Raw genomic sequence first — 72,089 nt, 5'->3', positions numbered from 1 at the left:
AATACCATATATGAACATCTGACTAAAATTACAGTCTCAGCAAATAATAATTAAATATATTAATACAAAATAACAAGGGAAAACAACCCCACTCCCAAGGACAAAGGTAAAAAAAAATTAACTAGACCCCCTGGCATATATATATATATATATATATATATATATATAAAAGGGGGGAAAGGAAATCGCTAAGTAAAGGATGAATAAATAAATCCCTCTCCCACCCCCCCCAGAGATAATGTTAACAGTAAGATAATGAAAGGAAAAAATAAAGGGTGTGTAAACCGGGGTGGGGGATAGGGCAATACAACATCATTTAACTCTTATAATTTGTCTCAGAGAGTCCAAAAGTTCCTTGGCCTACTCCGGTGATCCGAGGTTATACGTGGACCCTTCATGGCTAAAGCGTAGTATAGCTGGCTTGCGCAAGGAGTATTGAATGTTTAAATCCCTTAAACGCTTCTTTGCTTCATCAAACACCTTCCTCTTTCGGACCAAACTGGGGAAAAGTCCTGAAATAACATAATCTTGGATACTTTATAAGTCATGGCTTGGGGATCTTTCCCAAGATTTCTGGAGGCTTCCAAGAGCATCTGCCTCATCTTATAGCTCTGCAGCTGGAACAGGACCGGGCGGGGGCGCTGGTTCGAGCCGGGCCCACGTATTGCAACCCTGTAGGCCCATTCTACCCGAACCTGGCCTGATCCAGCCTCCAGATTCAACAACTACGGAAGCCACTGTTCAACGAACCCTGTAAGCTGGTCGCCTACTTCCCGTTCAGGAAGGGCCAGCAAATGAATATTTTTTCGACGACCTCGATTCTTGAGGTCGTCAATGTGATTCCCTAAGGTCCGGATTCGCTGCTCGAGAGTCCGGACCCGATCCACGGCTGATTCTGCAAAGGCCTCGGAGGTCGTAGTCTTTAGCTCCGCCCTCCAACTCGGCATTCAATTTCTTCGATGTCTCGGCCGTACATTTGTAGCACGGCCGAGAGTGAATTCCACCGACTTCAGGACTCTTCTATGAACGTATCGATCTTTGCATCGAGTTTGGAGATTATTTCCGCAAGGCTCGCCACCGTAGGAAGTCCCCCGGTGCGGCTGCGGTCGCCTCTGCTGCAGCTGGGGAGGGTGTGGGAGGGGCTCCTGCCCGCTGAGAACTGCGGGCTCCTTTCCCCCTAGTCATCTTTACAGGAGACTGAACTATATAAATTTAGTACGAAACCACCAATTGCATTAATTAAAAAGTATTTTTATTTGACTTGGTGAGTGTGGTGGGGAGGGTGACCCACTTTGCATAGGTCTTTGGTGGAGCACTATAGACTCGGACGTGCTGAGTCGCCGCCATCTTGGATCTCGAGGTGATTTTTAAGAGATACCTGAAGACAACAGGCAGGACAGGTTTTTAGGACATTTATGAAGACATTCAGGATACATGCCTTTACCAGTCGAGTTATGTTATACATGAGCAAGAAGGTCCTATTGGAGCTGTACAGGAGTCATCGAGTCATAAAGGTCTATGGCATGGAAATAGGCCCTTTGGTCCAACTTGCCCATGTAACCCCGTTTTAACAATAAAACTACTCCCACTTGCCTGTGTTTGGTCCATATACTTCGACGTCCACCATATCCATGTACCTGTCAAAATTTTATTTGCTTCCACCACTACCTCTGGCTTCCCATTCCAGACATTCACCATCCTCTTGTGTGAAAAATACTAGCCGCTTTGTATCTCTTCCCTTGAACCTATACCCTCTTGTTTTTGATTCACCCACTGTGGGGGAATATCTGTTGGCTATTTACTTTGTCTAGACTCTCATAATTTTATGGACCTTTGTAAAGGCGACCTCTCAGTCTCCTTTGCTCCCGAATTAAGTCCCAGCATGTTCATCTTCTCCCCATAACTCAAACCTCCCAGTCCAGTAGCATCTTCGTAAATCATTCCTGCATTTTTTCTAGTTTTCTAATATCCTTTCTCTCGCATGGTGATCAGAACTGCGTGTAGTAGCCAATTGTATCTTCACCATCGTCTTGAACAGCTGCAGAGAGTTATCCCAACTCCTAGACTCAATGCTCTGACCAATGAAAGAAAGTGCAGATCTCTCTATTCTGCAATGCTCCCCAGTACCCTACAATTGACTGTCTAAATTCTACGCTGGTTTGGCCCACCAAAATACAACACTTTGCTTTTATCAAATTAAAATCCATTCCCAGTTGGTTAAGATCTTGCAGGATTCTCAGATAACATTCTTCACCATGCCACAAATCTTGGTGTCATGTGCAAACTTCTTCACCATACTTCCTAAATTCTCGTGCAAATCATTTATACAAGTAACGAATAATCATGAACCCAAAACTGATCCCTGTGGCACACAGCTCGTTACAAGCCTCCAGTCTGAAAGACAATACACTACTAGCACCCTCTATGTTCTACCGTCAGGCCAATATTATATCCAATTGGCTAGCTGCTCCTGGATTTCATGAGATATGTCCATACGCAACAACCTACCACGTGATACATTGTCAAAGGCTTTGCTGTGGATGGCGTATACCACACTGCCCTTATTTACGCTCTTGTTCGCTACTTCAAAAACTCAATCAATTAGGATATTGTTTAGCCCACAGTTGGAGTACTGTGAGCAGTTCTGGTCATTGTGCCATAGGATGTGATTGCATTGGAAGGAGTGTAAAGGACATTCACCAGAATGTCGCTTGGACTACAGTGATTTAGCTGTGCATAAGAGTCTGGATCAGCTTGAGTTACTTTGTTTAGAGCAGACACCAGGATATATCAAATTATGAGAAGCATGGACAGGGTGAACAGAAACCAGTTATTTTCCTTAGTCAAAGGGCCAAGAGCAAGCAGGCATAAATTGTAATATCAAAGGCTGGAAGTTTCGAGGGGACATAACACCCAGAGGATGGTAGGGATCAGCACTATTTTGCCTGGAAGGGTAACTGTTACGGACCATGCCAGACCTCTTCAAAATATCTTGAGAAGGTAGCCTAGAACCTAAGTTTTGTTTGAATTTTAAAGGCAGATGTGAAGTGGGTGCTCCAGGTGTGATCTCATTGGTCAAATTATTTGGCTTTAGCAAAACAGAATGTATTTAAACACTGCAGCTGAGACACGAACAAATGAAAGCAGAATTTCGAAAACATAACTATTGGAAAGCTTAAGTGACCTGATACAGTAACTATTACTAATTACCTGTTCCAATACAGGAACATCACGTAAATACACTCCGGGGGACATAAAGGTTAATTAAAACACAGATACGAACAGGAAGGAGGGAATACCATCCAGAAAGTGGTTTCAGGGTAAATCAGAAGATTGTTTTACTGAAACATGCCACTCTCCTGGAATCACACATCTTGTGACTGCTACAGTTAATTTAAAACTAGAAAATTACTGAACTGAGAGAACTGGCCACTCCCCTTCCATTGTTAAACTAAATCTCTTCAGAACCTCTGCCTTTATGACCTCTCTTCTCAAAAAAGGTGACAGCGTCATAACAGTAACTAACTAAGGTGGGAAAACTCAAAACCTTTAAGACGCACTTGGATGAACACTGAAAATTCAAGACAAAATGTTGGGAAGTGAGATTTGTTGTAGCTTTTTTGTGTAATTTTACAAACTGAGTGGATCTATGGGCCACCTGTGTTCTGTATGATACAATCATTCTATGATTCTGAGATTAAACTTCTGAATTTTTTTTTATCTTCGTTTTGAGGAAATGTGGCCCGGTGTTCACTCCAGTTATTGGTGTGGTCAGTATCAGCTTCAGGCTCTGTATGAGAGTACTTATTCACACATAGAATTTCGCAAATGAGATGTAAAACTGAATTAACGAGGAAAGCAATGCTATAACAGTACAACAATTCTCAAGGAGTTCTACACCATGAGGTGTTGAGTGGCTGAATAGCCTCAGCAAAATGAAGGTCATCATTGAAAAGAATATCAAATAAATTAGATATTCATTGAGCTGATAGCACATGAAATGATGCAAGTATTGTCGTTTGAAGACAAATTGCAATTAATGTTTTAGACCTCATAGGATCCAGTCTTTGGAGTATTCAATCACAGACAAAAATCTCAATGACATCATGTCATTAAAATAAACCTGTTCTCATAACCAGGTGTACTCAAAGTTTCCCTTCGGAGGTACCACGCAATATAAAGTCCACTTGCTCAATAAATTTCTGATTCCAACAGTTTGCCAGCAGCGGGAGAGGAAGGTTGTTTCACAAAGTACAAAATGTATCCTGTTAGACAAGTAATTGAAAAAATATACTATACCATTCTTGCCATTGTTGGCATTCCTGGTAAGTCCTGGAACAACTTCAATTGTATGAATCACTGGATTAAACCATGCTGATTTCCACTGTACGATTGATAATTATTTTATTTCCATTTAGCAAGGCAAATCTCAATGACAGATGATATTTCCTTCGCTCACGGAGTTTAAAGTGAACATTTGCTGTTTAGGAGGCTCCTCAGTAATGTGCCGTGTTGTGTGTTTCTCTGTACTGAGCAGAATGGGTTTATATTGATGCCACATTGATCGAGCTTTGCTGAGCTTCAGTCCTGACTGCTCGAGAAAGTGTTTAGCAAGACCTCGCGCTCTCTGTGTTAGTTTAATGCCTGTTATTGGTCAGATGGTTTTGTGACAACCCACTTCCTAGTGACACCTGGTGTTTCCCATTCCTTGATGGAAAGGGATTGTGTTGGTGGATCTTGCTCAGGCAGCTCGCTCCAAGTAGGAGCTCAGATACAACAGGGTTCAGCAAGTTATGGAGTAATAAGCGAGGATCAGCACGGATGGTTTCAATGATTTTGTGTGTTTGCAGCAGTCAGTAGATGTGAGGAGGTGTGATATTTGTAAGAACAGTTCACTCAGAGGGGTACTGAGTGCAGAGTTCCAGCTGTGATGTGTTTTTTGGAAATTATATGATTGTCAAAAAATCATGTAAACTGCACCATTTGTCAAAAAATGCACAATACTATGGTGCAGACTTTAAAAGTACAAACGCTGAGATCTGGAGCGCTGTGTCAGTAGCTGTCCCAAAGAGAATCAAATAACTTTCACAAACAGAATGTTTCTCACTTTGCCCTTTGATGCTGTTGTCCTTTTATGTTGTCCAACTGATAATTCTGTTGTGTCCACTGATGGAGCTGACAATTGTCATGACATCTGCCTTTAATAGATATTTGTTCTGTCCGTTTTCTTTTGAAGAAGTGTTCGGAAATTTGGTGCCAAAGTGACTGCTCCATGGAAAACAGTAAATGAATGTTTTTTTTTTCAAGTAGGCAAAAGAAGAATGAGTGGGTGGAATCGGACTCTCACAAACCCAGGGCTGACAATTATTGAAGTTTGAGCTTTGGATTGAAACTGCTGGGCACAACTTTCACTCCGCTATTGCTGCAAAAATCTTGCAGTCACTCTCTCTGCTGCTAGATTCATTCCGTTAGCATTGCTTCTGAGATTGGAGGAGATAGGAAATGAGGGAAATCTATTTTGATGAATTTGCCTTCACCAACTATGTTTGTGGGAATGCTGCTGTTGTGGTACAATCGAAGAGTCATAATTAAATAACATAACAATTTGTTAAGAATTTCGACAGTTAAAGTTGTATCAATAATTCTATTTTTGGTTTCTACTTTAACTATGGTGGAAGAATAAATTGAGCTTTTGCTTAAAGCCGAGTGTTTTACCAATCAAGTCACATCTGGAATACAATGCCTTATACGTGCCTTTAAAAGAGATAAAAATTAGAGTCTCGGTTATTTCCTGATATGGTTTGAGAAATTGTGGTCTGGTCCAGAACACAGAAACATCGTGGAGTACAAATGGGAAATTCTTCCCCTATGTTTCATAAAAGTTTCCAAAATGGAGATAAACTGATGTGATTAATTTCAGAAAGGGAAAATGGCAGAGCAGCAATGTTAATTCAGTGAAATGTCCCATAGACATGTTAACTATTGTCCAAATAGTTGGGACTGATTACTCTTCAAGCAAGATTAGGGCAAGCTGTGGGACCTAATATCTCTAATTTATTGGCTTGACATTAGTAAGGATGGATGTAGAGCTGGACGTGTTCACACTATTTCAAGTCTGATCCTAATTAGGTTTTGATAAACAGTTTCTCAATCGATAATTCACAATCTTTCCACCCCTAAAATTTCTGTGAGTTCTGCTCTTTGTTTTGTGATATATATCCTTCATTGGAGGAAGATGTTTCAATGAGAAATGTGCGCCAAACAGTTTTAAGGCAATGTATCAAAATGAAAATACTAATAATAAGTCAAATAAAATTGTTTCAACAAATACCTAACTTCAGTTCCTGTAATCTTATGACTATGATTAATAATTGAGTTGGAGAGCATTACATAGGATTAACAGTCCAGAATTCTGAAAGTTTTAAATATTAATCTATCAACCAAGCCTCTTCTATTGCCACATTTTTGAATCCTGAATGAGCATTCCATATTAATGGCGCCAGTATGGTCTCTCTCATTCATGGAAGTAACATTTCCATGTTTTGCATCCGAAACTCCTTTGACATTTCATACCCAACTTTAGTACAGTATTCAAATTTCTCTCAGCAAAATTCGAGATGTGTGTGTCTGTTTCTACTCTCACACACCTTTTGAATGTGGCAAACAAAATATAGAAAATCGTGAATGAATTATTTTACCTTCATCATAAATATTCGATTCAGCCTGCAATCTGTATTCTCTATGTCAATAACTCAGCTCACAATGTTCATTTCCAGAATTGTGACCAGTTCTCTTTGTGATAATGACAAACATTCTCTTCTCTCCAAAGAAATCAATATTCTGTCTCTCGTTGCTATTTTTATTGTACTGGAGCCTCTGACTTTCCAACATAATGGCATGTTAACTCTGTCGTGCCCCAATCTCAGGATTGTTTGATTGCATTCACAGAAACATTGATTCGTTTCTCAACCAGATGCACCTACTTTTACAATTACATTTTAATGACTGGAAAAATACTCAGCTCTTAAAATGTACACATTCACAATTATGAACCCTCAAAACGAGTCAATGAGATTTCATTGTTTTCGTATGGACTGGAAATGAAGATGGTTCAGTCTGTTAGAGTCCCATGACCTCAGCCATTGTACATCTCCATCGGAATTCTTCAGGGTCATGTCCTAGGCCCCAAAATCTGCAGATGCCTCACCAGTGCCCTTCCCCGCATTGTCATTTCCAAAGTGGAGATGTTTGCTCATAATTGCACAATGCTCAGCATCATTTACTTTCTTAGATAATGAAGAGGTCTCTGTCCATATACAGTGTTGTGAAGGTGCTGATGTTGGACTGGGATGGACAAACTCAAGTCCCACAATACAAGGTTATTGTTCAACTGGTTTATTTGCAATCCCAAGAATTTCGAGAGTTGCTCCTATTTCAGGTGAAGTGGAGGAAAGCTACTCCGCTTCACGTGATGATGGAGTAGTGCTCTGAAAACTTGTGACAGCCTGTTGTACTATAACCCGATGTTGTTTGACGTTTGAATTTGTTCATATACAGTGAGATAAGATCTGATAATAGACAGTAACAATCGCATCCCACAAGCGGTAGGCAATGATTGTCTCCAAACAGTGAGAATCTACCAATCTCCAATTGGATTACTATCTCTGAATGCATGATGACCAATACAAGAGCTGTGGTAACAGAAGTAAGTTAGATACTCTAATTACAATGGCGATAAGCTCCCTACCTGTCTCTCCAATCCATATCTGCCACCCAGAATGCGTAGCTCTGTGGTGGAATGGAATGCTGTCCATGTATCTGGCAGACAGCAGCTCAATTGTAACAATGGGTGCAACATTCACGAAAAGTACCACCCTGTGTAGGACAAACAGTCGATTCATTGGCATGTCAATCACCACATTCAGTAGTCACTGTCTTCACCAATGACACCATGGCCAACAATGAGTACCACCTACAAAATTCAAAATATTTAGATTTTAAGTCTCAACTCACAAATGTATAATCTCCAGTACCTAGTCAAACAAGTGTAGCATAGAACCGCCATCGCATGCCAGTTAGCTTTCATTCTGAATTCAGAACATATCGTTGTTCCATCACCTTTGCTGGGCAAAAATTCTGCAACTCCCTCCAAGAACACTGTGGGTTGTCCTGCACCAAGGATGTAATGCAGACGTTCAAAAAGGCAGATCTCGAGCACCCACAGAAAGGCAAATAGAGCTGGATAATGAACATTTGGCCAGATTATAGGCCATGATGTGATCACATTTTATAAATAATCACTATTTTCATATCTACACAAGGGTATCTCTAAACCGGTTTAACAGGTGACTTTAGACTCTCAAGTCCATATTTTTATCAATTCAATTTACACCATTTGTCATTGGGACATTAGATCTCTGAATTTATAGTCTCTTGATAAGACCAGTCAATCACGGTTTCCCCTAATTTGCAGAATTGGCCTGAATCCATGTAAGGAGATCCTGATACCAAGCAATGATACAATGGAGTTTCTTGGAAAAAGCTATGGTCCACTTCTGGTGATTTCCATTAAAAATGCTGGTTAAAACTTTTGGTTCTTAGCCCTGTCATGTGCTCTAAATCTGGGAGGGGGATGTCCATTCACAAGGTGACGCCGAGCAGAGGAGCTTTGGCGTGTGAGATTGGACATCAGGGAAAAAGCTTTGCTTAATCTCAGACATAGAATGTGATTTCTAGACTGGGAATTTACAATGACCAATACTACATAAAATCATATTTTATTTGAACGAGGGCTACAGTGTACAGTCTTCGACATATGGGAGGGGTGGGGGGTGTCGAGGGAAGGCCATAGCAAATATTGAAGCTCTTCTCATTGTGCTGGGTATCCAATCTGGGCTATGATGATGGTATTCACTGTTGAATACTTGTAGTTCAGAATGTCAGGATATTCTGAAGGAAGAACTCAATGTCTCGTCATTTGTTTCTTCGTATTGCAGAGGCCATGCATTTCTGGACACTGCAGTGTGTTTCAATGGCCCATGCTTTTAGTTCCTACAGTGCAGGTGTACAATTCTGGAGGCAATCTGAGCTGTGGAGGCTCCAAAACTGAATGCAGAAATTTCGCAGTAAATATCTGCATAAGGTGTCACCCCTTCTATATTTTACAGATCCAAGTGTTTTTGTGTGGATGGTGGTGTAAAGGGAATCTCCTGCCATTCTGAGTCACCTCATAGTGGATGAAATCAGCCACTGCTGATTCCAATAAAACCTCCAGTACATGACCGTGTTTCTGGGATTGATCCGCTGCTCATGGTAAAGAAGCATAGAATTGTAGGAGGCCACTTTACCCACCTTGCCTGTACTGACTACCTAATGAGCTCACCTGCACGTCCCATTATCCATCTGTTTCTCTGTAGCAATCCAATTTCATCACTTTCACAAATATATTCTGCTCCTGTTTGAAAGCTCCAATGGAATCCACCTCCGTCACTCTCCCAGTAAGGACATTCCAATTCCTATCAACTGTTTGGGTAAAGAACTTTCTCCTAATCTTACTACCATCTCTCTTGCTGATAATCCTGAAGATGTAACCCATAGTTATTTACACACCAATGATTGAAATATCATTGTTTACCCTGTCAAAATTGTTCAGAATTATGAACTCCTGTGTAAGGTCATCTCTTAATCTTCTCTCACACAAAGGATAAACGTAATCTCTCTCAATTTTCCTTTTATCTGAAATCCGTCATTCAGAGGTTTATTGTTGTAAATGTTCTTCCCTATCTATTTTGTAAGTGCATTTGATTCATTTTCAGAAGCTTTGATGTTGTGGTTATAATTCTTTATCTTGATGTGGCATGGAACAACAATTATCATTGTGTGAAAACCATTCCTTACAGTCTGTACTCAACCAAATAATATTTGATCAGTAACTTCAAGTCTCTATTGTTTCCTTTATCTCCCTAACAGTTAGTCTAGTGGTGATTATATTCCTGTGTCGGGACAAGTGTGGTCTTTCTAAATGCAGCACTTGCTATCTGGTAGCCATGGCAGCGTCTGACCTACTGTTCATTTTCTTTGAAATCATAATTCGTTGGTTTCGCTACTATTATTATCCACAATGTTTCCTGGACATCGTTCCTGTTTGCCGTGTTACCTATGTCCTGAACTTCATAGCAACTGATTGTTCTGTCTGGTTCACTGTCGCTTTTTCTTTTGATCGATTTGTCGCCATTTGTTTTCATCAGATGAAAACTACGTATTGCACAGAGAAAACTGCAACGAGAGTTCTAGCAACAATGTGCATTTTCTTTTCTTTGAAGAACATTCCCAACTATTTTCGATATGAACCTCTAACAATCATCAACAATGTTCCATGGTATTGTTATTCCAGCTATAGTTATTATCACGACCCTCGGTGGGCAAGTTTTAAATATTTTGAATATTTTTTAACACCATTGTTCCCATTCACTTTTATTCTTTTTATTAACATGTTGACTGTCAGACATATCCTTGAGGCCATTAAAGTACGTAAGGAACTGAGGGGTCAAAGAAAAACAGAGAATGAACCAGAGGGAGACAACAGACGCAATTCTGTCTTTTTACTCTTTGCTATATCCGCCAGTTTTATCCTTCTCTGGTCAGTGAATGTTACATATGCATTTAATGCTGGTTTTTCCTTGAATTGGGATGATTTTTATCTCTTTGAACAATTTGCATATATGCTGCGGAGCTTAAGCTGCTGCACAAATGCATGTATTTATGTGATGACGCAGAAAAACTTCAGAGAGCAATTAAAGTATGTCATGAATTATCCAGTGATAAAAATAATTCAATTGATGAATGAATCCAAGTAACTGAGAGCCGATAATGGAACAAGGAGTCAACGTGAGGAAGGGACCGAAAAGAGGAAAAGGATAGGCAACATGATAATACTCCTTTTTGAGTGGGCAAGGAATGACCCTAAGATGCAACATGAAAAAGACTGAGTCAAAGTAAAGTGCTGTTAGCAATGAGCAACAGTTCGAAGAAAGTTGAACAAAAAAAAAACAACCGAAAGAGAAATTTGATGAGCCTGAGAAAAGAAATTCATTCCAAATAATTTCTTCTCAGACAGTGAAGCAATACCAAAGAAAAATCTGAAGGAAAGTCCAATCATTCACTGCATGCAACGTGGGAACAGCAACGATAAGCTCCTGTGAACTCCTGCTCATGGAATTCTCCGATACACACATCTGGACACAATTTAAAATTGAGAAGTTTCCTATTTTAAATATTAAATAACATACTGTGAAAGAAATCTGTGTACTTTGGTTATAAGCGTTATTTCAGCAATACTGTGTGTTTCCATTCAGTTCCACCCAGCCTGATGCTGATATCACTTCCTTTTGTCATTCATTTATTTCCACGAATCAGCTGCTGTGTTTATCGGGAGAATACAAGCTCCAATCAGAAAGCGTAGTGACAGATGAGATCCCTTGCTCAGGAATGGGCTCGTATATCGTGGACGAGCCAACATCCTTAGTGCTTCCATGGAAATGTTTTGTGGCTCTCAGTGAGCTCGATGGAGTCAATGAGAACTTCTCTGATTTGTGTTTGCATGTGGCTTCTGAATTGAGCCTGAGATCAATGCAAACACATGTCCGCATCGTCACCACGAGTCATTGTTTCCATTTGTGAAATGGCTCCTACATCTATCCTTGCCTCAGCTCTTATTTGGCAAATCAGTCATTCATTCCATTTGTGACCTCGGGACCCTCATATCCAGCACCATTTCGCTCTGAAAGCAGATTATTAACTCCACACATTTGCTTTATCCAGATTTCTTCCTCTATTCTGATTTGCTTTCACAACAAATTCTATTTCCTCATCATCCAGTTAACGTAATAACCGACGCAGGCATATTGTCCTCCAAATTATCAATGTTGAATTCTCTTCTGTCTTGCTTGGATTGGTGTGACTAGTGTTATAAACTCGATCTGAAAGTGTTAGATATTCAGCTGTGATATAAATGTTACCAGCTGGTGAAATGTTAGACGAAATTACCGATTTCATCGAATTAAGTCATATGAAATGGAAGGTAAGCATTCCAGAAACAAAAGTACATTTGACAATTAGGAACAATCCTGTGTTACTGAACTGTCTCAACGTCTGGACTCCATCTCTACTCCTTCCGATTATAGAGCTCCTTCTTTTTAAAATGCTCCTTAATATCTTCCTTCTGCACAAGCAATTGTCATCTGACCGACGATCACCTGCTATGGATCAACATTAACTCTATTTAGTTTGGCATGATAAAAAGGTCTTTTAAATATGTTTATGCAGTGATAGAGTTGTAAAGGGCTTTTGCCGGAAACGTCGATTTTGCTGCTCGTCGGATGCTGCCTGATTTGCTGTGCTCTTCCAGCACCAGTGATCCAGAATGGAAATAGCCCCTTCAGTGTGACTCATCTACGCCAATCAGATATCTATCATTAATCTAGTCCCATATGCCAGCATTTGGCACTTATCCCTCTAAAATTGTCCTGTTTATGCACCTTTCCGGAAGCTTTTTAAATATTGTAATTGCACCAACTCCACCACTTGCTCTGACATTTAATTCCAAACTTGCACCATTCTGTGTGTGAAAAAAGCTGCCCCTTTGTTCTCTTTTAAATATTTTGCCCTTCACTTTATGTCCTCTAGTTTAAGACTCTCCTACCCTGGGTGAAAATGTTCACCCTTCACCCTGTCCATGTCCCTCATGATCTTATAAACCTCCATGCAGTCACAACTCAGCTTCCAACACTCCAGGCAAAATCAGCTCAGCCTATTCAGCCTCTCCCTATAGCTCAAACTGTCGAACTGTGGCAAATTCTTCATCCAAATTTTCTGAACATTTTCAAGTCACACAACATCATTTCTATAGCAGAGAGACCAGAATTAGAGTCATGGAGACATAGATGTATAGCATGAGAACAGACCGCTTGTCCAACCCATCCATGCCGTCCAGATATCCCAACCCAATCTCGTCCCACCTGCCAGCACCCAGCCCATATCCTTCCAAACACTTCCTATTCATATATCCATCCAAATGCCTCTTTAATGTTGCAATTGTACCATCCTCCATCACTTCCTCTGGCAGCTCATTCCGTACACTGTGTGAAAAAGTTGCCCCCAGGTCTCTTTTCTACCTTTCCCTCTCACCAATGGATCAACATTAACTCTATTGAATTTGGCATGATTAAAGGTCCTTTTAGGTATGTTTATGAGGTGGTAGAGTTGTAGAGAATGGAAATAGCCCTTACAGTATGACTCATCCATGTCAATCAGATATATTCTATTAACCCTAGTCCCATATGCCAGCATTTGGCACTTATCACTCTGAAATTGTCCTGTTTATGTACCTTTCTGGATGCTTTATAAATATTGTAATTGCACCTACTCCATCACTTGCTCTGGCATTTCATTCCAAACTTGCATCGCCCTCAGGGTGCAAAAGTTGCCCTTTGTTCCCTTTTAAATATTGTCTCCCTCACCTTAAACTTATGTCCTCTTGTTTTAGAATCCCCTGCGCTGGACGAAGGTCTACAGGATTTACCAAATCCATGTCCCACATGATCTTATAAACCTCCATACAGTCACAACTCAGACATTCCAGCAAAAATTAGCCCAGCCCATTCAGCTTCTCCCTATAGCTCAAACTATCCAAACGTGGAAATTCCTTATCAATATTTTCTGAACACTTTCAAGTCACGCATCTTTTCCATAGCAGGGAGACCAGAATTGAATACATTTGTCATTAACTATCAAGCAGCACCTGCTTATCAATAACCTGCTCAGTGACATTCTGTTTGGGTGCTGCTGGAGCCATTGAGATCATGAACTCATTACAGCCTTGGTTCAAACATGGGCATTACATAAATTCTGTAAAAACTTACCTCATGAACAGGTAGAGTTTATGCTGAACAGGAGGAAAATGGGATGGCTCAATAAGTGAGATTATACACTTGGGTGGTTGCTTAACTAGAAACATAGAGTCATAGTCATAGAGATGGACAGCATGGAAACAGATCCTTCGGTCCAACTCGTCCATGCAGACCAGATATCCCGATCCAATCTCGTCCCACCTGCCAGCACCCGGCCCATGTCCCTCCAAACCCTTCCTATTCATATAAGCATCCAAATGCCTCTTAAATGTTGCAATTGTACCAGCCTCCACCACTTCCTCTGGCAGCTCATTCCATACACGTACCACTACCTGTGCAAAAACGTTGTCACTTAGGTCTCTTTTATATCTTTTCCCCTCTCACTCTAAAACTATGCCCTCTAGTTCTGGACTCCCCGGCCCCAGGGAAAAGACTTTGCCTATTTACCCTATCCGTGCCCCTCATAATTTTGTAAAGCGCTACATGGTCTCCCCTCAGCCTCCGACACTCCAGAGAAAACATCTCCAGCTTGTTCAGCCTCTCACTATAGCTCAAATCCTCCAACCCTGGCACCATCCTTGTAAATCTTTTCTGAACTCTTTCAAGTTTCACAACATCTTTCCAATAGGAAAGAAACCAGAATTGCACGCAATATTCCAACAGTGGCCAAACAAATGTCCTGGACAGCTGCAACATGACCTCTCAACTCCAGTACTTGACTCCAATCCTCCCCCTCCTCCTCAAAACAGAAAAGGTATTGTGCACCGATTTGGTAAGGTTATTAGTTTTATTTTTCAATAGTTTCTTTGGGAAATTAAAATGGTGGGAATGGAGGTCCAGGCAGCTGAATGCTCCCCCTCCAGAATGTGAGCGATAAGGGTCACCATGAGTATGCCTGCTGACTGCATCAACAGGAAGTGCACCCAACTCCAGCTTTTCGGAAACCGCGCTAGATTAGATGACATACAGTGTGGAAACAGGCCCTTCAGCCCAACAAGTCCACACCGACCCATTACCCTTCATCTAATACTACAGGCAATTTAGCATGGCCAATTCACCTCACCTGCACATTTTTGGACTGTGGGAGGAAACCGGAGCACCCGGAGGAAAACCACGGAGGAGAATGTGCAAACTCCACATAGTCAGTCACCTGAGGCAGGAATTGAACCCGGGTCTCTGGCACTGTGAGGCAGGCAGTGCTAACCACTGTCCCACCGTGCCACCTACAGAACCTGACCATGATATTTGCATGATAACGTGGCTTTTACCGATTAATATTTCGAATCATTTTACTATGTGTGAAGTATCTCAGATTAGATTGCTAACAGTGTGGAAACAGGCCCTTCGGCCCAACAAGTCCACACCAATTCACAACCCATCCATACCACGACATTTACCACTTCACCTAACACGACTGCCAATTCACCTGACCTGCACATCTTTGGACTGTGGGACGAAACAACTGTGCCACTGTGCCGCCCCGTTAGGGAACTGAAGCTTGAGCTAGATGAAATTCACATCATTTGGGAGGCTGAGGGGGTTATTGAGAGGAGTTACAGGGGAGGTAGTCACATCTCAGATACAGGAAAAAGGTAGATGGGTTACAGACAGTGGATGTAAAGGGAAAAGGTAGACAGTGAAGTGATCCCCTGTGGCTGGTTCCTTCAATAACAAGTATACAGTTTTAGATACTGTTGAGGAGGAATGAATTTGCACGTGTAAGCCATGGGGCACAGGTCTCTGGCACAGAGTCTGTCCCTGTTGCTCAGAAATGAAGGGGGAAGAGGAGCAGAACACCAATCATTGTAGACTCCATCATTAGGGGGAACAGATAGGATGTTCTGTGGGAACGAGAGAGACTCATGTTTGATGTGATGCCTCCCAGGTGCCAGTATTTGTGATGTACAGTATCATGGTTTTGGGATCCTAAACAGGGGGGTGGGTGTGGAGCAGCTCCAAGTCGTGGCACATGTAGGCACCAACAACATTAGTGAGAAACAGAATGGGGATATAAGGTAGAAATTCAAGAAGTTAGTGTGGAATCTGAGAGCTAGAACAAACAGAGTTGTTTTCTCTGGTTTATTACTCGTGCTGAAAATGTATTGCTGGAAAAGTGCAGCAGGTCAGGCAGCATCCAAGAAGCAGGAGAATTGACGTTTCGGGCATGAGCCTCATTCAGGAATGAGGAACGTGTGTCCAGCAGGCTAGGATAAAAGGTAGGGAGGAGGGACTTGGGGGAAGGGCGTTGGAAATGCAATAGGTGGAAGGAGGTTAAGGTGAGTGTGATAGACCGAAGTGGGGGTGGGGGCGGAGAGGTCAGGAAGAAGATTGCACGTTAGGAAGGTGGTGCTGAGTTCGAGGGTTGGGACTGAGACAAGATGGGGGGAGGGGAAATGAGGAAACGGGAGAATTCTGAGTTCATCCCTTGTGGTTGGAGGGTTCCGAGGTGGACGGTGTGGCGCTCTTCCTCCAACCGTTGTGTTGCTATGGTCTGGCGATGGAGGATTGCAAGGACCTGCATGTCCTTGGTGGAGTGGGAGGGGGAGTTGAAGTGTTGAGCCACAGGGAGGTTTGGTTGGTTGGTCCGGGTGTCCCAGAGGTGTTCTCTGAAACGTTCCGCAAGTAGGCGGCCTGTCTCCCCAATATAGAGGAGGCCACATTGGGTGCAGCGGATGCAGTAACTGATGTGTGTGGAGGTGCAGGTGAATTTGTGGCGGATATGGAAGCATCCCTTGGGGCCTTGGAGGGAAGTAAGGGGGGAGGTGTGGTCGCAGATTTTGCATTTCTTGCGGTTGCAGGGTAAGGTCCCGGGAGTGAAGGTTGGGTTGGTGGGGGGTGTGGATCTGATGAGGGAGTCATGGAGGGTGTGGTCTTCTTGGAACGCTGATAGGGGAGGTGAGGGAAATGTATCCCTGGTGGTCGGGTCCGTTTGGAGGTGGCGGAAATGACGACGGATGATATGATGTACATGGAGGTTGGTGGGGTGGTAGGTGAGGACCAGTGGGGTTCTGTCCTGGTGGGGATTGGAGGGGCGGGGCTCAAGGGCGGAGGATATGCAGTGGAGAGCAAAGTCGATCACGTCTGGGGGGAAATTGCAGTCTTTGAAGAAGGAGGCCATCTGGGTTGTTCGGTATTGGAAGTGGTCCTCCTGGGAGCAGATGCAGTGGAGACGAAGGAATTGGGAATATGGGATGGTCTGAACGTAGTCCAGAGTCCCTGCGGGGCCAGTCGGTTCCGTAGGCAGGTGCTGAGGAAGGAGATATGGCTGTGGTAGCGAGTCTGTTTGAGAACGTGGCTAAAGAGCTTCTGGGCAGAGGAGATGACCTGAGGGTCTGAACGTAGTCCGGAGTCCATGCGAGGTCAGTAACTGAACGTAGTCCGGAGTCCGTGCGGGGTCATTAAACCTTTGTTACTCGTGCCGCATGTTCGCAAGGCGAGAGAGAGAGGAGTTGAACACATGGCGACAGGGATGGTGCAGGAGGGAGGGATTCAAATATCTGAATAATTGGGGCTCATTCTGCGGTAGGTGGGACCTCTACAAACAGAATGGTCTACACCTGAACCAGGACAGTAACAATATCCGAGGGTTTTTTTATTAATGCGCTTTGGCAGGATTTAAACTAATTCATCAGGGGAATTGGAACTAGAATTGGAGCTCCAGTGTCCAGGAGATTGAGAGTAGTGAGGTCATAAATAAGGTTTCAGGAGTGTAGCGACAGGCAGGAAGGTGCTTTGAAATGTGTCTACCTCAACACCAGGATCATCCAGAAAGAGGTGGGTGAACTTGCAACATGGATTGGTACCTGGGACTTTGATTTTGTGGCTATTTTGGAGACATGGATGGAGTAGGGACAGAAATGGTTGTTGCAGATTTCGGGGTTTAGATATTTCAGTAAGAACAGGGAAGGTTATAAACGAGAGGGAGGCGTGGCATTTTTAGTCAAGGGCAGTGTTACAGTGGCAGAAAGGACGTTTGATGAGGACTCATCTACTAAGGTAGTATGGACTGAGGTTAGTTACAGGGAAGAAGAAGTCATCCTGTTGGGTGTTTTCTGTATGCCTCCAAATATTTACAGAGATGTAGAGGAAAGGATTGCAAAGCTGATTCTGGTTAGGAGTGAAAATCACAGGGTATTTGTTAAGGGGGCTTTAACATTCCGAATATCACTTCAAAATGCTGTAGTTTGAGAAACGTCGATGGATCAGTTTTGTCCAATGTGTGCAGGAGGGTTTCCTGACACAGTATGTAAACAGGCCAACAAAGAGGCGATGCCACATTGGATTTGGTACTGGGTAATGAACCAAGCCAGGTGTTAGTTTTGGAGGTAGGTGAGCACTTTGGTAATAGTGACCGCAATTTGGTTATGTTTACTTTAGCAATAGATAGGGGCAGGTATACACCACGGGGAAAGAGTTACAACTGGGGCAAAGGTTTTTATGTTGCGATTAGGCAACAGTTAGAATCCATAGGATGGGAAAGGAAATTAAGGGGATGAGCACAATTGAAAGTCGAGCTTGATCAAGGGAGTTCTACTGCGTGTCCTTGATAAGTATGTACCTGTCAGGCAGGGAGGAGGTTGTCAAGCGAGGCAACTGTGGTTTACTAAAGAAGTTGAATCTGTTTTCAAGGGAAGGAGGAGGCTTATGAAAAGAAGAGACGTGAAAGCTCTGTTCGGGTGATTGAGAGTTACAAGTTAGCCAGGAAGAACCTAAAGTGAGAGCTCAGAAGAACCAGGTGGGGAAATGAGAAGTCTTTGGTCGGTAGGATCACGGTGGCACAGCAGTTAGCACTACTGCCTCATAGCGCCAGAGACCAGGGTTCAAGGCCAACACTGGGAAGTTGAGTGTGGGGTCCAAAGAGACAGGAGAGGCACGAAATTAATAATTTTCATCAGTATTCACCCAGGAAAAAGGCATGTCGTCAAGGAGAATACTGAGATACAGGCTCTTAGACGAGATTGGATTGAGGTTCAGAAGGTGGTGTTAGGGATTCTGGAAATTGTGAAAATAGGTAAGTCCCCTGGGCCAGATGGGATTCTCTGGGAAGCTATGCAGAAGATTTCAGAGCCTTTGGCTTTGAACCTTTTGTCACAATTCTCAGCAGGAATAGATCCAGAAGACTGGATGATAGCAAATGTTGTCCCCTTGTTCAATAAGGGGAGTAGAGTCAACCCTGAGAGTTCTAGACCAATGAGCCTTACTTTGGTTGTGGGTAAGGATTATAAGAGATAACATATATAATCATCTAGAAAGGAAGAATTTGATTGAAGATCACCAACACAGTTTTGTGAAGGGTAGAGTGTGCCTCAGAAATCTTATTGAGTTCATTGAAAAGGTGACGACGTGTGTGGATGAGGGTAAAGCGGTTGAAGTGTGTATGGATTTCAGTGAAGTATTTGATAAAGTTCCCCATGGTAGGCTACTCCAGAAAGTACTTAGGCCTGGGATTGAGGATGAGAAAGCGGTTTAGATCAGAAATTGGCTAGCTGTAAGAAGACAGAGGGTTGTGTTTGATGCTAAATGTTCATCCTGGGATTCAATTGCTAGTGGTGTATCACAAGGATCTGTTTTGAGGTCACTGCTGTTTGTCATTTTTATAAATGACATGGATGAGGGCATAGAAAGATGGGTTCCTAAATTTGTGGATGACACAAAGGTAGTGGAGTCGTGGACATTGCGGAAAGATGTTGCAGGTTACAGTGAGAAAAAGTTAAGCTGCAGAGCTGGGCTGAGAGGTGGCAAATGGAGTTTAATGTGGAAAAGTTTGAGGTGATTCACTTTGGAAGGAGCAAAAGAAATACAGAGCACTGAGCTAATTATAAGATTCTTGGTAGTATGGATGAACAGAGAGATCTCGGTGTCCATGTATACAGATCCCTGAAAGTTGCCACCCAGGTTGGTAGGATTGTTAAGAATGCATACGGTGTAGTTGCTTTCATTGGTAGAGGGATTGAGTTTTGGAGCCATGAGGTCATGTTGCAGCTGTACAAAACATTGGTTTAACGCACTTGGAGATTGCGTACAGTTCTGGTCATCGCATTACAAGAAGAATGTGGAAGCTTTGGTAAGGGTACAGAGATTTACTGGGATGTTGCCTGGTATGGAGGGTAGGTGTTATGAGAAAAGAATGAGAGACTTGAGGCTCGAGAGAAGTAGGTTAAAAGGTGAATTAACAGATGCAAACAAGATGATCAGAGGATTCGATAGGGTGCAGAGTGAGAGCCTTTTTCCTTTGGTGATGGCAAGCACGAGAGTACATAGCTTTAAACAGAGAGGTGATAGATAAAGGACAAATGTCAGGGGTCGGTTATTTACTCAGACAGTAGTCAGGGTGTGGAATGCCCTGCTTGGAAGAGTAGTAGATTCATCAACTTTGAGGGCATTTCAGTGATCATTGGATAAATATACAGATGATAATAGAGTCGTGGCGTCAGATCAATTTCAAAGATCGATAAAACAGCAAGGCCCGAAGGGCCTGTATGTACTCTATTGTTCTATGCTCTCTGTCTCCAAATTCAACAAGAGCTGGGCAATATCCAGGCTTGGGCTGACAAGTGGCAAGTAACAATCATACTACACAAATACCAGGCTATGATCATCCAGAATAAGAGACAGACGAAGAACCATTCCTTGACATTCAATGGTGTTACCAACACAGAGTCGTCCACTCCCAATAGCCTGAGGGTTAGCATTGATCAGAAACTCAACTGGACTCATCACATAAATGCAGTGGTTGCAATAGCAGGGCAAAGGCAAGGCGAGTAACTCACCTCCTGGCTCCCAAAAACCTATCCACCATCCACAAAGCACTAGTCAGGAGTGTAATGGAATATTCTCTACTTACACAGATGGATGCAGCTCCAACAGTCAAGCAGCTTGACACCATCCTTGCCAAAGCAGCCTCCTTGATTGGCACCACATCCACGTACACTCACTCCCTCCGCCACCAGACGCTCAGTAACAGCAGTATGTACTATCCACAAGATGAACTGCAGGAATTAAGCCAAGTTCTGCAGAGAGTGCTTTCCAAACCCATGACTACTTCCATCTGGAAGGACAAGGGCAGCAGATAATGGGAACATGAAGCCACTCACAATCCTAACTTGGAAATATATTGCTGTAATTTTACACGCTGAGTGAAAATCCTAGAATTCCCTCCTTAATAGCATTGTGGGCTAACACACAGCAGGAGAATTGAAGCGGTTCAAGACGGCAGCTCATCACCACCTTCTCAAGGAGCAACTAGAGACAGACAAAAAATGCTGGCCAGCCAGTGTTGCCCACATATCACAAAATGAATTGATAAGGAAGTATTCCAAAAGTGGCCTCTCCAATGTCCTGAACATGACATCCCAACTCCTATCTTCAATGCACTGACCAAAAAAGGCAAGCACACCAAACACCTTCTTGAGTTCCTTGTCTACCTGCAACTCCACTTTCAGGGAGCTATGAATATGTACTCAAAGGTCTCTTTGTTTGGCAATGCTTTCCAGGATCGTATCATTATGTGTCATGTTTGCCCTGATTTACCTTGCAAAAATGTAAAGCCCACATTTATCTTCATTAAGCTCCCATCTTCCACTCCATGGCCCATCTGATCAATGTCCAATTGGACTGAGATAACCTTGTTCACTATCCATGCACTACTTACTTGGTGTCATCTGCAAACTCACTGACCATACTCCTAAATTCACATCCAAATCATTTCAATAAATGACAAAAAGCAATGACCCAGCATTTATCCTTGTGGCACACTGCTAGTCACAGGCCTTCACTCCAAAGAAAAATCCTCAACCTTCTGTCTCCTATCTTCAAAACAACTAAGAATCCAAATGGCTAGCTCCTCTTGTATTTCATATAAACTAACCGAGCTTTCCAGGTGACCATGTCGAACACTTTGCAGAATGCCAATATGTACAATTTAAACTTCTATTCCTTTATAAATCTTCTTTGTGACTTCTTCAAAAGACTCAATCAAGTTACTGAGACATGACTTCCTATGCACAAAACCATATTGACTATCCCTAATCAATCCTTGTCTTTCCAAATATGTATAAATCCTGTGTGGCAGAAACCCCTCTGACAACTTATCTACCACAGATGTCAGGCTCATTGGTCAATAGTCCCCTACATTTTCGTTACCATCTTCCTTAAATAATTGCACAACATTAGCCACCCTCTAGTCTTCGGTACCTGACCCGTGGTTATTGATGATATAAATATCTCAGTAAGAGGCCCAGCAATTCCCTAACTTCCTGCAAAGTTCTGCGATATACCTGATCAGGCCCCGCGGATTTATCCATCCTTATACATTTTAAGATGCCCAGCACCTCCTCTCTGGAATATGGAAACATTTTTTCAAGATATCTCTATACACTTCTCCAAGCTCTCTAGCTTTTATATCCTTCTCCACAGTTTGGAATGATGTTGTGTTAAAGTGTGCAGTGATGCTGGTATCCTAGTGAGTGTAGCTGCCTTCTACGCAGGTGGCCTGTGTTGGATTTCTGCCAATTGCCTATTGAGAGTTTTACATTGACCAAACGGAAAACTTAAAGCGAAAATGAATTTGATCAGTTTGAAAATACATGTCTCTTTCATTCCATATGTCTATCCAATGACTATTTAAATGCCCTGAAAGCTGGTCAGTCTAATACTGTTGCAGGCTGGGTGTTGCATGCCCCTACTACTCTCTGAGTAAAGAAACTACCTTTAACATCTGTCCTACATCTATCAGCCCTCAATTGAAAGCTATGTCCCCCGTGCTAGCCATCAACATCAAAGGAAAAAGGCTGTCACAGTCCAATGATCTAACCCTCTGATTATCTTATATGTCTCAATTAAGTCACCTCTCAACATTCTTCTCTCTAAGTCGTTCAGCCTTTCAAGGAACTAAGATAATTTACAGCCCAAGAACAGGCCCTTCGGCCCTCCAAGCCTGAGAAGATCCAAATGTACTGTCTAAACCTGTCGGTCAATTCCTAAGTATCTATATCCTTCTGCTCCCCACCTACTCATGTATCTGTCACATCTTAACTGAATCTACCGTGCCTGCCTCTACCACCTCTGCTGGCAACACGTTTCAAACACCCATCACCCTCTGTGTGAAGTTATACCCTTAGACTTTCCACCTCTCACTTTTAACGCATGACCTCTTGTTATTGAATTCTTCATCCTGGGAAAAAATTTGTCTCTATGCACCCTGCCTATAGCCTTCATGATTTTGTAAACCTCAAATCAGGTTCCCCCCTCAATCTCATTTTTTCTCTTGAAACTAAACCTAACTTACTGAACCTCTCTTCATCGCTATCACCTTCCACACCACGCAACATCCTTGTAAACGTTCTCTGCACCCTCTCCAAAGCGTCCACATCCTTTGGTAATGTGGCGCCCAGAACTCTACACAGTATTTTAAATGCAGCCGAACCAATGTCTTGTACAAAGACCTTTCCTCAAGACCTTCCTTCCATACCAGGCAGCATCCTCGGAAATGTCTTCTGAACGCTTTCCAACGCTTACACATCCTTCTTAAAATGTGGTGACCAGAATTGTACACAATATTCTAAGTGTGGCCGCACCAGAGTTTTGTATAAATGCAGAGTTACCTCATAGCTTTGAAACTCAATCCCTCTATCGATAACAGCTAGCATACTGTATTCCTTCTTAACAACCCTTTCAAAGTGGGTGGCAACTTTCAAGGATCTGTGTACATGGACAATGAGATCTCTCTGCTTATCTATACTATCAAGAATCTTACCATTCACCAAGAACTCCGCATTCCTGTTGCTCATTCCAAAGGGAATCATCTCACATTTTTCCATATTAAACTCCATTTGCCATCTCTCAACCCAGCTCTGCGGCTTATCTATGTCTCTTTGTAACCTGCAACATCTTTCATCACTATCTACAACACCACCGACGTTAGAGTCATCCACAAATTTGCTAATCCATCCTTCTACACCCTCATCCAGATCATTTATAAAAAAGACAAACAGCAGTGGCCCTAAAACAGATCCTTGCTAATTTGGCTGTGAAATATATAACTGAGTTTTAGTTGCTGTTTTGACAACAATTCAAACTTAACCAATCAGTTTCAATTATGCCCCAGAATGCAAAAACCTAATCGATTTGAATTTATTGTTTTGCCAACATTGGAACAATGAGGCGATCTGATATTTGGCACACAAAAATGCGGATATTTTGAACATTGCAGAAAGAGCAACTGCCCTCGAGAGAGACCCAAGAAATTTGGTAACACTCACTATCAAAGGTACCTTTTCATATGAAACATACTCACAATAAAAAGAAAGACGACGACTATTGGAGATCATCAGCTGAAAGAAGACAGGCATCGAAGATGACAGCCGCTGTGTGATTTTGAAATTAAGTTGATGTAATTTTAATATGTGTCTTATTAGAATAACACATTGTTGTAGAGATGGAGGCAGATAATAAGCAGTTAAGGGGGGGGGGGGTGCTTAGAGTTGTGCGTAGTTGTTGTTGAATCTTCACATTTAGAGTTAAAAAATAAATTGATATTATTTTCTTGAAATAGTGAAATTTGGGAATTCTCTATCACTCAGACGTGAGCTTTTCTGGGTATTGGGTTTAATGAACAAAAGTGTTCACCACCATGTTGTAACAAGCGTCATACAATGGAACCACACCCTTCAGTCCAATGAGTCCATTCCAACCATAACCTCAAACTAAACAATCCCACCTGCCTGCACTTTGACCCATATCCCTCCAAATATTATTCATGTACCTGGTTAAATGTCTTCTAAATGTTCTAACTATACGTGCATCCACCACTTCCTCTGGAAGTTCAATCCACACACGAACCACTCGATCTGTACAAACAGTGGCCTTCATGCCTTTTTAAAATCTTCCTCCTTTCACCATAAAAATACGCCCCCTATCCTTGCAATTCCCCCATTCTAGGGAAAGGACACCCGCCATTCTCCTTATCTATACTCCTCATGATTTTGTATAAACTTTAGGAAGGTCACACAGAAACCTCCTATGCTCTAGGGAAAACGTTTTGGTCTATCTAGCCTCTCCTTATAACTCAGACCTTCCATTTCCAATGAAATCCTTGTAAATTTCTTTTGAGCCCTCTCCAGCTTGATATTATTCTTCCTATAACTGAGCGACCAGAACTGGACACAATAACTGGACGCAGACCGCACAGAAGAGCCCCACCAATGTCCTGCACCATCTCAACATGGCATCCCAACTCCTACATTCCAAGCAATGAAGGCAAGTGTGTGAGCGCCTAGTTAACCAACCTATCTCTATGCTGAAATGCAATAATTTTATGAAATCTAGAATTAACTCTACAAATAAAACTGAATCTCAGGAGCAGCTGCAATATCTGCATTACTGTCAGTCCACCATTTTCAGTATGAAGGTAATACTCCAATTAGATAAACTATTCCGCAAAACATCCAAGTTTATTTACATTTAAGGTGGCACGGTAGAATGGAGGCCATGAATGAGCGGTGAGGGTTCCCCGCTGCCAACTCACTCCCCTCCCTCCAACCAATTCTCCCAAAGGGAGTTGGCTTTGCAGAGGTCACCGTGCAGCCCAATGGCTGGAGTAGCTGCCCACATACACAGCCCATACACCTCGAGCCTCTAATAACTGACCGCCATCCAGTCCAATCCACATCCAATCCACCCTCGACTAACACTCCTTATCCCTCGATCCACACTCCTCCTCCCATGCTTTCCTCGCTAACTCCTTTCCCCCTTCTTACTCTCACACCACTCCTTCACTCACAGTCATTATCTGAAATTGCTTGGTGTTGCTTTGCACGAAAAAGTCCTAAATCGCTTGTGGGAGTAGGGTCCGGCTCGACAAGATCCTCACCATTAGGATGCCCATTCTGGCAGGGACATAGAATTAATGTGTTCGTATCTGAGATGATTTTGTAATGGTTCCCACTTTTCAGATTATTTGTCTCTCTCCCTCTCTCTTTCACACACTCTCTTCCATGCTCTCTCTCTGAACAGTGCCAACATTACATGTCCACAAATAAAGATCAAGTCCTCACATCTTAATCCCTTAAAACTCTGGTTTAAGTTCAGCCAAAGTATTCAAACACCACAGGAACTTATCCAAAAGAATAACACAGCATCTCTCCAATTTTGATACAAGGAAGTATCCTTCAGATCACACCATAGCAGAAAAGACGTTCAATGGAAAACGTTGACACCTTGAGCCTCTCAACATGGAGTTTTCAACAAACAAGCATTGGACATGTGACTTTCTCGGAAAGCTTTAAATGTTCAACTTAAGATTTTTCAAGTGGTAGAAGCTCCTATCAGAGCAATCATTTTTGTAATGAGCTTCAATCGATAGACAGAGCAGTCGGGAAGATATTCTTTCAGAGACATCTCCATCACATGCATGATATATTCCAGTGAAGTCCAGAGAATACATTATAGCAGTATACATGTTCAAGGTGACTATTACAGATTCTTCGGCTTTTATGTTCAAGTTTATGGGGAGGTGACAGAAAACAGTTCATGATCAGACTAGGATCCATCTTTTTTTTAAATGGCAAAGAGGTTTTGAACAATTGTAGGCCTACTTGTGCCTATGGATCTGATATTGCTAATGTTCCTTACGTAAAAATTTAAAGGGCATTGGTTAAGAAACAAGCCTTCCAATTGAACTGTGTAAAATATGAAGACAGTTTTAAAAAGAATAAAACTCTGAAATTATTGAATCGAACTACAAAAACATTTGTCGTCACCCAAACATGTCCTCAAACTTCAGGTCTCATGTTAACTCTCTATTCTCATCATCAGTTGAGTAATGTTACTCTTTTCTGTGTCTCATTATAGATACATGAATTATTTGTCATTTACTGTATCTTTAATATATAATCTGCATGTATAAAATTATTGCCGCATGTTTTAATAACTGCAACCAGTACAATCTCCTTGTGCAATCAATCTCTGTTTGTAGTTCATTACAACCAGCTGAAAATAAGAAGGTCGCTGTTATATTTAGAATTACAATGTGACTGGTCTCGTTTACAAGGCATATTGAATTCTGTTAATGCATTTTACATTTAAACAGTCTGATATGTATCCAGTGAAAATTTCATTTGTGGAGTCAGCTTTATTTTGCTGGAATAAACAGTCATTGTTGGAAATGTGTTTATGTTCTAAGATCTAATAACAGATTCTGACTAGTGTAAGTAACATGCCCAGATGCTGTGCTATCTTTAATTCAAATGGCTGTGCTTGTTTGTAGTTTGCAAAGTCTGCCAGGCACTGAACAAAGAACACAGAGTATAGCACAGGAACAGGCACTTCCGCACACCATATCTATACTGACTATGATGCTATTAAATGTTAATCCAAAGTAATCAATTCACTGCTTATTCATGTGTCTGCTCAAATGTTGCTATCGTATCTGCTTCCAGTACTTCCCCGTTAGCATGTTCCATGGACCTACTACCTCGGCATAAAAAGCTAACATCACATCTCCTTTAAACGTTCCCCTCTCACCTTGATCTGATGTCTCCTAGTCTTTTACACTTCCATCCTTGGAAAAAGACTCCAAACATCCACCATTTCATCATTTCATTTTCTTTTATACATCATCCCACAGCCACCAACATTGGAATGAAAACGACCCAAGTTTGACCACCAGTGCCATTCATCTAATACACTCCAGTCTCAGCAATATCCTGGTAAATCTCTTTTGCACCCACTCCAAAAACATCGCATCTTGCTTGTAGTTTGGTGACCATAATAACACACAGTACTAGAAATATGTTCTAACTAAAAAAGTTTTAAACAACTATAACATGACTTGCTAACTTTTATACTGCAAATAGTGAAAGCAAGAATGCTGTATGCCTTTTTCCCCACCTTATTTACTTCTGTTGCCACTTCACAGAGAATTACAGACTTATACCCCAAGATACCCCTGTATGTCAATGTTCCTAATTTATTGTATACTTTCATCTTGCATTTGACCTCCTAAAATGCATCACTTCATACTTGTCTAGATTAAACTCCATCTGCTGTTGCTCCACCCAACATTCCAGGTGAATTATATTCTGCTGTCTACTCTGACAACCCTCCTCACTATTCACTCACGGAAAGTGAGGACTGCAGATGCTGGAAAGTCAGAATTGATAAAATACAGAGCTGGAAATAGCACAGCAGATCAAGCAGCATCAGAAGAGCAGGGTAGTCGATGTTTGGGGCAGAACTTCTCATCAGGACTCATGATGAATGGTCCTGTCCGTAACGTCAACTCTCCTGCTCCTCTGATGCTGCTTGACATGCTGTGCTTTTTCCCAGCTCCACATTTTATCAACTCCTCACTATCCATGATTCTTCAATTATTGTGGCATCTGCAAACTTATTAATCACACCGCCAAATCATATTTAGAGGGAGAGGGAGCAAACAATCAAGTTCTCAGCACTGGTCTTCACAGAAAGTCGCAGGCCTCCACTCAGAAGAACACTCCTCCATAATTACCTTCCATCTTCTATAATCAAGTAAACTTTGTGTGCAACTTACCAACTCACCACAGATCCCAAGTGACTGAATCTTTTCAACCAGCTTTCCACAAGACACCTGGTGAAATGCTTTAGTAAACTTCATGTAGGCGACATTTACTGCCCTACTCTCAATCAATCATCTTCAACAGTTTGAAGCAAAGAGCCACTCTGACTGTACCCGGGAACCCTTCGCTGATCTGCATCATCTCTTGCCTCTCCCTTTTTGACAGTGCACCCTTATGGCTGGCGACCACGTTATGGTAATGTCACTGCGCAGCCATTGCATCTCCACTTCTCCCAGGGTCCAACGTGGCCCTGTTTCATTGTTTGAGAATATTCATGAATGCAGGGCATTATGGGTAGACGTGCAGTCATTGCTCTATCGTCGATTGAAATGCCCCTGAACACGAAATGTCAGTAATTCGGTAACAATTGAATCCGTTGGCAATGTTTATGTTAAGACTAGATAAATGAGACCAATTCGTTTGTGTCTACAAGCAGCTTTAGTAACACGTTAAAATTAGACTTGCGTGTGAAAATGATTTTTTTACATTTAAAGAAGATAGCAAATTTTAATAACTTATGATATGAATGATATCCATATGTAAATATTTTTTCAGAAAGAATGTTACTAAAGCCAATACCAACTATGAATAAGAAACGAAGAGTGTGGCACTAGAAAAGCGCAGCCGGTCAGGCAACATAGGAGAATTGACGTTACGGCATAAGCCCTTCATCAGGCTTATGGGCGAAACGTTGATTCTCCTGTTTCTCGGATGCTGCCTGACTGGCTGTGCATTTCCAGCATCGGACTCTTCGATTCTGATCTCCAGTATCTGCAGTTCTCACTTTCTCCAATGAATAAGAAAGGCTAATCATACATTGATATGAATACAGCCATGAGTTTAAAAATCGTTCAAACAATCTATGTTAATCATTCAGAAGTGAACTGTTGATGAAAAAGTGAAACAACTATGTGATGTTGTTTTGCTCATCGTAAAGAAATAATTACATTTTTAAAATTATCTTATATTAAATCGTAGAGCACAGTTACACTCAATTGTAAAATAGGTTTATTTTAATTTATACAATACAGATACATTTGCACAATAAGCTTATGTTAAATTGTTTAATAAACAATGTTCAATTGTATAATTGAGTTTATGTTCATTCGCAAGAATTTCAAGCTCATTCATGTAAAATTTCAGAATTTACTTGTTAATTTTAGTTTCACCAATATTTGCGTTCATTTGTGCAAAAGCTTATATTCTTTTGTTTAATAATGTGTGCTCTGTCCATTAAAGATTTGAAACTGCAGCTTTGTATCTGTGTTGCAAGCCTGGGTCCAATGGGAGGAAGAACGGATTTTGATACTCTCTGCACTCTTTTGAAACTTACTGTAATCTTCACTAAAATAAACTGCTGCCCTCTCACCACTCGTTGTGAAGTTGTTGCTTCCTCTCTGAGAGCTCGTTCAAAACGAACTGTTTAGGAATGTTGTGTGTCAGTTCACAAAACTGTCAAAGGATTTGGGCAGTGCAAACAATACTTTAAAGAGGCGCATCAATAACTCACAAAATAATTGAATGGATTTTGTTCTGCACTTGAATTTCGCTTAGAAACTGTTCTGATCATTAATCTGACAGATGCAGATGGTGAGCTTGTTAAATTTGTTAGTGTATTGTGACAAGATGAATCGCTGTCAATGGAAGCTTGGACACATTGCTGCTGCTCTGGTGGTCCCATGACCTAATGGGTAAGACATCTGAGTTTGGGTTCTGATCCATTTGGCGATTACATCTTGTTTTTCTGAAGTAAGCCAAGTTGCTTTCATTCTCATTCGCCGATATTACGGACTTACACAATGAAAATACAATTTCAACATGATTTTAGTGTTTGCAGTTGACATATTCTGTTAATTTTTTAAATGAATCAACATAGCTCAGAATACATTAATTATGATTTCCAAAATTTGACTCAATAGTTTCAATCTCAAGCCGTTTCAAACAGAGCAGCAAATGGAAGAATAAAATAATCATGAGGTTTGCAATACGTGTTTGAATTTGAAAGATAAGTGATATTGAATGATGGGGTTGTGAATAAATGTTAATATCAGAAATGGGAAACCATGAAATGGAAAGTTTCGGAGAATCTGTCCCATCTCCTCACTAGATACCACGGACAATTAACATTATCAGCAACAAGCAGAATATTAAAAACATAGTTACATTTTAAGTGGAAGGCAAGGTTAACTTGTACCTCAGGAGCAGAACAATTCAGCAGTAACAGGGTTTAAATTTGGACAGATTTGCAACAATTGCAATTTGCAGTAAGTACGAAACGAATCCCGGCCAACTGCTTGGAAAAAGCAATTATACACAAGACTATACATTCATCCCTCTGTGTAATTCTACATGTGCGGTGTTCTGCAGCAAAATATTCATCAAAAGACTGATGATTGCAAATAAAATATGTTTTGAAGTGCAAATAATTATCATGTCAAAAACATCAAATCAGTAGGTTTTGAGAGCAGTGTTAAAGAGGAGTGGGACCAGATTTGCAGGAAGAACAGTGTGATTCCAATGTGTCTCTGTCACTGAACCAAGGCAGACCAAACTGAACCCACTGTGTCTCTATTAGTGACCCAGGGCAGAGCAGACTGACCACAGTGTCCCTGTCATTGACCCTACTGTGTCTCTGTCACTGACCCGGGGAGAGCAGAGCGATCACATTGTGTCTCTGCCTCTGATTCTGGAAAGAACAGACTGACCCCACTGTATTTTTCTTACTGAACCAAGGGGACAGAATCACATCTCCGAATGGTTGAAAGACCTAATTCTGTACTGTGAAGGTTTGAGTTTAGGGTGAACCTATAAGTGTCAGATCAGTCTCTTTAAATTATTTCCTTCTGCAAGTCTCTCCTTATTAGATAAAAGTGTTGCAAAATTGAAGCATGATTCTGTGGCTGTGATCACATCCATAGTCGAATAGCTGGTGTTTGTCTGTCCAAGATGAATTCAGCAGATTTTGGGGAATTGTGGAGTTTTCTGTCCCTCACCTATTGTAACATTTCCAGTTTGTCACCAATGTCTTGTTTTTGTTCTCTGAGGTGATGAATTCACAGATTCTTTCTTTTAAAACTTGTGTGATCACATTCAGTTTACATCATTATCAGTCTTAGTCTTACTCTGTATTGAACAAACACTTGATGATAGTGAGTCAATTCCCTTTTGGGCTTAAAATTATTTTAGGCTTAAACTCCACAGGACAATTCCATTTATGTTAATTGGCCAATAGAATTTGGGAGATTTATCCTGCCGATGTTAATTCTGTTTAATCTAATGGTTTGTTCGAAAACAACACAGCAAATTTTACTAGTAAATGTTCATCCTTTTGTTATGACAATTCAGTCATTAAATTGCATGAGGTCAAGATTTTCTCCCTGTCTGTTGTTGTGTCTACCTGTCACTGTCTCTCTCTTGTTCTCTTCCTTTCTAGAAGTCTATTGACATCACTTTCTGTTTCCATCTCTGCCACTGTCTTTCTCTCTCTCTCTCTGTTTCTTTCTTTCCCAATGCCTCTCTGTCAATCAGCCTCCCTCACTCTCTCTGTTTTTCTCTCTTGCCTCTGCTCCTCTTATAGGTTTACCTCGCTCTCTCTCGCTCTCTCTGTTTTTCTTTCTATCCCTCTTTGTCAGTCTGTCTACATCTCTCTGTGTTTTTCTATCTCTGTCTCTGCACCCTCTCTGTTTGTCTGTCTACATGTCTCTCACTGTTTGATTTTCTCTCTCTCCCTGTTGTTCTGTCTTCGACTTTATATTTTCTCATTCTCCGTATCACGCTCTTTTCCTGTCTCCTTCACTCTCTCTCGAACACCCAAGAGCAATCTACTGTTCTGTGGCTGGGACTTTCACTGTAAATGTGATTATTCAGTTGCCCAATCAAAATTCATTAATATATGACTAAGAATAACAGATTCACAACATTTTACTTTCAGTTCTAGAATCCTATTATTTCCATGTGGTGCAAAATAAATACATTTCCATGAATTTGATTTTTTTTCATATAGAAATGAAAAGGTTCTCAGCGTTCTCTTCTGAGTTGTTACCTCTGATTCTTTATCACTCATCAACAATTTATCTTCACTCTGGGCAATGTGCCCCATCCAGGAGGAAGCTGAGTGAGAAATTACAACATGAAAATGTCTGACTGAAATGCATGGATTACACACCTGCCTTTCCCTTCCTTAACTCAACAAACTCATGTTTCTTGGAAGATAGCAAAGACATGGAAAGGCCTTTTAATCTCTCCATTGGATCCTGACAATTCGAGTCCTGCCCGGCCACCCTATATGATACAGGGGCCAGAGATGTTCAAAGTGGAATCACTGTCAATGAAGTGGGAGCATTAAAGAAAGAACTGTCCATTTGGGGCTGAGAGTGGGATTACTTAATTAATGCTCCTTTGCAAGTGTTCTTTCTTTCAGACTTTTGTTAAGCAGGGCCTGTGTTAGTGGCCTTTGTTAGTCCCACAGTCTCCCTTGGTGTGATGGTCTTCCATTAGCGTCAGGCTCTCTGCTAGTGACAGTCTCTCCATTAGTGTTGGGGTCTCCATTGTTAACATGGTCTCCGTTAGTGTCACGGTCTCCGTCAGTGTCATGGTCTTCCATTCGTGATAATCTGTCCATATTTGCCTCTTTGTCTCCATTACTGTGACAGTCTTCTGTTCATATCAGGGTCTCTGTTAGTGACAGACTCTCCGTTTGTCATGGGGTCTCTGTGAGTGACATGGTATTCTGTTAGTGAGAGGCTCTGCATTAGTGTCACAATCACTGTTATAATTGATGTGAGTGGGACCGGCACGCATTGCGCAGATGATATTTGGTATCACACTACAAGCCAGTCCTGACAGATTTGACAATATTGCAGATCCTATCATAACCACAGGGGAATGGTTCCAGTACTAACCTGGGTCAGAGGTTGGTCAAGCACAACCTGAAGTGTCACTGAGCTCTCATGTTGGGAATCCTCCAATTGTTTTCTTTGAAAAAAAAATTACACACTTGAGCACAAACTTATTACACAGACTACAATATGTTTATGGCACAACTGAACATAGCTATAAATACAATTTATGTAAAAGATTAATACAGCAATTAACACAGGTTTCCTATGCAATTGAATAAAACCTTCACAGACACATCTTCATCCCCTTCTGTGCGCCATAGATCCTCAATGGTTGCTACTTAAATTTCCAATGAATCTTGTTGTCATGAGGGACTTTCCACATGGTTTCCATTTTATTTCAGAATTCCAAGAATTGCTTTTCTGGAGTCAGTGTAACATCTCAGGCATTTCATTTTATCCTTTACGGATATACAAATGAGAAAATACAAACTGCAATAACGAGTCCAAATAACAGACAACTTCTCAATCCTTTGATCATACAACAACATAATTCAAGACCTTTCCCACTCTGTTTATGCTCTCTTCTATTCTCGACTATCAGGCACCCCTCCTCATCTCTCTAACCTCCTACAGGCCTTACACCCCTGCCTATCTCTGTGACATCCTCCAGCACTGACACCCCTCACTACCTCTGTAATATCCTCCAGCACTGACGCTTTTCCCTACCTTTATTATGTCCTGCAGCACTGACACCACTCCCTATCTCTGTAAGGTCCTCAAGCACTGACACCCCTCCCTACCTCTGTAATATCCTCCAGCACTGACACCCCTCCCTATCTCTTAACATCCTCGAGTACCACTACTTCTCCTTATCTCTGTAGCTTGCTCAAATACTGATACCCCTCCCTGTTTATGTAACTTTCTCCATCACCGACACTCTCCCTTTTGATGTAACCTCCTCAGCACTGACATCCCTCCCTATCTGTATAACCTCTTCTAGCACCGACACCCCTCCTAACATGACCTTGTCCTGCGCTGATACCCGTCTCTATCATGGTGACTTCTTCAGCACTGGCACCACCTACCTCTCAAACTTTCTCCAGGATTGACAACCCTCCATATCTGTGTAACCTCCTCCAGCACCGACAAACCTCTTTATCTATGTAACCTCCTCCAGCATCTCAAATCTTCTCGCGGTAATCTCCTGCAGCTCCAACTCTCTTGCCAATATCTCCTACTGCTGGCATCTCATACAGCACTTACACTCCTCCTGAACTCTGTATCTTCTTCAAGCCGCTCCATGACAAACTATATCTGTAATGTCCAGTTGATGGGTCAGAGATTCATTCATGTCCACAAAGATTGTTAATCAGTCACGGACACAATGAGTTTTTGTTGAATCAGAGGCCCTGGTTTAGAGCAGTCCCCTGTGAGGAAGGGCCCAACACACCATTAACGACAGGGCATTTCCCCGTGTCTTCCCACAAAAACTGGGCTGGATCAGCATTTCTGTAAAATTAACAAATGGGTCGCTTGAAAACAGGTCAATTTCCTTATGCAATATACTTTAAAACTGACAGTAACTGGCCATACTCCAATTAAAGATGAGAAACCACACAGCATTCATTCAGAAACTGACAGCATACGTGCATCCTGTAAACTGGGACTGGGACACCAAAGGTGCCTCACTTTGCTAACTCTGTCACAATTTTCTTTAGTTTTGATTGTTTTTGGATGACATTTATTGAGGATCCTGTCATTTTTTGATTAGATTAGATTCCCTACAGTGTGGAAACAGGCCCTTCGACCCAACCAGTCCACACCGACTCTCCGAAGAGTAACCCACCCAGACCCATTTCCCTTTGACTAATGCACCTAACATTACGGGCAATTTAGCATGGCCAACTCACCTGACCTGCACATTGCTGGACTGTGGGAGGAAACCGGAGCACCATGAGAAAATCGATGCAGACGGGGAGAATGTACAAACTCCACACAGACAGTCACCCGAGGCTAGAATTGAACCTGGAACCCTGGTGCTGTGAGGCAGCAGTGCTAACCACTGAGCCACCATGCCGCCCCATTTTCTTGCAACTTCTCCCATCTCACGCCCACCCCAGTCCTTGCACCATTTTGGTTATTGTTGTCACTTTGTCATTTAAGTTTTCTGGCCTCCACCCCATCGCAAACATTCCTTTCTGCTCTTCTGTTTACCCTCCAGCTGATGTACAGGCATATTTCTGGCAGTTTCTTCACACACACACACAGTCGATATGTTATCATTCACAGAGATACAGAGACACAGAAGGGTCATCAATCCCACAGGCTAAGACAGAGACAGTGTTCAGTCCCACTCTGATCCCATCTTCGAGTGACATATTTTCATTCTAACATGCAAACAGAGCAAGAGCGAAAGGAATCATTTACATTTCCCACAAGTTTGTCTGTAAAGAAATTCCAGCCTCCAAATCACATCGACATTAAGATCTGTGTTAATCACTCAGTAGTAACCCACAGCAACAAATTCAATGAAACATTGTGGAGATTTGTAATTTGAAAAGCTGTAAACTCCAGACATGGCTAGCATTATATAAAGACAGAGTCATTTCCTCTGATGAAAGTTCATCAACCAGAAACGCTCATTTTGTTTTACTCTCTAAAGGATGCTGCCTTACTGCTGAGAATTTGCATCACTTTGGGTTTTACATCATTTAGGTTTGCTCCATGTTCAGAAAGGACACAAGCTATTTAATTAAAACAGGCATTCACAAAAAAAACATTCAGGTCATTTATAATTGAAATAACACATAGACATCTACTTGTACATTGCAACATTAAATATACAATTCCAAACACAAATATTGAGGTGAGCATTAAATATATGAACATAATCCATCAGGCTTGCAAAGAAGTACAGAGACCGGATGCAGAGTGACTCTCACTCTCATGAAACCGTAGAAATAAACTATACACCAAATCACAATTAAAGGCAGGAACATTAAGATAGTGAATGAACAGCACTGTCAACTCCAAAAACTGTAACTAGTCGAATAGCCGATCCAATCCATAACTATTTTAAAACAAATAGAATAACAATAAGTGTTCCCCCACTTATACTTCATTCACTTGCCCTGCCTTATTTCCCAGGAGGAAGTCTCCCGGAGGACCATTTACATTTGATTGAGGAAGGTTCTTGAATACATTTAATAAATTTCTCCCTTCCATTACCACTCAATGTTTGGAAATTTAAATCCCATTCTACTGCAAGTCTATGTTTCTTAAAGCTATCTGCAAATCCCCCTACAAATTTTCTCCTCAATTTCCTGTTGACTATTGGGGGAGTGGTGGGTGTGGGTCTACTGTAAAATCCCATCAATCCTTTTTTTCTCAGTTTCACCCATATCGTTTCACTGGATAATCTCTCAGGAATATCCTCTCTAAGTACCGCTGCGATGTTTTCCCTAATTAAAAGTAGCACTCCCTCTCCTCTCTTGCCTCCCTTTCCATCTTTCCTACAAACAGACCATTCGGCTTGATTTTGGAGCACCATTTTGAACTACTTCTGATAATGGGTCACTGGACTTGAAACGTTATCTGTTTCTCTCCACAGATGTTACGAGACCAGCTGAAGTTCTCCAGCAAATTCTCTATCCAGATTCAGCACCAAGTCATATTCCAAGTAACCCTTTCATCCTGTTTCTTTAGCTATTACTGTCATATTAGGAAATTCCTAGTATCAGCCTATTTAATTGGTTTCACTGCCCTGTTTGAAATTAACTATGATGTCATCTCCCTGCTCCTCTCTTCAAGGTTATGGTTGAAGGAATATGGGAAGCTGTCTGGGGTGGTACTTTCAAATACCTGATCTTAATGGTCATGAAACTATAGGGCACAGTTCTCCAACACAGTGTTGAAGTTCTGATCTATCTTCCCATTATGTTGGTCTTTGATCAAGGATAATTTCTACTCCATTGCAGATTCATGAAATGCTCCTTGAGACAAATCTTAGACAAATCTTCGCCACAACAGGTTTATATTCACCAATATGGAATAAATCACAAACACAATTACATGATTCATAGTGATTAAAGTATTACAACAATAAACTAATAGAGTTGTATAAAATCAGGATGGCATGGATTGAGTAAATAGACAAGATCTTTTCCGTGAGGTGAGGGAGTCTAGAACTAAATGGCAAAGATTTAAGGTGAGAGGGGAAAGATTTGAAAGGGACTTAAGGGGCAACGTTTTCACAAGAAAGGATGGAGCGCATATGGAATGTTTTTGAGGGATATGGACCAAGTTCTGGCAAATGAGATGAGATTAAGTTAGAATATTTGATTGGCATGGACGAGTTGGACCGAAGGGTCTGTTTCCGTGCTGTCCATCTCAATGACTGCATGACCCTGTAAGTACTGCATTGGACTATCAAGATTTGTGTGTGTGTATTCGTGTGCAAATGTGCAAAGGCTTACATAAAACATCTTGTGTTACTTTGACAGCCCGATAATTTTTATACTTACGTTTTGCTCTTAATCTGTTGGTAAGACTTTTTTGTCGATTTTACCGTTAATAATTTTCCTCTGCTCCCTTGGAATTTCAGAGATTTTTAAAATATGCAACATCACCCATTTAGATTTCCTATAATCCTTGTATAATCTTAGGATTTTTTGTCATGGTCAGCATCTTTCTTTTACTGCTCTATCTCACCCTGTATGCTTGGGGCCAGCTTGGGGACTCTAGATCTGGAAGGATAATGGTTTATTTTATTCGGCCATGTCTCTAGAATCTCACTTTTGAAGTCCCACCACTGATTTGTCACTTTGTTTCTGAATATCCAAATTCAGTCCAATATTGCCAGATAATCTCTCAGATTCAGAACATTTGTCGAAAACAAACATGAAAGTTTTACCTTTGTTATCTTTGTCTTGTGAAATATTTACCCTAAATGTAAATGTATTAATGTCACTTGCTCAAAAACGGTCCAACTCTTGCAATGTATTCACGAGCCCAGCTTCATTTCAGAAGCTTAAATCAAGAATTGCTGACCCTCTCATTGTGCTATTGCCTGCTAAAGACGTTGATTAAATATAATTAAGAATTTTGTGCTCTCGGTCCCTTCCATTCTGTTCATATCCCAGTCAATATTTGAGAGATGAAATCACCAACTATTACTGCTTTATTGTTTTAACCTTCAGAAATGTCTTGCAAACTGCTCTTCTCTTTTCCTCAGAGGATTTGGTCATTAACAGTAAACTACTAGCAGTGTGACGGTCACCTTTTTTAAACTTCTCAGTTGAACATGTGTCAGCTGTTTTATTGATTCATTGAGTATATCAGTGAGGACCCCTCTTCACGAGAGTTGAGGTGGAGACCTTCCATTGAGAACAAAGAAGCTCATGTTGGATACATGGGGGTGGAAGGTGACATCATCAGATCAGACGAAGTTGGAATAGCAGGGAGAATGGAGTGGCCCCCATACAGGAAGCAGGATGTGAGCAAATGTATTCGAGGTAATTGTGGTAGTCATTGGGACTGATGGATAATTGGTGTGCAATCGATCTCCAGAACTGGAAACAGAGAGGTAATGAAGGGAAGTCTCAGAAAAGGATCAGGTGGCTATGAGGGAAAGATGGAGGTTGGAAGAAAATTAATGTAGTTTTTTTTCTAATTCTGGCAAGAGCAGGAATATATTGGAGAAAGAGCTGTGAGTTAATCTCCCAAACAGGATTGGACGAAGGAATATTCCACATATCCCCCCAAAAAAGGCAGATATAACTATGACTTGTACAGATAGCCAGAAGTACATCTTTGACTTGGAGAAAGTGAGATAAGTTAAAGAAAAAAGTTACAATTCAGCTCAGCCTCGAGTAAGTGGATATTGCTGGAAGGTGACTGTTCAAGTCTCTGAGGAAGAAACAGAGAAACTCCAGACCACTCATCCTGATGACAGATGGATATGCAGAGGGATGGTACATCCACTGTGAAGAGGAGACAGGTGGTGACAAAGGAAAAAAAAAGTAATTTTGCAACTAACTTAAAGCCCCAGAAAAATTGTGAATATCGGTGTTGCTTCCAATTGCTTTCCACATTGCTCCCATGTACTCATTCCCCCTCCGCCTGAAGCCTTTCCTTCCTGCCATGACTGTTTCTGTATCACTTTATTGATAAGATAAAACTAAGCTCCAGTGCAGTCCCCGTTATCAATCGCACTTGTTACATCCTCAAAGAAATTTTATCCAATTGAAAACAATGTGGACTCTCCCAAATTAACTTGAACTGATCAATGTGTCCTGCTGTATCTGGTTGAATAATATCTTTCAACAGTTTCCCTGTGACATGTTGAGCTAACGAGCCTATGCTTCCGCTTTCTGTCTCTCTTTTTAATGTGAAACTTCCACCTGCTATCTTCGAATACACTGGGCTGAACCGTGAATCACCAGGAAGAGCAACAGTTTCAAGAATCGAATACGAAAGCTCTGTCTCTCGCTGGATACTGGTTTCCCATTCCCCATCCAAGTGGGCAATTTCTTTAGGAGCTGAAAGGTTCTGACAGGTGGATGGCAGATACTTTGCAGACACTTTGAATCAATATCAAGATGGCGGCACAGAATGGCAACTCTGTACACTTTTCACTTTCCTGATGTAATCCTATACTTGAGTACACGTGACAATAAAATATAATTCTAATTCCAAAATTAAGCCTCGAGGGAGTCAATTTGATTAACAGAATAGGTCCATAATTTCCATTTATTTAACAAATAAATACATTCTCGTTGCAACGATAGTAACCAATTTGCAGCACTGTTGGCACAGGTACTTTGTTTTATTCCTCTTCAACACAAACACTGACCAGTCTTGGATCATGAGATGTATATGCATGTCGGATACACAAGGAATGACCAACTAACAGATTATTATTCAGAACTATGAGAAGTTATTCCTGCTTTTAGTAGCAGAGATTTTATGATCTGCCACATGGACTAACCAGTCGTGCTATCTGAAAATGCTTCACTGTTCCGAAAATCCTCAAAGAAAATTCAGCCAGCATTGCTCCCTGCTTATCATTGTGAAATTGTGATTCAACTGAGCATTGAGAGATTTTCTTAATTCCTTAGTTGCAATGATCACACCCCTTCCCATCCAAACACACACTGCATCCATTGGAGATATCCAACAAAGGTGTGCACACCCAATAATTTTATTTATATTCTTTTCTGAAATGTCTGGCATTCTTAATCTTGGTTGTGAAAATATTTTATTCAGATGTGATTCATCAATTAATTAAAGGGACTTGAACTTTGGTGGATGGGCCAGAATTTATTGCCTCTGAGAAATGATGTGGTAGCTACATTCTTGTGTTTCTGTTGTCCTGATAATGTGAGAAGAATTAGTTGATTGTATGAAGGGGAGGGGAGTTGCAGAGGGATTTTCCAGGATTTTGACAGAAGAACACCAAAAGAATCACCCTTGTTCCAGAGAGTTGTTCTCTCATATCGAGAGACAACGGTGGTAAGTTTAACCTAAGGATCACCTCACCTCTCCACATCTCACACCAAACATCCAGCCAATTGTGTTACTGACTCCCTGCAGCAGTGGTGGCTGGGTGGCTGATTTGTCTTGTCAAATGACACCAGTAGCGTAGATTCAGTTCCCATTCTGCCTGGGGTTACTAAGAAAGTCCCACCTTCTCAACCTTGCCCCTCCTCTGAGGTATGTTGACCCTCAGGTTAAACTCACGATCAGCCGTCTCGTGAATGAGAGAGTAGCTCTGTAGCCCACTGGGACCATGGCACAATGTTATAATGCAATTCAGGGATGGTGAGTGGCTTGCAAGGGAACTTGGAAGTGGCGGTGTTCCTCAGCATTTAATGCTTTTGTCTTTAGGATGGTGGTGGTCTTGGATTTGGGAGATGCTGTGTAAGCATCGGTGAATTTCTGCAGTGTGTACTGTCAGTGATACATAATACTGCTACTGTACAGCAGTGGTGGATGGCCTACATGTTTGCAGGTATGGTTCCAATCAAACAGCCTACTTTGTCTCCAAATAGAAAGTTGACTTTCCTCCTTGAAACTGTTTTAAAGAAGAGTTATACTGGACACAAAAGGGATTTCTCTCCCCAGGTGCTGGCAGGCTTGCTGAATTTCTCCAGCAATTTCTGCTTTCAAATGTCCACTTATATTCCGCCTGTTTCAGGGTGCTGTCCATTTTCTTGAGGTTGTGTTCCATCGCTGGTCTGATGTGTGCCATGCAAATAGGGGAGACACTTTCAGAATCTGTGATGTATTCTTGACTTCTGGCTTGCTCTTGTATCCACAAAACTTAAATTGTGAATCCAGTTCAATTTCAGCTCAGGTTGTTGATCGTAGGGGATTCAGCAATGGCGAAGCCTTTGACTGTCAAGAGGCATCATGTAGGCAATCTCTTATTGGAGGCACTAATTGCTTTGCATTTGTGTGGAGCAAATGTTAATTCCCATTTGTCATCCCAGGCCTGGACGTTGCTGGGATCTTGCTGCAGATAGACACTGTGTGCTTTAATTGTACATTGTACAATTATTAGTGAACACTCTGAATTATGACTCAATGATGGTGGAATGTCAGTTATACAGTCACTGAGGATAGTTATGCCGAGGGCACAATATTGTAGAACTCCTGCCGTGAAGTCCTGGAGCTTAGGTGGCTCACATCTACTAACCACACCAATTTCTGTGGGTCTGGAGTGACATGTAGTTCAGACTAGGTAAGGACAGAGATTTTCTCTCTCGAAAGGCCATTAGAAAAGAACATAGAACAGTACAGCACAGAACAGGCCCTTCAGCCCACGATGTTGTGCCGACCATTGATCCTCATGTATGCACCCTCAAATTTCTGTGACCATATGCATTCCAGCCGTCTCTTAAATGTCCCCAATGACCTTGCTTCCACAACTGCTACTGGCAACACATTCCATGCTCTCACAACTCTCTGTGTAAAGAACCCGCCTCTGACATCCCCTCCATACTTTCCTCCAACCAGCTTAAAACTATGACCGCGTGTTAGGCATTTCAGCCCTGGGAAAAAGTCTCTGGCTATCGATTCTGTCTATGCCTCTCATTATCTTGTATACCTCAATTAGGTCCCCTCTCCTCCTACTTTTCTCCAATGAAAAAAGTCTGAGCTCAGTCAACCTCTCTTCATAAGATAAGCCCTTCGGTCTAGGCAGCATCCTGGTAAACCTCCTCTGAACCCTCTCCAAAGCATCCACATCTTTCGTATAATAGGACGACCAGAACTGGATGCAGTATTCCAAGTGCAGTCTCACCAAAATTTTATAGAGCTGCAACAAGATCTCACGACTCTTCAACTCAATCCCCTGTTAGCGAAAGCCAAAACACTATATGTTTTCTTAACGACCCAGTCCACTTGGGTGGCCATTTTAAGGGATCTATGGACCTGCACACCAAGATCCCTCTGTTCCTCCACACTGCCAAGAATCCTATCCTTAATTCTGTACTCAGCTTTCAAATTCGACCTTTCAAAATGCATCTCCTCGCATTTATCCAGGTTGAACTCCATCTGCCACCTCTCAGCCCATCTCTGCATCATGTCAATATCCCACTGCAGCCTATAACAGCCCTCTATACTGTCAACGACACCTCAAACCTTTGTGTTGTCTGCAAACTTGCTAACCCATCCTTCAATCCCCTCATCCAAGTCATTAATAAAAATTACAAACAGTAGAGGCCCAAGTACAGAGCCCTGTGGAACACCACTCACCACTGACTACCAGGCAGAATATTTTCCTTCTACTGCCACTCGCTGTCTTCTGTTGGCCAGCCAATTCTGTATCCAGACAGCTAAGGTCCCCTGTATCCCATTCCTCCTGACCTTCTGAATGAGCCTACCATGGGGAACTTTATCAAATGCCTTGCTGAAGTCCATGTACACCACATCCACAGCTCGACCCTCATCAACCTTTCTAGTCACATCCTTAAATAACTCGATAAGGTTTGTGAGGCATGACCTGCCCCTCACAAAGCCGTGTTGACTGCAGTTAATCAAGCCATGCTCTTCCAGATGTTCATAAATCCTATCCCTCAGAATCGTTTCTAACACCTTGCAGACGACAGATGTGAGACTTACTGGTCTGTAATTGCCGGGGATTTCCCTATTTCCTTTCTTGAAGAGAGGAATTACATTTGCCTCTCTCCAGTCCTCAGGTATGACTCCAGTGGAGAGCGAGGATGCAAAGAGCTTCGAAAGTGGCGAAGCAATCGCATTTCTCGCTTCCCAAAGCAGCCGAGGACAAATCTGGTCTGGCCCTGGCGACTTGTCAATCTTAATATTTGACAAAATTTTCAGCACATCAGCTTCCTCTATCTCTATCCATTCCAGCATGCACACCTGCTCTTCAAAGCTTTAATTCACTACAAAGTTCGTTTCTTTTGTAAAGACAGAAGCAAAAAACTCACTTAGGGCTTCCCTTACCGACTCAGACTCCACACACAAGTTCCCTATGCTATCCCTGATCAGCCCTACTCTTTCTTTGACCATTCTTTTATTCCTCACATAAGTGTAAAATGCCTTTGTGTTCTCCCAGATGGGCCTTTGCTGCAATTGACACTAGTTTTATGGTCAACATTACAGTAATAATTCCATATATTTCTTTAATTGAATTTCTGGCAACTTTCATGATGGGATTTGATCCAGGTCCATGGTAATAGTTCTGAAGTATCTGAATGTGACCAAATTCAATGACTGGCTTCCAGGTTGATTCAGAACCCACAAGGAGAAAGTGAGGACTGCAGATGTTGGAGATCAGAGCTGAAAATGTGTTGCTGGAAAAGCGCAGCAGGTCAGGCAGTATCCAAGGAGCAGGAGAATCGACGTTTCGGGCATGAGCCCTTCTTCAGGGCTGATGATTCCTGAAGAAGGGCTCATGCCCAAAATGTCGATTCTCCTGCTCCTTGGATGCTGCCTGACCTGCTGCGCTTTTCCAGCAACACATTTTTAGCTCTGATTCAGAACCCACAACTTGATATTTCTGTTTCAATTTCAAGCTACATATTTACGTTTTGTTATTGATTACTGAGTGTCATGTTAATTTGCCCTGGTTAGAAATCAAGAATGCAGACCGATTAAGTGGTGGCTGTGAACTGCATTAACTTCAATCCATTGTGAATAATTGTGAGACCATTCATTTCGTCCCCGTTCAAAATGGGTTAGTGTGTTTGCGCAGTTGGATGTTTGAAGTAAATACGGATGTGCAGAGTGAGTTGTTTTCCTATGCAAAGGCAGGTCTTGAGTAGAAAGTCAAAGGATAATTTACAGATGCGTGAGGTATTTATGGTGTGTGTATATGTGCATGTGGATGTGCACACGTGTGCCCACATCTGTGTGTGTGTGTGTGTGGGTATGTGTGTGTCTATGTGTTGTGGGTGGGGGAATGAGAGCGTGCAGGGCTTGGTTTTGAATGACAAGTAGGTTTACAAATGACACAAATATTGACCGGATGGATGGCAGTGAGGAAAATAGTTTTAAGTTTCAGATAGATATTGACAGGTTTATCAGAGGGGCAGATCAGATAAAATGTAACCCTGATAAATGTGAGGTGATGCACTTTGAAAGAAGTTACAAGACAAGGTAATGGTCAACGAATGGTAATTCACTAGGATGCTTCGAGGAAGAGAATGAGCTTGAGGTGATTTTGAACAGATCCCTGAAGCAACAGGACAGGTTCTTAGGACGTTTAAGAAGATGTTCAGGACACATGCCTTTACCAGTCGAGTTATGTATAATAGGTTCATTAAAATCTTGCAGAATTCTCAGATAATCTTCTTCACCTTACCACAAATCTTGGTGTCATGTGCAAACTTCCTAAACGTACTTCCTAAATTCTCATACAAATCATTTATATAGGTAAAGAATAACAATTAACTCAGCACTGATCCCTGTGGCACACTCCTCATTACAGGCTTCCAGTCTGAAAGACAACACGCTACCAACGCCCCCTATCTTCTTCTGTCACTCCAATGTTGTATCCTATTGGCAAGCTGTCCCTGGATTCCACGAGATTCAACCTTACTCAACCACCTACCATGTGATATATTGTCAAAGGCTTAGCTAAGGCGTCTACCACATTACCCTTATCTATGTTCTTGTTCACTACTGCAAAAACTCAAGCAGTCGGAACATTGTTTAGCCCACAGTTGGAGTATTGTGCGCAGTTCTCGTCACTGCACCATAGGATGTGATTGCATTGGAAGGGGTGCAAACGTCATTCAGTAGAATGTTGCTTGCGCTGCAGTGATTTAGCTGTGAAGAGGGAGGTTGGATCAGCTTGAGTTACTTTGTTTCGAGAAGACATCGGGATTTATCAGATTATGAGGGGCATTGACAGGGTGAACAGAATGCAGTTATTTCCCTCAGCCAAAGGAACAAGAGCAAGCGGGCATAACTTGTAATATGAAAGGCAGGACGTTTAGAGGGGACATAACACCCAGAGGATGGTAGGGGTCAGCACTATTTTGCCTGTGAGTGTAACTGTTATTGACCAGGCCAGACCCCCTCAAAATATTTTTAAAAGGTAGCCGAGAGGCTAACTTTTGTTTTAATTTTAAAAGCAGATGTGAAGTGGGTCTTCCAGGTGTGAAGTGGGTCTTCCAGGTGTGATGGAACAGGTCAAATTATTTGGCTTTAAGCAAAACAGAATGTATTTAAGCACTGCAGCTGAAACACGAACAAATGAAAGCAGAATTTCGAATAACGTAACTATTGGAAAGTTTAAGTGACCTGATACAGTAATTATTACTAATTACATGTTCCAATACAGGAACATCCCACAAACACAGTCCTGTAAAAAAAACAGATATTTGGATCATCGATAGTCACAGGTGAAGTGCCGGAAGACTGGAGGTTGATAAACGTGGTGCCACTGTTTAAGAAGGGTGGGAAAGACAAGCCAGGGAACTATAGAGCAGTGAGCCTGACCTCAGTGGTGGGCAAGTTGTTGGAGGGAATCCTGAGGGATAGGATGTACATTTATTTGGAAAGGCAAGGACTGATTCGGTATAGTCAACATGGCTTTGTACGTGGAAAATCATGTCTCATAAACTTGATTGAGTTTTTTGAAGAAGTAACAAAGAAGATTGATGAGCGCAGAGCAGTAGATGTGATCGATATGGACTTCAGTAAGGCGTTCAACAAGATTCCCCATGGGAGACTGATTTGCAAGGTTAGATCTCATGGAATACAGGGAGAACGAGCCATTTGGATACAGAACTGGCTCAAAGGTAGAAGACAGAGGGTGGTGGTGGAGGGTTGTTTTTCAGACTGGAGGCCTGTGACCAGTGGAGTGCCACAAGGAACGGTTCTGGGCCCTCTACGTTTTGTCATTTACATAAATGATTTGGATACGAGTATAAGAAGTACAGTTAGTAGATTTGCAGATGCCCACAAAATTGGAGGTGTAGTGAACAGCAAAGAGGGTTACCTCCGATTACAACAGGATCTGGACCAGATGGGCCAATGGGCTAACACGTCGCAAATGGAGTTTAATGCAGAAAAATGCGAGGTGCTGCATTTTGGGAAAGCAAATCTTAGCAGGACTTATACTCTTAATGGTAAGGTCCTAGGGAGTGTTGCTGAACAAAGAGACCTTGGAGTGCAGGTTCATAGCTCCTTGAAAGTGGAGTCGCAGGTCGATAGGATAGTGAAGAAGCATTTGGTATGCTTTCCTTTATTGGTCAGAGTATTGAGTACAGGAGTTGGGAGGTCATGTTGCGGCTTTAGAGAACATTGGTGAGGCTACTGTTGGAATATTGCGCGCAATTCTGGTCTCCTTCCTATTGGAAAGATGTTGTGAAACTTGAAAGGGTTCAGAAAACAATTACAAGGATATTGCCAGGGTTGGAGGATCTGAGCTACAGGGAGAGGCTGAACAGGCTGGGGTTGTTTTCTCTGGAGCGTCAGAGGCTGCAGTGTGACCTTATAGAGGTTTACAAAATTATGAGGGGCATCAATAGGATAAATAGGCAAAGTCTTGTCCCTGGGGTCGGGAAGTCCAGAACTAGAGGGCATAGGTCTAGGGTGAGAGGGGAAAGATATAAAAGAGACCTAAGGGGCAACGTTTTCACGCAGAGGGTGGTACGTGTATGGAATGAGCTGCCAGAGGATGTGGTGGAGGCTGGTACAATTTCAACATTTAAGAGGCATTTGAATGGGTATATGAATAGGAAGGGTTTAGAGGGATATGGGGTGGGCACTGGCAGGTGGGATTAGATTGGGTTCTGATATTTGGTCAGCATGGACCGGTTGGACCGAAGAGTCTGCTTCTATGCTGTCCATCTCTATGTCTCTATGACTCTTTGACTGCAGGTGCAAAGCAAAGTGCTGTTCGCAATAAGCAACAGTTCATCGAAAGTTGAACAAGAAAGGCTTAACTGAAAGGGCAATTAGATAGGCCTGTAAAAAGAAATTCAATCCAAATAATCACTTCTCAGACAGTGAACAAATACCAAAACAAAAAGATCTGAAGGAAAGTAGCATAATTCACTGCATGCCAATGTGGGATCAGCAATGATAGGCTCCTGTAAACTCCTGCTCACGGAATTCTCTGATGCACACTTGTGGATAGAATTTAAAAATATAAGAAGTTTCCTTCTCGTATACGAGAAGATTAAATAATATACTGTGAAAGAAATCTGTGTCTTTTGATTTTTAGTGTATTTTCAGCAATACTTGTGTTTCCATTCATTTCCCCCCAGCCTGATGCTGATATCACTTCCTTTGTCATTCATTTCTTTCCACAAATCAGCTGCTGTGTTGATGTGGAGAATACAAACTCCAACCAGAGAGCTCAGTTACAGATGAGATCGGGAATGGCGCCGGATATGGCAGATGAACCAATATCCTCAGTGCTTTCATGGAAATGTTTTGTGACTCTCAGTGACTCCATCGAGCTCAATGAGAACTGCCCCTAGATGAACTATGTTTGCTTGTGGCTTCATCATGGAGCCTTAGATCAATTCAAAAGCAAGTCCTCATCATCACCAACAGTCATTGTTTCCATCTGTAAAATGGCTCGACATCCATCCCTGCCTCAGTTCATAATTAGCAAATCAGTCATTCATCCTATTGTGAGCTCGTGACCCTCATATCCAGTGCCATATCAGTCTAAGAGCAAATTATGAACTCCACACATTTGCTTTATCCAGATTTCTTCCTTTACCTTGTTTGGCTTCCCAACAAATTCCATTTCCTCATCATCCAGTTAACGTAATAATCGACACATGCATATTGTCCTCCAAATTCTCGATTTTGAATTCGCATCTGTCTGCTTGGATTAGAATATAGAATATAAAACAATACAGCGCAGAACAGGCCCTTCAACCCTCGATGTTGCGCCGACCTGTGAACTATTCTCAGCTCGTCCGCCTACACTATCCCATCATCATCCATGTACTAATCTAAGGATTGTTTAAATCTCCCTAACGTGGTTGAGCTGACTACATTGGCATGTAGGGCATTTCACACCCTTACCACTCTCTGCATAAAGAACCTTCCTCTGACATCTGTCTTAAATCTATCACCCCTCAATTTGTAGTTATACCCCCTCGAACACACAGATGTCATCATCCTAGGAATAAGACTTTCACTGTCTACCCTATCTAATCCTCTGATCATCTTGTATGACTCTATCAAATCCCCTCTGAGCCTTCTTCTTTCCAATGAGAACAGACCCAAGTGTCTCAGCCTTTCCTCATAAGACCTTCCCTCCAGAACAGGCAACATCCTGGTAGATCTCCTCTGCACGTATTCCAATGCTTCCACATCCTTTGTGTAATGGGGCGACCAGAACTGTACACAATATTCCAAGTGTGGCCATGCTAGCATTTTGTATAGTTGCAGCATGATATTGCAGTTCCTGAACTCAATCCCCCTACCAATGAAACCTAACACACCGTATGCCTTCTTACTAGCACTATCCACCTCGGTGACAACTTTCAGAGATCTATGCACATGGACTCCAAGATTCCTTTGCACATCCACACTACCAAGAATCTTTCCATTGGCCCAGTACTCTGTCTTCCTGTTATTCTTCCCAAAGTGCATCACCTCAAATTTAGCTGCATTGAACTCCATTTGCCACCTCTCAGCCCAAATCTGCAGTTTATCCAAGCCCCCCTGCAACCTGTAACATTCTTCCAAACTGTCCACTACTCCACCGATTTTAGTGTCGTCTGCAAATTTACTAATCCATCCACCTATGCCTGCGTCTAAGTCATTTATAAAAATGACAAACAGCAGTGGTCCCAAAACAGATCCTTGTGGCGCACCACTAATAACTGGACTCCAGACTGAATATTTTCCATCAACCAACACTCGTTGCCTTCTTTCAGAAAGCCAGTTTCTAATCCAAACTGCTCAATCATCCTCAATTCCATGCCTCTGCGTTTTTTCCACTAGCCTACAATGTAGAACCTTATCAAAGGCTTTATTGAAGTCAATGTATACCACGTCAACTGCCCTACCCTCATCTACATGTTTGGTCACTTTCTCAAAAATCTCAATGAGGTTCGTGAGACACGACCTGCCCTTGACGAAACCATGTTGACTATCTGAAATCAAATTGTTGCTTGTTCGATGATTATAAATCTTATCGCTTATAATCCTTTCCAAACCTTTCCTCCAACAGAAGTAAGGCTCGCTGATTTATAATTTCCTGCTTTATAATCGCTACTGCCCTTCTTGAACAAGGGCAATCCTCCAGTGCTCTGGTACCAAGCCTGTAGACAATAATGACTCAAATATCAAAGCTAAAGGCTCTGTTATCTCCTCCCTAGCTTCCCAGAGAATCCTCGGATAAATCCCATCTGGCCCAGGGGACTTGCCTACTTTCACGCCTTCTTGAATTGATAACACCTGTGCATAACTAACCTCGATCCTTTCTAGTCTAATATCTTGTATCTCATTCTTCTCCTCTACAATATTCTCCTTTTCCTGAGTGAACACTGATGAGAAATGTTCATTTAACATCGCTCCGATTTCTACAGGGTCCACACTCAACTTCCCACGTCTGTCTTTAACTGGCCCTATTCCTACCCTAATCATCCTTTTTATTCCTCACAAACCTACATAAAGCTTTAGAGTCCTCCTTTGTTCTATTTGCTAGATTGCTCATGTCCTCTCTTGGCTCTTCTTAACTCTCTCTTTAAATCCTGCCTAGCTAATCTGTAACTCTCCATCGCCTCATCTGTACCATCTTGTCTCATCAACACAAAAGCCTCCTTCTTCTTCTCAACAAGAGATGCAATTTCTGCAGTAAACCATGGTTCCCTGACCTTATCACTTCCTCCCTGCCTGACAGGGACATGCCTATCAAGGACAAGCAATAATCTGTTCCTTAAACCAGTTCCACATTTCCATTGTCTGCATCCCCTGCACTTTTCTACCCCATTCTATGCATCCTAATTCTTACCTAATCGCATTAAAATTGCCCTTGCCCCATCGATAACTCTTGACCTGTGGCATGTACCTATCCCTTTCCATCACTAAACTAAACCTAACTGATTAATGGTCACTCTCTCCAAAGTGCTCACCTACGACTAAATCAAACACTTGGTCTGGTTCATGACCAAGCACCAGATCCAATGTGGCCTCCCCTCTTGTTGGCCCTTCGACATACTATGTCAGGAAACCCTCCTGTACACATTGGACAAAAACTGATCCATCTGACTTACTAGAGTTATAGCATTTCCAGTCAATGTTGGGGAAGTTAAAGTCCCCCATAATGACCACCTATTCCTTTCAGTCCTACTCAGAATAATTTTGTCAATCCTCTCTTCCACCTCCCTGGAACTCTGCGGAGGCCTATAAAAAATTCCAAGCAGTGTGACCTCTCCGCTCCTGTTTCTAACCTCAGCCCACACTACCTCAGTAGATGAGACCTCATCAAAAATTCTCTCAGCCACCGTTATACTATCTTTGACTAACAAGGCCACGCCTCCTCCTCTTTTATCGCCTTGCCTGTTTTTAATGGAAGTGGGCGGCACGGTGGCACAGTGGTTAGCACTGCTGCCTCACAGCGCCAGAGACCCGGATTCAATTCCTGCCTCGGGTGACTGACTGTGTGGAGTTTGCACATTCTCCCCGTGTCTGCGTGGGTTCCTCCAGGTGTTCCGGTTTCCTCCAAAAATGTGCAGGTCAGGTGAATTGGCCACGCTAAATTGCCCGTAGTGTTAGGTGCAGGGGTAAATGTAGGGGAATGGGTCTGGGTGGGTTGCGCTTCGGCGGGTCGGTGTGGACTTGTTGGGCCGAAGGGCCTCTTTCCACACTGTAAGTAATCTAATCTGAACCCTGGAACCTGCAACATCCATTTCTCACCCGCCTCTATCCATGTCTCCGAACTGGCCACAACATCGAAGTCCCAGGTACCTATCCATGCTGCAATCTCACCTACCTGTGACCCTGAAATCCTGTCCCTGTCCTTCCTACTCTCATCCTCCTGTGCACTGCAACTACACCTTCGGTTCCCATTCCCCCTGCTGAGCGAGTTTAAACGCACCCAAATAGCACCAGCAAATTCCCCACCCAGGATATTAGTATCCCTCTGGTTCAAGTGAAGACCGTCCTGTTTGTACAAGTCCTATCTTCCCCAGAAAGAGCCCGAATTATCCAAAATCCTGAAACCCTCCTTTCTGCACCAAGCTTACAGCCACGTGTTCAGCTGATATCTCTCCCTATTCCTTGCCTTGCTATCACGTGGCACGGGTAACAAACCAGAGATAACAACTCTGTTTGTTCTCGCTCTCAGCTTCCACCCGAGCTCCCTGAAATCCTGCCTTACATCCCTATCCCTCTTTCTATCTATGTTGTTGGTATTTACATAGACAATGACTTGAGGCTGGTCACCCTCTCCCTTCAGGACCCCAAAGATACAATCCGAGACATCACGGGCCCTGGTACCTGGGAGGCAACACACCAACCGTGAATCTCGTTCGTTCCCAACAAACCTTCTATCTGAGCCTCAAACTATTGAGGCCCCAATGACTAACACTCTCCTTTCCCTCCTTCCCTTCTGTGCAACAGGGACATGCTCTGTTCCAGAGAACTGGGCCCCACTGCTTGCCCCTGGTAAGTCGTCCCCCTCAACAGCATCCAAAACGGTATACATGTTTCTCAGGGGAATGGCCACACAGGATCCCTCCACTGACTCGTTTTCCCCCTTTCGAAGAGTCACCCAGCTTTCTTCTTGCCGAGGAGTAACCACTTCCCTGTAACTCCTATCCATCATTGCCTCCTGAATGATCCGAAGTTCATCCATCTCCCGCTCCAGTTCCCTAACATGGTCTTGGAGGAGCGAGGGTTGGGTGCACTTCCTGCAGATGTACTTGGATGGGACACTAATGGCGTCCCTGACCTCAAACATCATGCAGGAGGAACATTGCTCTCCCTGCACTGCCATCCCTGCTAGTCCACTAGTCACAAAGTAAAAAAGAGATGCTTAGCTAATATGTTCCTGGTCTTTATGGTTAGAGGAGGTGGTTGGGTGGGAGGCCCTACAAAGCTAGGGTCTCGGGTTGAGAAAACACTGACTTATATAGCAGGACGGAAATAAAAATAAGAAATCCCTCCTTTCCCAGAAACCTCTGCTCTCTGACTTCAAATTTAAAAGCACCAATCAGTGACTCACCGCTCCCGGCAGGCCCCTGGTGTCAGCTCCTGCCCTTCAAGTAGCTGCTGCCGCTGAAAACCGAAAAAAAAACAGATTGGTGCGACTCTTGTGGTGTAAACTCAATCTGAAAATATTAGATGTTCTGCTGTGATATAAATGTTACCAGCTGGTGAAATGTTATACGAAATTATCGATTTCATTGAATTAAGTCAAATGAAATGGTAGGTAAGAATTCCAGAATCAAAAGTAAGTTTGAAAATTGTGAACAATCCTGTGTTACTGAACGGTCTCAATTTCTTGACTCCATCTCTAAATCCTTCCGATTAAAGAGCTCCTTCTCCTGTTTTAAATGCTCCTTAAAATCTCCCGACTGCAGAAGTTATTGTCATCTTACCTGATATCACCTGCGATGGATCAACAATAACCTGATTTAATTTGGCCTGATAAAGGTCTTTTTAAGTATGTTTATGCAGTGATAGAGTTGTACAGAATGGAAATATCTCCTTCAGTGTGACCCATCAATGCCAATCAGATATCTTATATTAATCTAGTCCCATATCCCATAATTTGCACTTAGCCCACTAAACTTGGCCTGTTTTATACCTTTCTGGATGCTTTTTAAATATAGTAATTGCACCAACCCCACTATGTGCTCTGGCATTTCATTACAAACTTGCACCACCATCTGTGTGAAAGTTTGTCCCTTTGTTCCCTTTTAAATATTTTCCCCCTCACCTTAAACTTATGTCCTCTAGTTTTAGACTCCCCTACCCTGGTTGAAGACCTTCACTATTCACCCAATCCATGTCCCTCATGATCTTATAAACTTCCATACAGTCACAACTCAGCTTCTGACACTTCTGGGAAAATCAGCCCAGCCGAGTCAGACTTTCCCTGTAGCTCAAACCATCCAAACTTAACAAATTCCTCATCAATATTTTCTGAACACTTTCAAGTCACACAACATCTTTTCTATAGCAGGGAGATCAGAGTTGAACATGTTTGTCATCAACTGTGCTATCAAGCAGCATCTGCTTCGCAATAAGCAATAACATTCTGTTTGGGTTCCACCAGAGTAATTGAGCTCCTGAACCCATTACAGCCTTGCTTCAAATACGGACAACAAGAATAGCAATTCCGGAGGTGACACCAAGGCTATTTCCGGCCAAGTGTAGCATCAAGGAGCCCGAGCAAAACTGGAATTAATGGGTATCAGGGATCAAACTCCTCAGTGGTCAGTGTTATGTCTGACACATCGGAAAAATGGCCGTGCTTGTTGGAGGTCAGTCAATTCAGATCCAGGCTATTTCTGCTGGAGTTTCTATACCCAACCACCTTTTGCTGCTTCATCAATGACCTTCTACATCATAAGGTGAGAAATGGGCATGTTCGATATGATTGTACAATGTTTAGCACCATTCACGACTCCTCAGACACTGAAGCTGTCTGTGTCGGAAAAAAGCTTACCTTATGAATCTGCAGCCTCCATTTTTCAGCATGTGCAGAGAGAGTGAAAATCGGGGGCTGTTGGGACATTAAATAAATCCTATAAAAAGCTTACCTCATGAACAGACGGAGAATACACTGTCCAGGAGCGAACGGCTGAGTAAGTGAGGTTATATATTTGGGTGGTTGCTTGACCCAAAACACGACTTAGGCAGTGTCTCCCACCCATCCTCCTCCTCGAACAAAACAATGTTATGTGCACCGATTTGGTAAGGTTACTAGTTTTATTTTCAGTGGTCTCTTTGGGAATTCAGAACAGTGGGAATGGAGGTAAGGGCAGTTGAATGTTCGTCCTGTAGCATGTGGGAGGCAATGCTCACCATTAGTGTCCCTGCTGACTTCATCTGTTGGAAGTGCACCCAACTCCAGCTGCTCAGAAACCGTGTTAGAGAACGGGAGCTGGAGCTGGATGAACTTCGGATCATTCGGGAGGTTGAGGCGGTTATTGATAGGAGTTACAGGGAAGTAGTCACACCTCAGATACAGGAAAACGGCAAATGAATTACAGTCAGGGGCTGGAAAGGGAACAAGCAGACAGTGCAGAAATCTCCTGTGGCCGTTTCCTCTCAATAATAATTATACCATTTTGATTAATACTGGGAGTTTCAACTTACACCGGATAAGCCATAGGGCACAATTCTGTCAAACAGACTCTGTCCCTGTTGCTCAGAAGGGAAGAGGGAAGAGGAGCAAAGCATTAGTCATCGGGGACTCCATATTTTGGGGGACAGACAGGAGGTTTTGTGGGAACGAGAGAGACTCATGGTTGGTGTGTTGTCTCCCAAGTGCCAGAGTTCGTGATGTCTCGGATCATGTTCTTGGGATCCTAAAGGTGGAGGGGGTTCAGCTCCAAGTCATAGTCACAGAGGCACCAACGGCATGTGTAGAAAAAGGGAAGGGGATGTAAGGCAGAAATTTAAGAAGCTAGCATGAAAGCTTGGAGCAAGAATAAGCAGAGTTGTTATCACTGGTTTGTTACCCATGCCATGTGCAAGCAAGGTGAGGAATAGGAAGAGAGAGATGAACATGTGGCTTCAGGGATGGTGCGGGAGGGAGGGAGTCAAATATCTGAATAATTGTGTAGGTTGAATCTCTACAAATGGGATGGTTTTCACCTGAACCAGAGAGGTAACAAAAACAGGGCGCTGCTACGGGGCATGGGTTTGGTGGTTTGTTAATGCTGTTTGGGAGGATTTCAATTAATTCAGCAGGGGGAAGGGAACTGGAATTGTAGCTTCAGTGTCCAGGAGATTGAAAGTAGTGAGATCAGGTTGTAAGAATGTAGCGGCAGGCAGAAAGATGATTTGAATAGTATCTACTTCAAGAACAGGAACATCCAGAATAAGGTGGGTGAACTTGCAGCATGGGTTAGTACCTGGGACTTCGATGTTGTAGCCATTTTGGAGACATGGATGGAGCAGGGACAGGAATGTTTGTTACAGGTTCTAGGATTTAGATGATTCAGTAAGAACAGAGAAGATCGTCAAAGAGGGGGATGCGTGACATTTTTACTCAATGACAGTATTACAGTGGCAAAAAGGACACTTAATAAGGACTCGTCTACTGAGGAAATATTGGCAGAGGTTAGACACAGGGAAGGAGAGGTCACCCAGTTGGGTGTTTTCGAAAGGCCTCTGAAAGGTTCCAGAGATGTAGAGAAAGGATTTCAAAGATGTTTCTGGATAGGAGAGAAAGTAATGGGGGAGTTGTTATGGGGAATTTTAACTTTCCAAATATTGTTTCAAAATGCTATTGTTCAAGAACCATAGATAGGTCAGTTTTTGTCCAATGTGTGCAGGAGGGATTCCTGACACAGTACGTAGATCAGCCAACAAGGGGTGATACCACATTGGATTTGGTACTGGGTAATGAACCCGGCCAGGTGTTAGATTTGGAGGTAGGTGAGCACTGAGGTGATAGTGACCACAATTTGGTTATGTTTACTTTAGCGATCGAAAATGACAGGCATACACCACAGAGCAAGAGCTACAACTGGGGCAAAGGCAATTATTAGGCAAGACTTAGAATGCATAGAACCGGAAAGGAAACTGAGGGGATGAGCACAACTGAAATGTGGAGCTTATTCAAGTGAAAGCTACTGTGCGTCCTTGATAAGTAGGTACCTGTCAGGCAGAGAGGAAGTGGTCAAGCGAGGCAATCGTAGTTTATGAAAGAATTCAAATCTCTTGTCAAGGGGAAGAAGAAGGCTTATGTAAAGATGAGACATATAAGCTCAGTTAGGGCACTTGAGAGTTACAATTTAGCCATGAAGGATCTAAAGTGAGAGCGAAGAAGAGCCAGGTGGGGACATGAGAAGTCTTTGGTAGGTAGGATCAAGGAAAACCCTAAAGCTTTCTCTCAGTATATCAGGAATAAAAGAATGACTAGAGTAAGACTCAAGCCTGTCAAGGACAACAGTGGGAATTTGTGTTTGGAGTCCGAAGAGGTAAGAGAGGCTCTAAGTTAATCATTTTCGCCAGTATTCACTCAGGAAAAAGACAATGTTGTCGAGCAGAATATTGAGTTACAGGCTCTTAGAGGAGATGGTATTGAGGTTTATATCTAGGAAGTATTAGGAATTCTGGAAATTGTGAAAACAGATAAGTCCCCTGGGCTGGATGGGGTTTATCCTACGATTCTCTGGGAAGCTAGAGAGGAGATTGCAGGGCCTTTGGCTTTGATCTTTATGTTGCCATTGTCTGCAGGAATATGCCAGAAGACTGGAGGATAGCAAATGTTGTCCCCTTGTTCCATAAAGGGAATAGAGACAACCCTGGTAATTATAGACCACTGAGCCTCACTTCGGCTGTTGGTAAGAATTGTAGGAGTTAGGCTTTTTAATCATCTAGAAATTAATAATTTGATTAGGGATAACCAACACGGTTTTGTGAAGTGTAGATCATGCCTCACGAATCTTATTGAGTTATTTGAGATTGTAACGAGGTCCATGGATGAGGGTAGATTGATCAATGTGGTGTGTATGGGTTTCAGTAATGTGTTTGACAAGGTTCCCCATGGTAGGCTATTGCTGAAATTACGGAGGCATGGGATTGAGAGTGATTAAGCAGTTTGAATCAGAAATTGGCTAACTCTGAGAAGACAGAGTGGTGGTTTATGGGAAATGTTCACCCTGAGCTTCAGTTGCTAGTGGTGAACTGAAAGGATCTGTTTTAAGGTCACTGCTGTTTGCCATTTTTATAAATGATCTGGATGAGGGCATAGAAGGATGGGTTAGTAAATTTGCAGATTACACCAAGGTCAGTGGCATTGCGGACAGTGTGGAAAGATGTTTCAGGTTACAGAGGGACACAGATAAGCTGCAGAGCTGGGTTGAGAGATGGCATTTGTAGTTTAATGTGGAAAAGTGTAGGTTAATTCACTTTGGAAGGAGTAACAGATATATAGTGTATTGAGCTAATTGTAAGATTCTTGGTCGTGTAGATTATCAAAAAGATTCAGTGTCCATTTATATAGATCCTTGAAATTTGCCACCCAGGTTGATAGGATTGTTAAGAAAGCTTCATTGGGAGAGGCATTGTGTTTCGGAGCCAGGATGTCCTGTTGCAGCAAACGCTGTGTGGCCACACTTGGAGTATTGCATACAGTTCTGGTCACTGCATTACAGGAAGGATGTGAAAGCTTTGGAAAGGGTGCAGAGGAGATTTACCAGAATGTTGCCTGGTTTTGATGGAAGATCTTAAGAGGAAAGGGGGAGGAATCTGAAGCAGTTTTCATTAGAGAGAAGAAGGTTAAGAGGTGACTTAACAGGCATTCAAGATGATCAGAGGATTAGATAGTGTAGACAGTGAGATTTGATTTTCATTTGATGGTGATGGCTAGCACGGGGGCACAAAGCTAGAGTAGTAGGGTCATGGAATGCCCCGCCGACGACAGTAGTAGACTCATCACCTTTAAGGGCATCTACATGGTCATTAGATAAATATATAGATGATAATGGAGTGGTGGCTTCAGAGCAGTTTCACAGGTCGATGCAACATTGAGGCCCAAGGGGCCTGTATGCGCTCTATTGTTCTATGTTCAAATTCAACAAGATCTGGAAACTATCCAGGCTTGGGCTGACAAGTGGCAAGTAATATTCATGCTACACAAATGTCTGGCTATGACCATAATCAATAAGAGACAAACTAAGCACCATTCCTTTACATTCAGTGGTGTTGCCAATACTGAGTCGCCCACTCCCAACAGCCTGAGAGTTATCATTGGTCAGAAACTCAACTGGACACAACACATAAATGCAGTGGCTGCAAGTGGCGTAACTCACCTCCTAGTTCCCAAAAGCCTATCCACCATCCACAAAGCACTCGTCAGGAGAGTAATTGAATATTCTCCACGTGCCTGGATAAGTGCAACTCATCTGTGCAACAATGGTCGGCACGGTGGTACAGTGGTTAGCACTGCTGCCTCACAGCACCAGAGACCTGGGTTCAATTCCTGCCTCAGGCTACTGACTGTGTGGAGTTTGCACATTCTCCCTGTGTCTGTGTGGGTTTCCTCCGGGTGCTCCGGTTTCCTCCCACAATCCAACAATGTGCAGGTTAGGTAAATTGGCCATGCTAAATTGCCCGTAGCGTTAGGTGAAGGGGTAATGTAGGAGAAAGCGGTCTGGGTGGGTTGCGCTTCGGCGGGTCGGTGTGGACTTGTTGGGCCGAAGGGCCTGTTTCCACACTGTAACTAGTCTAATGTAATCTAAACTCTAACAGTCACTGATGGTCAGCAGCAGTGTGTGTTATCCACAAGGTGCACTGCAGAAATTAAGCCAAAATCCTCAGATAGCACCTTCCAAACCCATGACCACTTCCACCTGGAAGGACAAGAGTAGCCGAAAACAGGAACATGAAGCCACTCACAAGCGTAACTTGGAAATTTGTTGGTGTTCCTTCACTGTCGCTGGGTCAACATCCTGGAATTCCCTCCTTAATGGCGTTGTGGGTTAAGCCACAACAGGGGAATGGAAGTGATTCAAGAAGGCAGCTCATCACCATCTTGTCGAGGGGCAACAAGGGACAGGCAATAAATGCTGGCCAACCAGTGATGCCCACATACCACAAAATGAATTGAAAAGAAAGTATTCCAAAAGTGGCTTCACCAATGTCCTTTTCAGCCCGAACATGACATCCCAACTCCATATTCAGTGCACTGACCAATAAAGGCAAGCATAGCAAACGTCTTCTTCAGTCCCTTGTCTAACAGCAAATCCACTTTCAAAGACCATGAACACAAAACGAGCCACAAAATGACATGACACTCTCTCACTAGTATCCTTACATACAGATAGGGAAGGAAACCACTTCAACTGGGACAACACAGCCATCCGAGGACAAGTCAAACAGAGACATGCTCGAGAACTCCTAGAAGCATGGCATTCCAAATGGATCTCTATCAACATATACATCGAGTTAGACCCCATCTACCACACCTTGAGAAAAAGAACAGGAAATGACAACACCACTGGAAATGACATCACTAATCCAAATAAACCCAAATATATAAATAAAAAGCAGGAATCATGAATGGTGCTTCACCTGGATGCCCACTGAAGATGTTGCCTAGTACGGTAACAAAATGTCTGAAAATGAACCTTCCAGCTCAGCTAGCAAATCTGCATCCAGAACTTTGCTGAACTCCATATAGACAACGTAAAATGATCTTCCTTTATAAATCTTCTTCGTGATTTCTTCAAAAAACTCAATCAAGTTAGTGACACTGATTTCCTATGCACAAACCCATATTGACTATCCCTAATCAATCCCTGTCTTTCCAAATATGTGTATAGCCTGTCTGTCCGAATCCGCTCCGACAACTTACCCACCACAGATGTCAGGTTCACTGGTCTATAGTTCCCTGCATTTTCCTAACCAGCTTTCTTAAATAATTGCATAACATTAGCCACCCTCTAGCCTTACGGTACCTAAGCCGTAGTCATTGATGATGTAAATATCTCAGTAAGAGGCCCAGCAATTCCTGAACTTCCTGCAACGTTCTCCGATATACCTGATCAGGCGCTGTGGATTTATCCACCCTTATACATTTTAGGATGTCTAGCACCTCCTCTCTGGAATATGGTCACTATTCACAAGATATCACTATACATTTCTCCAATCTCTCTAGCTTTTAAATCCTTCTCCACAGTTTGAGGATTATGTTGTGTTAAAGTGTGCAGCGAAGGTGGTATCCTGGTGAATGTAACTGCCTTCCAAACAAGCGACCTGGGTTGGATTCCTGACAATTGCCTATTTTACATCAATAAAAAGGAAAACTCAAAGCTAAAAGGAATTTGATCAGTTTGAAAATACATGTCACTTTCATTCCAAGACAGTCAAATGCAAAACAGGATTAGTCCAAGGGAAGTCTGAACTAAACTATTTCCTTGCTATTTTCTCTCACATCTCCTCTCTCCCCCTCCAATCTCATAAAGCTGACTCTGGTGTGCTCGATCTCTGGGAGAGGTGTACTACAGTTAGAGGGATTTGGGAACTGACTGGAATGAACTTGGACTGGAGTCGAAGGGTGGTCTTTGAGTGACATATTTCAACCAGGTTCTGATAGCCAATATCCTTTATGCAGTGTATAGTGAACACAGGGTGAGTATCAGTGTGTTTCTGTCCAACTCTGCGAGTAAATGTGGGCAGTACTTAACTTTGATTGGCAGTTATCATTCTTTAACCTCACGACCCCTCCCTGAACTAGCTTTGCTAAAGCAAGCCGAGGGTCATGGACTGTCCCTAATGGGAGAGAGGGAGAGGGAGAGATCATCGAGAGAGGTGTGATCCCCCAGACTGATGAATATCACCTCTCTAATCTCACCATGTCTTTCCTTAACTCCTGTTTGTATCTGTCTGATGTTTCCTCTTTTCTCTCTCTCTCTGTCTCTCTCTTTGTCTGTGTCTCTCACTCTCTCTCACTTTCTACATTTACTCCCTCGCGATCTTACTCTCTCACGGAAAAAAGTGTGGCTATAAGAGCTGCTCTTTGTTTGAGGTACTTTCAGTGTTGACACTGTTTTCCCCAAATTCTCGCAGCAGTAATTACCGTTTCATAAGCTATTGCATTGTTTTGGAACTTTGTGGTAGAAAGATCAAAACAATGGCACTTTAGAATCACAGAAACCCTACAGTGTAGAAACAGGCCCTTCAACACAAGTCCACACCGACTCTCTGAAGAATAAGCCATCCAGACCGATTCCCCTACATTTACCCCTGATTAAGGCACCTAACCTACACATACTGAAACACTATGGGCAATTTAGCTTGGCCATTTCACCTAATCTGCACATTTTGGATTGTGGGAAGAAACTGGAGCACCCAGAGAAAACCCACGCAGACACAGGGAGAATGTGGAAACTCCACACAGATAGTCACCTGAGGTGGGAATTGAACCTGCGTCCCTGGCACTGTGAGGCAACTGTGCTCACCGCTTCGGAGGTAGAAGTCACCTGTATTAGAAGGACGAATTGCACCATAATTCTCAGGTCAGGTGGACAATCCCAGGACATTGTTGGGAACTTGGGACTGGGATATCATAGCAATTACAGAGACATGGCTCAGGGAGGGACAGGACTGTCAGGTTAATGATTCAGGGTATAGATGTTATAGGAAGGATAGAAAGGGGGGCAAGACAGAGGGCGAGTGGTGTTTTCGAATAAGGATCACACTACAATGGTACTTAAGGAATAAATTCCTGGAATACAGTCAGGGAATTTATTAGTGTGAAACTCAGAAATAAGAAAGGGATGATCACCTTATCGGGATTGTAAATAAAACCACCAATAGTCAGTGCAAAATTGAGAAGCACATTTGTAAGGAGGTCTCATTTATCTGTTAGAATAATAAGCTATAAGGTACAGGAGCAGAAGTTAAGCCATTCAGCCCATCGACTCTTGTCCACATTCAATTCTGGTTGATAAGTTGCTCAAATTCCTTATTCCACTTTTTCTATGTAATGTTTGATCCCCTTGACAATCAAGAACCTATCTATCTCAGTCTTAAGTATACTCAATGACCTGGCCTCCACAGACTTCAGTTGCAATGAATTCCATAGAATCACCGCTCTCTGGCTGAAGAGGTTTCTCTTTATATCCATTCTTCCCTTATTCTAAAGCTATTCATTTGGGTTCGAGTCTCTCTTAACAATGGAATCATTTTCCCAACATACTCTGTCCAGGCTATTCAGTATTCTGTAAATTTCAATTCAATCCTCCCATCGTTGTGAACTCAATCGAGTACAAACCCACAGTCCTCAAACGTTCCTCATATGGTAAGCTTTTCATTTCTGCGATCATTCTTGCGAATCTTCTCTGAACACCCTGGACTAGAACTCCCAGGTCTCTTTGCACTTCAGACATTGGATTTATCTCCCCAGTTCAAAAACATTCCATACCTCCATTCTTCCTGCATGACCTCACCCTTTCCCACATTGTACTCCATTTGCCATTTCTTTGCCCACTCTCCTAACTTGTCCAAATCCTTCTGTAGCCTCCCTGCCTTCGCAATGCTACCTGTCCCTCTACCTATCTTTGGGTCATCTGCAAACTGAGCCAGAATGTCCTCAGTTCCTTCATCTAGATCGTTAACGTATAAAGTGAAAAGTTGTTTTCCCAACTCTAAGCCAGAACTCTACTTGTCATTTATCGGCTGCCATCATCGGTTGAGAAAGACCCTTTAATCCCCATTCTGCTTTCTAGCTCCTATCCATGCTAGCACCTTCCCTCTAACACCATGACTCCTTATCTTGCTCAGCAGGCTCCTGTGCAGCACTTTGCCAAAGGCTTTCTTGACATCCATTGGTTCTCCTTGGTCTAACATGCTCAGTACTTACTTACTCAAAGAATTCCAGGAGGTTTGTCAGACATGGTGTCCCCTTGATGAAACCATGCTGACGTTGCCCTATTTCACCATGCACTTCCAAGTATTCAGTAATCTCATCCTTCACAACGGATTTCAGCATCTTTCCTATGACCAAGGTTTAGCTCATCAGCTTGTAATTTTCCATCTTCTGCCTTTCTCCCTTTTTAAACAGGGGTGTCACAGGGATTTTCCAGTCCTCTGGGGCCCCTCCCTGATTCTAGCGATTCCCAAAAGTTCACCATCAATGCCTTCACTATTTATTCAGCTATATCCCTTAGAACTCTGGGGTGTAGTCCATCTGGTCCAGGTAATTTATCCACCTTCAGGACATTCAGTTTTTCTGGCCCCTTCTCCTTGGTGATAGCCACCATACTCAGCTCTGCCCCTTCACCCCCTTGAACTTTTGGGACAGTACTCGTGTCTTCCACCGTGAAGACTGATGCAAAATAATTATTCAGTTAATCTGCCATTTCCTTGTTCCCCACAACTATCTATCCGGTGTTATTTTTCAATAGCCCAAAGTCCACTTTTGTCTCCATTTTGCCCTTTATATATCTGAAGAAGCACTTAAAATTTCCTTTATATTACTGGCTAGCTTACCCTCATTTTGAAGCTTCTCCCTCCTTATTTCTTTTTTTAGTGCCCTCTGTTGGTCTTTGTAAGCTTCCCAATGATTTGGTTTCCCACTGCCATGTGCTTCATTATATGCTTTTATCTTTTTCTTTTACGCTATCTGTGAGTTCCCTAGTCAGCCGCGGTTGTCTCATCCTCCCTGAACAATGATTCTTTTTCCGCAGAGTGAATCTCTGCTGTGTCTCCTGAGTTACTTTCAGAAACTCCTGTATTTATTTATTTATCTATTCACTTGTAATACACTTACCTTTGATTCTATCTTCTCCCTCTCAAATTTCAGAGTACATTTGATCATGATCACTACCTCCTAAGGGTTCCTTCCCTTTAAGCTCCCTTATCAGGCCTGCCTCATTTCACAAGACTAAGTCCAGTATTGCCTGTTCCCTAGTGGGCTCCACCACAAGCTGCTCCAAAAAGCAATCTCATTGACATTCCACGAATTTCTTGCGATCCACAACCAATCTGATTTCCCAGTCCACCTACATATTTAAATCCCCAATGATCACTGTATATTTGCCTTTCCCACACATCCTTTCTATCTCTTGGTGTGTCCTGCACGCCAGCTCCTAACAACTGTTTGGAGGCCTGTGACTCCAACTATGGTAGTTTTTTACATTTCCGTATCCTCCATTCGACCCACACAGATTCGACACCATCTGACCATACTTTGTTACTTACTAATGGTTTAACTTAATTTCTTACCTAATAAGGCAACCCCACCACCTCTGCTCACCTGCCTACAGGTTCGTTATGGTAGGGGATTTTAATTTTCTAAACATTGATTGGGACTGCAATTGTGTTCAGATTTTAGATGGAGAGGAATTTGTTAATTCCGTACAAGTAAATTTTCTGATTCAGTATATGATGTGCCTCTTAGGGAAGGTATAAAACCTGAGCTATTCTTGGGAAATAAAGCAAGGCATGTGTCCGAGGTGTCAGTGAGGGAACATTTTGACGCCAGTGACTATAATTCTATTAGTTTTAAAATAGTGATGGAAAAGGATAGACGATCTAAAAGTTAAATGTTCTAATTATGAGAAAAGCCCATTTTGATGGTATTAAGCAAGAAGCTTCAAAAGTTGATGGGAGTGGGGCGCAGGTATTCGCAGGTAAAGGGACAGCTGGAAAATACAAAGCATTCAGAAATGAGATAATTAGAGTCCAGAGACAGTGTGTTCCAGTTAGGATGAAGGGCAATGTTGCCTGATGCAGGGAATGCTGGATGACCAATAAAATTGAGATTTTGGTCAAGAAAAAGACGGCAGCATGTTTCAGGTACAGACGGCAAAGATAGAGTGAATCCTTAAATGAGTATAAAAGCTGTCGGAATGCACTTAAGATGGAAATCAAGAAGGCAAAAAGGGGGTATGAGATACATTTGACAAATAGTATTAAGGAGAATCGAAAGAGATTCTACAAATACATTAAGGACTAAAGGGTAACGAAGGAGAGAATAGGACTCCTCAAAGATCAGCAAGGCCACCTTCACGTGGAACTGCAGGTATAAAGATTTGGAGAGATGCCAAATGAGTATTTTGGATTAATGTTTACTGTGAAGAAGGATCTGAACGATATAGAATGTGGGAAAATAAATAGTGACATCTTTAAAAATGTCCGTATGACGGAGGAGGAGGTGCTGGACATCTTAAAACACACAAAGTTGGATAAATCTCTGGGAAATTATCAGGTATACCCTCGAACATTGTAAGTAGTGAGGAAAGAGATTGTTGGGGGTATTGCCGAGATATTTGTAACATCAATAACCACAGGTGAGTACCGGAAAACTTAAGGTTAGCTAACATTGTGTTATTAGTTAAGAAAGTTGATAAGGAAAAGCCAGGGAATTATAGATCAGTGAGCCCAACATTTGTCGTGATTAAATTATTGGAAGGAATCCTGAGGGGCAGGATTTACATGTATTTGGAAAGGCAAGGGCTCATTCGGGATAGTCAACATGATTTCGTGTGTGGGAAATCATGTCTCACTAATGTTATGATGCACAGTTCGAACCCCTCTCGTAATTGAAACTAAAACACCCAGAAAAAACTCGCCTCACCTCGTAAACTGTTAAAAATATGCATAAGTGAAAAACAAACCCTGATTTCCACTGTTTTCTTTTTTAAAATCCATTTATTTCCCTCATTTTAACAGTGTATACCAAACAAAAACTACTAATAAATATGAGTCCCCTTTTCCTTAACTAATCACTGACTGACCCCAACTCTGTTAAAATGTTATTCCAGTAAAACAATTACTAAACATTAAATTAACTTAATTTCTCAAATTCCATGCAGTCTCTTATGCCACCTTCTTCTGGTCTCACAAATCTATTGTTTCCATCCATCCTTCTCATTCTGTCCTTTTCTCCCTGAGCTGTCTTCTATATCTTTATTTAACATGTGAGTATTTTTATATAACATCCCTTGTTCCCTTTAAAGGAGGGTGCTTTCTCACATTTCATTCAGAGCTGTTTAGGGCTGTTTGAACTCTTTGGGTGACAGAAGCTCTACCCTGGATTTTCAGAAACACTTGTTTTTATTCCTCTGTGTGGAAGACATTTTTTGTAACCTAAAATTACTTTTAGGTTTTACATCTAGCTTGGCTAAAAATTGATTACTCAGGGAAATGTTTACCTAACATTTTGACTGGCCTGACTGTACAAGGAAGAAAGAATAATTTTATCCACACTGAATGCAAGCATTATTGAAACGAACAATAATTCTCTTTATTATGCATCTCTGCAACAATGTATTGGGAAGGTGACTCTTTACATTGCTAACTATCAGACTGCGCGTTAGTAAACTATTATAAACATCTGTTTCGTTCTTACTCCAGTAATGCAAGTGCAAAGTGTTGACACGCACAACGTAGACAATTCATCTCTGGTATACATTTTGGCAAAACTTACAGTCTATTACTGAAAGTACAAGTGGGCCATCTAGTGGCTATCTTATCGTACTATGTCCAGACTTGGAAATTTGTCAATTAAAATACTACATAAAGATTCATTACTACTAAAATTACTATATAAAGATGTATTGATTGCGAGCATTTGATTTTCAAGTGCTCCCACGATATATCATGACTAATAAAGTTGGTCACGACTCAGGGTCTGTTTCCGAAATTTTCCTCAACAGTTTGGCATAGTCGACAGGATCCCTTGTTTATTGCAATTTTTAACAAATGTAATTTTTAAAATTATAAAATCGATTGATGATACGATTCTTAAACTGGCTGTCTGCGTGATCCAAACTGAGCCATGAGGCTGGCCCCGGACTGCAAAAATTGAAAAAAGTTGTTGTGGTTCTGTTCACCGAGCTGGAAGTTTTTGTTGCAAACGTTTCGTCCCCTGGCTAGGCGACATCATCAGTGCTTGGGAGCCTCCTGCGAAGCGCTTCTTTGATGTTTCCTCTGGTGTTTATAGTGGTCTGTCCCTGCCGCTTCCGGTTATCAGTTTCAGCTGTCCGCTGTGGTGGTTGGTACATTGGGTCCAGGTCGATGTGTTTGTTGATGGAGTTTGTGGATGAATGCCATGCCTCTAGGAGTTCCCTGGCTGTTCTCTGTCTGGCTTGCCCTATGATAGTAGTGTTGTCCCAGTCGAATTCATGTTGCTTGTTGTCTGCGTGTGTGGCTACTAAGGATAGCTGGTCGTGTCGTTTCGTGGCTAGTTGGTGTTCATGTATGCGGATTGTTAGCTGTCTTCCTGTTTGTCCTATATAGTGTTTATTGCAGTCCTTGCATGGAATTTTGTACACTACATTCGTCTTGCTCATGTTGGGTATCGGGTCCTTCGTTCTGGTGAGTTGTTGTCTGAGCATGGCTGTTGGTTTGTGTGCCGTTATGAGTCCAAGAGGTCGCAGTAGTCTGGCAGTCATTTCCGAGATGCTCCTGATGTATGGTAGTGTGGCTAGTCCATTTGGTTGTGGTATGTTCTCGTTCCGTGGTCTTTCTCTTAGGCATCTGCTGATGAAGTTGCGCGGGTATCCGTTTTTGGCGAATACCTTGTATAGGTGTTCCTCTTCTTCTTTTTGCTGTCCTGGTGTCCTGCAGTGTGTTGTGGCCCTTTTGAATAGTGTCCTGATGCAGCTTCGTTTGTGTGTGTTGGGGTGGTTACTTTCATAGTTTAGGACTTGGTCTGTGTGTGTGTACGAAAGAGGAATTTGTTCTGTCCTGTTTCTTTTGAAGAGGGGTTTGGAAATTTGGTGCCAAGGCTCCATGGAAAACAGAGTAGATAGATGCAGGTTTTTTTTTAAGTAGACAAACGAAAAATGAGCTGGTAGAGTCAGTCTCATACAGACCCAGGGCTGGCAGTTAATGAAGTTTGAGCTTTGGATTGAAACTGCTGGATACAGCTCTCTCTCCGCTGCTGCAAACAGCTTGAGGTCTCTCTCTCTGCTGCTGGATTCATTCTGTCAGCATTCCTTCTGAGATTGGAAGAGATAACAAATGAGGGAAATCTATTTTGATAGATTTACCTTCACCAAATATGCTTATGGGAATGCTGCTGTATTGGTGCAGTTGATGAGTCATAATTAAATCATATAATAATTTATTATGAATTTCGACAGAGTTGAAGTTATGTCAATTCTTCATTATTGATTTGCACTTTAACTATGGTGGAAGAATAAATTGTGTTTTTCTTAAAGCTGAGTGTTTGACAAATCAAATCACATCTGGAATACAGTGCCTTACGCTTGCCTTTAAATAAGATAACAATTAGAGTCCAGGCTATTTCCTGATATGTTTTTGAGGAATGTTTGTCTTGTCCAGATCACAGAAACATCGTGGAGTACAATTGGGAAATTTTTCACCTATGTTTGGTATAAGTTTCCAAAATGGAGATAAACTGATGTGATGATTTTCAGAAAGTGAAAATGGCAGAGCAGCAATGTTAATTCAGTCAAATGCCCATAGACATTTTATGTTTGTCCAAATAATTCATACTGATTAATCTTCCAGCAAGGTTAGGGCAAGCTGTGGGACATGATTACTCTAATTTATTGTCTTGACATTAATAAGGATGGATTTGAGTTGGACATGGTCACACTCTCTCAAGTCTGTACCTGATTAGGTTTTGATAAACAGTTGGTCAATTGATAATTTATGATGTTTCCACAACTAATGTTTCAGTGAGTTCTGCTCTTTGTTTCGTGATATATATCCTTCATGGGAGGAAGACGTTTCAATGAAAAATGTGCGCCAATCTATAAAGGCAATCTATAAAAATAAAAATACTAATGGTAATACAAATAAAAATATTTCATCAACTAACTAACTTCAGTACCTATAATATTATGACTATGATTAATAATTGAGTTGGAGAGCATTACATAGCATTAACAGTCCAGAATACCAAACGTTTTATATATTAATATATTATACAAGCCTCTTCTATTGTCATGTTTTTGAATCCTGAATGAGCATTCCATATTAATGGCTCCAGTATGGTCTCTCTCATTCATGGAAGTACCATTTCCATGTTTTGCATCTGAAAATACTTTGACATTTCATACCCAACTTTAGCACACTATTCAAATATCTCTCAGCGAAATTCGAGATATATGTATGTGTGTGTGCGTGTGTATGTGTTTTATGTATATATATATATATATATATATATATATATGTATATATATATATAATGTATACACACACGCACCTTTTGGATGTGGCAATTTAAACACAGAAAATTGTGAAGGAGTTATTTTATCTTCATCATAAATATTCGATTCAGCCTGCAATCTGCATTCTCCAACTCAGCTCACAATTCTCATTTCCAGAATTGTGAGCAGTTTTCTTATTTTAGTATGGGAATGACAAACATTCTCTTCCCGACCCAGAGGTCCGTACTCTGTCACGCATTGCTGTTTTTATTGTACTAGAGCCTCTGACATTCCAACATTCGGACATGTTAACTCTGTCTTGCCCCAATCTCAGGATTGTTTGATTGATTCACAGAAACATTGATGATCTGTTCCTCAACCAGTTGCACCTACTTTTACAGTTACATTTTAATGACTGAAAAGAAATATTCAGCTTTTACAGATATATTATATCCACATATTCACAATAAGGAGCCCTCAGAAAAGAGTCAATGAGATTACAACTCTCTTTGGTTTCATACTGACCCCAAATGAAGATGGTTCAGTCTGTGAGAGTGCCATCTCCTCAGCTATTGTACATCTCCATCGGAATTCTTCAGGGTCATGTCCTAGGCCCCAAAATCTGCAGCTGCCTCAGCAGTGCCCCTCCCCCATTGTCGTTTCCAAAGTGGAGATGTTTGATCATAATTACACAATGTTCAGCACTATTTACTTAATTAGATAATGAAGAGGTCTGTGTCCATATACAGTGGTGTGAAGGTGCCGGTGTTGGGTTAGGGTGGACAAACGAAAATCCCACGATATCAGATTATGGTTCAACAGGTTTATTTGAAATCACAACAATTTGGAGAGTTCTTCTTTTCAAGTAAAGTGGAGGAAAGCTCCTCCCCTTTATCTGATGAAGGAGTAGTGCTCTGAACACTTGTGATTTCAAATAACGTTGTTGTACTGTAACCCAGTGCTGTTTGACTTTTGAATTTGTTCATACACAGTGAGATAACATCTGATAATTGAAAAGTAACATTCGCATCCCACAAGTGGTAGGCAATGATTGTCTCAAAACAGTGAGGATCTGCCAATCTCCCATTGGCTAACCATCTCTGAATGCATGTTAACCAACTTCCTGGGTCAACCATTGATAAGAACATGGCCTGGTCCAGCCATACAAAAGTTATGGTAACAGAGTATGTTAGACACTCTAATTACCATGGCAATAAGCTCTCTACATGTCTCTCCAATCGATGTCCACCACCCAAAACATTTTGGGTAGAAATTCTGCAACGCTGTCCAAGAACACTGTGGGGTTTCCTGCACCCCAGGATATAACGCAGACGTTTAAAGAGGCAGATCTCCAGCACACACAGAAAGGCGAATAGAGCTGGGCAATGAATATTTAGCCAGAAAATAAAGCATGATGCGATCATATTTTAAAAATAATCACTATTTCTACACATGCACAAAGATATCTCTGAACCAGTTTAATGGGTGTCATTAGACTCTCAAGTCCATATTTTTATCAATTCAATTTCTGTCATTTGTCATTGGGACATTATCCAAGTCTGTGAATTTATCGTCTCTTGATAAGCCCATTCAATCAATGTTTCCCCTAATCTTCAGCATTGGCCTGAATCCAAGAAAGGAGATCCTGATGCCAAGCAATGATACAATGGGGTTTCCTGGAACAAGCTGTGGTCCAATTCTTGTGATTTCCATGGACAATGCTGGTTAAAACATGGTGGTTCCTAGCCCCGTTATGGGCTCCACATCTGGGAGGGGGATCGCTATTCACAAGGCGGGGCCTAACAAAAGAGCTTCGGTGCGTGAGCCTGGACATCAGTCAGAAAGCTTTGCTTAATCTCAGATATAGAATGTGATTTCTCAACTGGGAAGTTTCAATAACCAATGCTGCACGGATTCAGATTTTATTTGAATTTGGGCTGTGACATACAATCTTGGACATGTGCAGGGAAGGGTGGCTGTGGGTCAGAGAAGGCCATATCAAATATTGAAGTTCTTCTGATTGTGGTGGGTATCCAATCTGGGGTATGGTGAATGAATTCACTGCTGAATATTTATAGTTCAGATTGTCAGAATATTCTGAGGGATGAACTCAATGTCTCATCATTTGTTTCTTCATATTGTGGAGGCCATCCATTTCTGGGCACTGTGGAGTGTTTCAATGCCCCATACTTTTAGTTTCTACATTGAAGATGTACAATTCCACAGGGAATCTGAGCTGTGGAGACTCCAAATCTGAATGCAGAAATTTCGCAGTCAATATCTGCATGAGGTGTCACCCCTTCTTTATGTTATTGATCCAAGTGTTTTTGTGTGGATGGTGGTGTAAATGAAATCTCCAGCCATTTTGAGTCCCCTCACAGTGGATGAAATCAGCCACTGCTGATTCCAATAAAACCTCCAGTACATGACCGTGTTTCTGGGATTGATCCGCTGCTCATGGTAAAGAATCATAGAATTGTAGGA

General features: G+C 42.0%; 1 pseudogene; it reads right to left on the bottom strand.

Moving 5' to 3' along the window:
* Nucleotides 1-32,944: 32,944 nt before the first annotated feature.
* LOC148147166 (uncharacterized) lies at nucleotides 32,945-52,789 on the bottom strand (annotated as a pseudogene).
* Between the last annotated feature and the right edge of the window lie 19,300 nt (nucleotides 52,790-72,089).

This window comes from Chiloscyllium plagiosum, unplaced genomic scaffold, assembly GCF_037043375.1.
Source record: "Chiloscyllium plagiosum isolate Xiang-an unplaced genomic scaffold, Cpla_swu_hap1 HiC_scaffold_18, whole genome shotgun sequence".
NCBI classification, from domain to species: Eukaryota; Metazoa; Chordata; class Chondrichthyes; order Orectolobiformes; family Hemiscylliidae; genus Chiloscyllium; species Chiloscyllium plagiosum.
This window is presented reverse-complemented; position numbering and strand designations above follow the sequence as displayed.